General features: G+C 39.3%; 1 protein-coding gene across 1 annotated transcript; it reads right to left on the bottom strand.

Moving 5' to 3' along the window:
- Window positions 1-13,968: 13,968 nt before the first annotated feature.
- Window positions 13,969-49,703, bottom strand: ctif (CBP80/20-dependent translation initiation factor; the record flags this gene model as incomplete). The annotated part of the gene is made up of 13 exons (XM_083893436.1): window positions 13,969-14,190; window positions 17,208-17,261; window positions 21,993-22,148; window positions 24,198-24,497; window positions 25,496-26,090; window positions 29,699-29,779; window positions 33,373-33,449; window positions 42,644-42,722; window positions 42,867-42,971; window positions 45,001-45,074; window positions 45,961-46,083; window positions 48,615-48,686; window positions 49,527-49,703. The coding sequence occupies 13 exons, from the start codon at window positions 49,701-49,703 to the stop codon at window positions 13,969-13,971; spliced, it is 2,115 nt and encodes a 704-aa protein (XP_083749562.1).
- Window positions 49,704-72,089: the final 22,386 nt, after the last annotated feature.

Raw genomic sequence — 72,089 nt, 5'->3', positions numbered from 1 at the left:
CCATTGGATGATTAGAAAACCCTTGTGCAATTATGTTAGCACAGCTGAAAACAGTTGTGCTGGCAGGAATTATTTGGAATAAAAATCATTATCTCTAATCTTGTCAATGTCTTGACTATATTTTCTATTTATTTTGCAACTCTTTTGATGAATAAAAGTGACTTTTAATGGAGAACACAAAAAAATTGTATAGTTGACCCCAAACATTTGCACGGTGGTACATAATTGGACGTATTCTTCAGGTTTGCTGGCTGATGCCAACCCGGAAGTAAGAATATATTGAATAGCCACCAGGGGGTGACTCAGAGGTCCAGTTCATGTGGCCCACTACTTAATATGGAATTATAATGGAGTTGTTTTAGTAGTGGATTAATTTTGCATCATAAATACATTGTTATTGTGAGTGAGACATCGTTCGATGTCCACAGCTGGTATCGTTCAAAAGAGTCTGGTAACAGGTGATGTCAAATAGCAAAATGTAGGGCTTTAAAACAGGAAGTCAGATTCTTATAGGTGATGTCATGACTGGTTGTCACCTTTATAATAACCTGCAAGAAAGCCACCGGAGTATTTGACCTGATTTATTAAATCTGCAGGCGTTGGCAAATGTTACAGCTACAACTTTACAACTTTTTCTTTATCCTTTATTTAGCCAGGAAGGTCCCTTTGAGATAAAATACCTCCTCATCCACGGAGTCCTGGTCGATAGCAACACAAATGGTACAAATAGTTACAGAGACAAAACAATTTCTAAAACTATCAACAGAATATAAAAGCTAAAGGGAAGTAGTTAAAGGAGAGTAAAAAAAAGTACCAATACCGTACCAACAAGATCCTCCTTAATCTGAAGCCTAAAGAAGGCAGCGTCTCTCGTGAATATTATGTTTTTAACATCAGTTTTGCTGGGTTTCTGCTGTAAAACATAATTTTTAATAACAATACAAAAAGTTATACCCAACATCCAGTTATGTGGAAATCACTGGTCATTTGCTGTGTGTGGGGCTGTAGTAAAATATGAGTCATCCTCTTTGTTGTTACCAAGTTAACTTTTTTGATGCGCTGCTAATGCACAGCACCATTCCTCACCCTCCCATTAATGGGACCACAATGGCAAAATTTAAGTGTAGCGCAGTGAAATGTTTTCTGTGTCGAGCAGCGACGCACCTGTAATAAATTTTTTAGTGGAACTGGTTATTGTAAATACCATTTGTTGTTTTTGTTTTTCCCCCATTTGCTTCACACCAGTAGATACAGTCTCAGCTGCTCTATTGTTGTAACAAACTGCTTTGGTTTGGTTCCTTGGAAACCAGAAAAAACACCTTCTGTATATAATATCTGCATATACTTTTTTGCATATGTGTCTAGATCCAAAAACAAGAACCAAAGAAACAGGATGAAGAAGCAGAAAATGTTGAGTTATTAACCTGCTGGAGTAACAACAGACAGAAATAATGAAGATGCTCTGAATAATTCACGCACTTCATTCACGTTTTATTATCAGACTTCAAAGCTCAGCTTGTACAAATCTTTCAAAAACATTCTAGTGAAGAGAAACACTCGGAACAATAGTCTCTGTTGGGTGAATTCACCGAGATCTGGGCTCAGTGTAATTATGCTGTCTGTTCTCGTTCTGCTGGCCTTAAACATTCACTCGGCACATTCATTCACTGCGTCTTTGCCGCTCAATATTACGATCGTGTTGTACAAAGTCTCAGTTTGATGGTGTAAATCAGAGGTTATTCAGATCCAGAACTATTTACATAAGGAATCATTGGTATTTGCCAAGTTTTGCTTTGAGTTGGGAATCACAGGGAACCTCACATAAGATATATGCTATAATCAGTATATTACAAGACAATCATACATCGATATATCACGATATCTGTGTAACTGAAGAAAACTAAACATCTGTGTAAAGTTAAAAGTGCAGGATTTCTCTATTTATTCACAACATAGACTTTATGCACTTTGTTCTCTATGTATTGAACGTGGCTGGAGCATCTCTTAACGTAGCTTTCTCCACCATTATCTCTCTTTAAAAGTCTTCTTCTTCAGCCAGGTAACTTCCACCTCGTTCATTTGAGCAGCGCCACCGTGAAGGGACATGAAATAGCAGGGACTGTTTACTTTAGAGCGCCTTATTTGGTTCATTCTTGTATTGAACGAGGAAGGACGACGATATATCACCAAAGTCAATATTTTAACCCAGCCCTACCAATTACACACATTGTAATTTACCATGTGACGTAGTGAGCAGCCGCACTGCCTGGTAACACCTGTGTCTCAGGTGTAGCGCTGCATTTATCAAGTTTAAATGGACATTTTAACCCGTGTATGACACACTAGTGGATTAAAACCAGCTCGTGTGTGATCCCGTCTTATAGACTGGGACTTCCAGTGATACGGTTTATATGTCTGATGATAATCAGTCACATTTAAGTGAAAACTAGGCATAAAAACTAGAAAATAACACAGAATATTGGTTTACAGCTTTCGAACAATGGCAAGATAGGAGCACAGTTTGTCTTCTGAGTTGTGTGGGATGTGTGTGTTTGTTTGTGTGTGTGTGTGTGTGTGTGTGTGTGTGTAACAAAATAAAGACAGACAGTACAGGGGAAGATTTAAAGAAGGTTCACTGAATATATTTATATATAAAAAAACCCAGCATCATTTAGATGGAGCGTCTACAGTGATGATGGCTGAAAGTTGTGGGTGTAGCTTTGACAATCGGCAGCCAAAATCACTCTGACTCACACATCACAGTATTCATACAATGCCCAACACTGTTGGAGTTTGGACACAAATGGTTTTATTTCAGGAATGCAGCGTTAACCTTCTGACTCATTCTCATGCAGCATTAGGCAAGTCCTGTCGACATGTGTTAACCACTTCTTATTGCACTTGTGTGTGTGTATATGTGTATATAAATATATATATATATATACTGTAAAAAAGAACAATGGAAATAAGTAAAGGGTCTTATGGTTCAATTAAGCTGAAAACCTGGATTAAGAATCAGTGTATGAATGGATTAGTCAGGTGGAGGATCCCAGCTGTGTTTCACACTAAAATTAGCAGATATATCTTACACATTTTCAAATTTTGCTTCAAAAGGTGATTAACACCATTGCCAGGGGTTGTTTTGCCGTGTCCCACGCCCCCATTTCTCAAAATCAATGTCTGAAAAGGGAACATTTTTGGCCTAAACTATACAATTAATTGAGTAACACCAGAATGTCAGCAACCATGCCACAAAACCAAAGTTAAAATGTTTAAAAAGCGACAAACAAATCCAACAAAACAAAACAGTACACAGTAAAAACTTGATTTACATGCTCTTAATTTAATAACCCTTAATTATTTTTTTTGAAACGTTTTTGAGAGCTGCACAATTTTAATTAATCTCTGAACTCGGAACACATAAATGCTGAAACGTATCACACATTACAATTTTCAAATATAAACAACCCTCTTCAATTATAATTTCTTGTCTTTTTAAAAAATAAATAAATAATAATAAAATAAAAAATACATTTAAAAAAAATATCTTTATTAGAAGGCAGTTAGAGACTTTACATATCTAATGTATACTTGAGGTGTACAGAATAACAGAAATAATGGTAAAGAAATGGTCAACTGTAAAACAAATGGAAATATTAAATTACGTAACACACTTGAGAATTAAATATTAAAACATAAATAAAAGTTTTTAAGAATTTAAAAAAGGTTAGGGGGTCTATAACAACTAAATAAGTAAATAAAACATAATAATTGTAAAAATTGACGTAATTAATGAAATAAAAACGTGTATGTGTGTGCATGGGCACCGTAATACTCACACAAACTCCCATCCATACATTCATATACCACATTTACAAAGCCAATTTAAAAGTATTTTGAATAAAGACTTTATAACATTTTTAGATATACAATATGTGGACATTTTAAAAGTGCCTAGAACTCATTTGTAGGTTCAAAGTATTATTATTGTTATTGATGGTTCTTTTCTGAAGTTTAATCCTACTTTAATCACTCGTGGTGACACGTGTCATAGTGCTGCAGCAGAATTGATGCACACGAAAAGATTTGCATGCTCACCCACGTCTTGTGTTCCCACTAATGTCCACCAGAGCTGATAACCCCCACGTGTGTTGTCATGTGACATAAGAGAGTGAATACCAATCAAACCCATTCACACTGGTCAAAAACCCATTAAAACCTGGGTTTAAATATATCTTTTTGTTGTTGACGAGTATGACGAGAGAACCCATGCAAACAAAGGTACTGACACATCTGCCTCGGTCTTTGATAGACGATGTTGCCTGGGGAGCAGCTGATCGTGATGCATCTGCAAGTCTCAGCCGTAATAATTCACACGTTTAATTGGTCGAGTGATTACTCATCTGCTATCATTCATTAAAAACATTTGCCAATTTCTCACCCGTGAATCACGACGTCGTTTGTCAAAACACAAACTGAAGACATCAGTTTGGACTTTGCTAACGTGATGTATGCGATGTCATATTTATCCAGATGTAGCAGTTACAAGAATTTGACAGAGGAGTCATTTATTTTTAACCCTTTAAAACCGAGCATATCACAGAGGACACGTTTTTGCCCATGTATAAGTTGCATTCCCGTAATCGCAGTATCTGACAGTTTGTGCCATCAGAAATATTCCTACTGTTTCCAAAAGCTGAGAAGTTGCACGTCAAAGCCAACATGTGCTTATTATGGTAATTTTGCTCGGAGAGAGTTGTAAAAACACCTGTATATAGTTTCCAGACGAAGACTCAAACACATTTTTATTTTAAACATGTTTTTACACTGTTCAAATTGAACACAAATCCTGTGTTCATGTACTGTTTTTCTTCATTTTAAATTGTTGATACACTATTTTAACGTGCAGTAAATTGTAAATAACTGCCAGATACTGAAGAAAAATGGGGCAAAAACACTTATTCACAGGACATTCTCTGGCCATTTTATGGTTAAAATAAGCAAAAGGCTTAAGGGTTAAGACATTTATTGCTGTGCATAAGAAATGTTTGTGTATTGGCTGCTCTGCTTCAGGGAAATTATGATGCAGTGAAATAATACACACACACATAGGGATGGGTATGTTTCTGTGTTTTTGTGTTGGATGTTTATTGTGTGTAATCAGTAGCAGCAGTGGTTAAAGGCAGGTTCTGCGTGTCCATGAACAAAGCACTACCTTGTACTTGAGTCTGTGTGATTCACGTGCTGTGTGTGTGTGTGTATGCTGAGCTCTCTTTTTTTGATGTGTGTTTTCACACACACACACACACACACACACACACACTGAGAGCACACCTTGCACAGCATGCTGCCTCACAAATCAAAGGACTGCTGGTATGCAGGGGAGACGACGTCGGGAGAAAACAGTTTTGATGAAGACACTCTTGGGTTGAAAATGTCACTTCTCGCTGTTCACCGCGCTTCACTGCTTTCTTTGAGCCGCGCACAGACCTTAATATGCTTAGTATTAATATCATTTTTTATTTTTTTGCCTCCTTGTACTTTTCTGCATCTTCAATTTGGCTCTCGCCGCACAACTTTCTCGACGGTCTGTCACTGAAGTTCAGGTTGCCTAGCAACAGGGTCGTGCTTGGCGCAGCAGGTTGCCCTGATGACAGTCGCTGGGCGGGAGCCTGGCAACAAAGACATCAGGTGTTACTTCCCACTGTCTGTGCATGGACACGTCTATAGACCCCCAGCGGCTTCTCCCTGTGTGTGTGTGTGTGTGTGTTCACTTTTGCTCCAGTGAGCAGCCAAAGCGCCCGCTGATGCTACACGTGTCCCCTTTTCAATCTCTAATTATGGTGTGTGTGCGTGTGCACATGCTCGTGTTTGTGTGTCGATGTCTGCTTGAGTTGATCGGTCACTGAGTGCAGCTCACAGCGGCAGCTTTGCTCACGCCAGCCTGTCAGCCACAAAGAGAGACATTTCTGGGTGGCTGGTCATGCCACACACACACACACACACACACACACACACACACACACACACACACACACACACACACACACACACACACACACACACACACACACACACACACACACACACACTGACAGTAAGAGAGATAATTGCAGCATACGACGTGTGAATTCACAAATAATTCCTCTTGTTTTGTTTTGTTCTTGTTTCTTTTCTGTGTCAGAACTTTTCCCCTCCTCTACCCTCACCTTCAGTCTCTCTCTCTCCTCACCGCACAAATGTCCGTCTGTTGACATTGGCGTCGTGGATGTTGCTGCTGGCAGCGGCCAAGTGAGACTAGCCGACTGCAGCACACACACACACACACCTCTCTCAGTCGGGCCACAGCAAGGGCACGTAGAGTCCTGAACAACAAAGAAATCACACTTCCCCACCTTGAAGTGAGCTGTTTTCTGTCACGTCACTGTGAGACTGTGCCATTCTCAATTCAGCTGCAAAAACAATCAGTCAGTTGTAGGATTTTTCATTCATTTGCTGAGCTTAGAATGTCAACATTGAACAAAACGCTGCAAAAATTGTTTGGTTGATGTTTTGAAGCAGTTTTCAGTGTCTTGAAGCATTGATCTGCATCTTATCATAATTGTTTTATTGAATCTGAAATGGCACTGATGTTAGTTTTGTAGTCGTTTTTACACCTAATAATCTGCTAGACTCTGTACTAGAGCTGCAACTAATGATGATTTTTGTAATCGGTTAATCCGTCCATTATTTTCTCGATTAATCGTTTGGTCCATAAAACGTCCGAAAACGTTGATCAGTGTTTGTCAAACCTGGAAATGATGATGTTCTCGAATATCTTGTTTTGTCCACAAACTAAAACGATTCAGTTTTGTAATGTGAAGCAAAGAAACTAAGAAAATATTCACATTTAAGAAGCTAAAACAATCAGAAATCTTGTTTTAATCATGAAAAAAGCTTCAAACCCATTAATCGATTATCATAATAGTTGACGATTAATTCAGTAATCGATGAATTGTTTCAGCTCTACTCGGTACGATTGGGGACTCGGGTCAGTTGGGGGTGGCGACATTCAGCCGGTGTGAAAATGAACCAAACCTTTTAAATAGCGTATTCCCCTCCTCGCCTGAGGTGGCGCTGCATCAAGAAATACTGAAGAAGACAAACAATGAACAAGAAAACTTGCTCATCTAGTGGTTAATGCAGGACAACTTCTGTTTCTCCTTCTTCTTTTCTTGTGGACACTTACTAACATTTCCGTCTGAACATATTTCTACAAGCGCATGGTTGCGTTTACCCACAATGCCCTGCCTTGTAGTCCGCTTCCTGCAGTTGGTTCACTTGAAGCAAACCGAGAGTTTATACAGAACTTTTCAAATAGCTTTATGTGTCTAAAACAGTATCACAATATTAAAAGTTTAGTACAATATGCAAAATATCCCATATATGACATAAAGACCAAAAAAATATAGTAAATATACAAATATAGCAGTTTAAAAATGTTTAGATGTAAACTGCTGGCCTCAAATCAAGAAAACTGGGAAAGATAATGTAATGAGCAGGTTATTGGCTCACTGACTAATCACAGCTGAAGCCTCTTTCACAGTAAAATCAGTGCGTATACTCGGGAATTTAAAACCCAGGGGAAGCAGATTAAAAAAAACAAAAAGGCAATTATCATCATTATCGTCTCCCCTGTGATATTTTTCCCCTCACCTTGCATCACCTGTGCACTAATTGTAATGTCATGGACGTGCTGCTTTGCTAAACACGTCTGTGGATCCTTGATTCTTTTGTTGATTAATAGCGTGTTATTCATAAGAGTTTATTATGCACACGATGAATGAAAGCTGATACTTTTTTAGGTTTAATAGATTCCACTCGCTATGTGATGTTTTCTTTACACGCACAGAAACTAATAATTGGTTAATTTACTGAGTCAGCAGCTTCTCAGTGAAAAGGGCCATTCAGACAGTTCATTCAGGAAATCAGCAGGTCATGACATCATTTCCTCCACTGCCAGTCCAGGAAGCAAGAATACAGCTTTTCAGTTTCCGCTCTGGATGAGATCACATTTTACTCCAAAAACCCAATTTTTTTAATGTGTTTTTGTGTGTGTGTTCTTGTATTTGTGGCTTTGTGAGGACCACAAATGGAATACTGAGTGAGGACATTTTGGTTGATCCTCACTTCTTTAAAGGGCGTTTTGGGGGAGTTAAGACCTGGTTTTAGGGTTAGAATTGGGTTCAGGTTAGGGTAAAGGCTAGGGTTAGTTGTGATAGTTAAGGTTAGGGTAAGAGGCTTGGGAATGCATTATTTGTATGAGGGTCCTCACTATGAATGAACTGCAAGATTGACAGCTCTATTCATGCAGTTTGTGCCATTTATCTATATTTTAGTGCATTATAAAACAAACAATTTTGTCATATTGGTATTTACATTAAATTCCTCTTATTCTCTTGTTAGAAAAAAGGTTATTTTTACTTCACCTTTTGAGTATTGGCTGCTGACGGCATACGGTGCACAACACACACATGATACAAAAGGGTTAATTGTCATTTGTCTTTTTAACATAGTCAGTCTTAGTTAGAAGAGAAGATCATGTCTGGTACAAGTATATTTGTGTACATAGACATACAGGAGACTGCATGCTGCAGCACATGGATTTAAAATGCTAGTCTGTAATGTTTTTAAATGTAAACTGAAAGCAATTAAATGTCCATTACATTAAAACTATTATGAAATGAGTTCACACAAAGCAGCTCAACACAACTCCCACTGCGTTTCTCAGTGTAGCAGAGTTTACATATTGTGATATTGCGCGACGACATTCTCGAGCTGCACACAGGAAGAAGTGATTTGTCATATGTCGAGGCGTACGGACGCAGCAGCGCGATGCACGAGTAAAGTGAGACAAATGCAAACGGAATAAACTCTCCTTGACCCCCCGTCTGCCCTCTGCACTGCTAATGTATACAGTCTGATGGTATTGGTTGACAGGGTCCATTATTTTCGATGAAGGACACAGCGTTCAAATACCGTTGCATGGTTTCTGTAACTCTGTAGTTCAGAGATCTACATGAGAAATCAGAACCAGTATCCAACTGGACTCAAATGCTCATAAAGTTGAGTGAATTTGCTTTGAGATTTTTTGTTTGTTTTTAGGGGGTGAGCAGAAGAAACCACAGTGCAGCAGCTACTGTAGAGATGTAAAGGTCAAGAGAGCAAGCTAAAACCACTTCATAGCCCACATTTTATTGATTTCTCCCACAGCAAAGCGTACTGTAGAACAACATCTGGGGATGCATCTCTGTGTTCTAAAAATCTCCTTTGTTTTACACAATATCTGGCCTTCGTACCTCTCAAACCAAAGCGAGGAGATTCTGCAGAGCTCTCCTCTGGTTAAAGCTGATCAAACACAGAGAGCTGCACCGTGTGTGCAGACGAGAAAACGCACACATGCTTGCTTGCTTGCGGTTGTCCATCGAGTCTGATGATGTCTGCAAGTCTTCTGATGGTTGAATTGGTGTCAGAATTACTGGCAGCCATGGATTTAATCCTCCTGTGGCGTCTTTGCTGTCTCCTGGCTGTCGTCTCCTTCCCCAGTTCATGGGTCCCCTCTGGACATACTGTGCCGCCAGGAGTTTCTGTCTTTCTGCAGCCATGTTTTCAAGGACATCGGGCTTAAAATCACTCCTCTGTAGCGCAGTTTTTAAGTGGACTTAATTATTTGCGGTGTCTGAATCCACCTCTGTAGGTGGCGCTGTGTCTCTCTATAAGCTGTTATGTATTGATTTGGTTTTTTGTCGACTTTTACGTCACAGAAAAACAAACGGTGAGATTGACGGTGAGACGCATTGTGCAGTGGATCTGTTATGTTTCGTATGCTGTACGTGTTAATCATGATACAAATTTGACGGAGCGTGGTTCTGTGGTTGCTGTGTTGAAGAGAGACACAACAGATCTGCAGTTTTTATGTCGTTTCCTCCTACGCCAAGTTCGACTCCAGTCCGACTAAGCGTCTACATGCATGTCTGACAAGGACTAGCTCGATTTTAGTCGGACTTTCACATTTACGTGACATTAAGAAAACAAAATAATTGTCATAGTCTGACTAAAATCAGACTTTTAACACACTGACTGATATAATGCATTCCAACATTAATCTAAACCAAATTTTAAGTCTTGACCCTCACAGCAATATTTTTTAAACCAAACTTTAGATATTTAAACAGAGGCTGTGGTGCTGCTGGTGTCATTTGTCTGAGTGTATGAGTGTTTATCTTGATGTGAGTTTCCTCTCCCTCTCTCTCTCTCTCGGTCTTTCGTTCATCATCAAGGCCAGCTGAGCTGCAGCCGCCTTTTGTCTGGCTCCCAACAATTGACGGCGCTGGTGTGAGCACACACGCACACGTCCGTTTATCCATCAGTGTGAGCAGAGAAAGCAGACAAACATCACGTTTAGATATGGCACCCTGAAGAACGCCTGATTGTATTTACTCCTCACAATTAGCCATTATCATCACAGCTGATTACTCTGCTGTTTACTCTCGCAGCAAAGCTATTCGTCGTTCGTTCAGCGCGAAGAATCGTCTCAAAGAAACGTGAGGAAATATCAGATTCTCTCATAACATCAAGTGTCAAATGGATAATCTGACTCCCAAGCAGGATTTAAGATCATTTTCATTATTAATAGTTAAATCCCGTACATCAAAAAACATCCTTCCTTTGTGTTTTCTTTTAGACCAAAAGGCCCCAAAATGGTTATATATGGCAAAAGACATTAAAGTAATATATAAAAGCCAATAACCATGTGAAGAATGACTAAATTGCAAACTACTTACTATAATCTGCAGTTCAAATCGATTATTCTTTGTATGAATTCCACAGTTATTTCAAGGATAAGGCAGAGAATAAGACAAAGATAAAGTGTTTCACGTCGTTATATGCATTTGAATAATCAGATGCAGGATTATGTTGATTGATGTGGACGAGTGCTGAAGGACGCTCTATAGGTTGTCGGGACAGGGTCCTCAGTGGGGAGGCACCCGGGCAACTGAGAGGTCCCACTGGGATGCCCACAGTCAGGAACCCCCAGGCATGTGTCAGGGCTACCCAAAGACAAATCAGCAGCCAAGGACACACAACACTGCTGTGGTTTAAGTTACGACATGTGGTCTGACAATGTAAAGGCGAGGACATGTAAATGAGGAGTAGTATAATGACCTACTGTGGTGCCGTGATTGGTTACACAGTCAATCTGGTAATCGCAGAGGAAACTGTGTGTCACTGTTTCTATTCTGATGTCAGAATATCTTCATTATCTCACACGCAGATGCAGAAAGAAAAACACACACACACCTCAAGTTTTTTTCCGTCACGTCTTTTATTTTTTTTCTTTCCTGTTAGTTTATTTTTCAGTTGTTGAGAAAAACAAAACAAAACAAGATGGACCCACTATTGCCAATCTACTTGTTTGTGCACTGACCAGAGCCTTGTTGTTGTTTTTGTTTTTCAATATTCATGAGAATATGCAAATGAAGGTGCATCTCATTCAATAGTCGAGTGAGTCATGTGACCCAAACAGAGGGGTCTAAGGGCACGAGGGGTGGGAGGGGCTCTAGCGCCACAAATAAGCGGGGGTGTGGGGGGGAGCAACCCCACCTACACCCATCTGCTGTGAGACCGAGCCACTATTTGCATAAAGGAAACTGGCTGATGGGTTTTCTTTTTTTCCTTCACACTAAAACACAGTAATACCACACTTACACACTTGCCAGCAAGCTAGGTATCACAACAGTTCCAGATGTCTTTAAAAACCCACCAGAAATCATATATATGTACACAAATGAGCTAAATATAATTTAAATAGAAAACTAGAAACAAAATAAAACAATAAGACAGTAAAAACAAATTACTTCTTCAGCGGACAAGCACAAAAAATTAGGTTGCACCTCTGAAGACGTCTTCCGAGGTGCGTTTCTACCACACACAGGATCTTTATTCTTGATGCAAGATAGTGAAAAATAATGTCAAAAATAATAACAACTGCCCACAGAGATTCAATGGGAAATAGAGTATGTGTATGCATGTGCACACTTCTCCCAAACAATTAGTTACTTCCTGGTGTAAATGCACAGAAAGGCCCACTTCTATCAAAACTGTAACATATCTGTTGCACTTTTATTCCCCTCTATTTCAGTGTTTTAAATACTTGTAAATATACTGTATGCAGATTATATAGAGAGCCCATTTACAAATGGTAAATGTTAGCTGGAATAAGGGTCACGAATGAGATGAGGTCATACAACAAGATTTTCTGCTCTTCATCTTTGTCATTTTCAAATACACAGGTTTACAATTGTCGTTTTTCTCAAAAAACAAAATATAGATGATTTCAAACACTTGCAAAATGTCCACTGCAAACAATGGCTTGGTTAAGAGAAACATTTAAAGTGTTTTTACTTCAGTTTCTCCGTCTGTGTGCCATGCTCTTTTTTTTTGCCATCACATCAATGTTTTCTTCTTCTGTCTTGAGCGACAGAACAAAGTCCAACCGTTAAGTCGTCAGCATGCTCCCTGCTGCCACAAAACAAGAGAGCTCCTATAAAAATGGATAATTGACAAGGCCACTAGTCCATTAAAACATCCTACAATCCCTCGCTATGCTAAGCCATCTCCTCTCACTGAGATAATACCATAAGCACGGATTCAAAAAGAAACTTTTGCTTATGTTGATTTTTCTTAAAGCAAATTGCCTCCAAACAGTGCAAAACAAATCAAACCTGTGCAATAAGGCCTACTGCTATAACTCATATATATATATATATATATATATATTTTTATCATAAAAACAAGACTTCAAAATGAAACCACAATAAAAACAATGCAAGATTAAAAAATAGAGCAATAATATATCAATGATGTGGTTAACAAAGCATGGACATGCACATCTTAGTGGAGGAGGAGAGACATTCCCCTGTTGGACAAAAACAAAAGAAAATATCAGAGTGGTGTCTGATCACCACCCCCCCCCCCTCCCCTTAAACTTCTACTGCCACTGCTGGTATCAGTGAGCCAGACTCATGTGGCAGGAGCTGGGGGAGTGTGGCAGGAGTGTGTCGTCTCACAACAGCTCAAGCAGCCATCTGCTACTCCACTCTGGGCCAGCCTGATCCTTATCCTCACCCCAGCCCAGCGGGCCCCACTGTTTCATCCCCACAAAAAGGCTTCCTGCTGGGGGGGGGTTGTAGTGGAAGGGGACCTGAGGAGACAAAGGTGGGGGGAGAGCTGTGGGATCTGGGGGAGCTCCACACCGACACCCTTTGACCTGCTTTCCTGGCCTGACGGGAGCAGACAGTCCAGACAGACAGCCCCGTGTCTATTCCCTCTGCCTCCTCCTCTTTTATCAGCCACACAGACCCCAGGGGCTGATGGAGAGACAGAGGTGGGGGGAGAAAGAGACGGAGGAACTGAAAGGGTGGTAGTGCAAATGAACACAATGAACACAATCTACGCAGACCACCACCCTCCCTCACTCCATTCATCTTTGGGTACAGATTCGTCCATTCCCTGTGGACAGACTGCTGCCCTCCTCCTCCCCCTCTCTTGCCTGTTCCCTCCTTTGACCCTGAACAGTCACACAGGCAACCCCCCCGCCCCACACACACACACACACACACACACACACACACACACACACACACACACACACACACACACACACACACACTTACACACAAGCACACCCCTAGTGAAAATCTATTTCCTAGTGTTTTCGCAAATCTGTGTCAGACAGCGTTGTCATTGAATGACCACTACCTGTGTCTGTTTGTGGCAGTGTTTGCCTATGTTGGAGAAATGATTATCAAATTGTTCAGTTACTTCTAATAACCACAGCCAGACAGAGGCTGTGTTGTGGTAAAACAAAGACGAATAGATTGTTGCACAACTAGAAAATGTCTCTTCTCCTCCCGGGATAGCTGGCACCTAGGCAGTGGTGGTGAGCTTTTGGATGGTACGGTTGTAGTACTGGGTGGTGAGAGCCTCCAGGGGGCTCCAGTGGTGGGCATGTAGCTCAATGACCTCCATGAGGAGCGAGCGGGTCAGCTGAGATTCAGCCGGACTGAGCATCTTGTCCCTGACGGCTGCTAGCAGCTCCGTCATCATCTCTGGGAGCTGCTCTTCCAGGAGACGCCCAGTGCTCTGCAACTGGTGGAGAGAGAAGGGAGGAAGGAGGTGGAAGTGAGGAGGCAGCAGAAAATCGTGTGGGTTCCACACCAACAACAAAACAAAACCTTGATTTGTGGATGCACATCAGACAGCAGAGGATCTCACACCCTCTGGTCATAGAGCTGTATGTGTGAGGGCCTGCTGGTGCAGAGTCAAAGATGCAAAGGTTGTGGAAACTGTTTCTGTTCTCATGTAATGACCCACGTTTCAATTGATCTAGAATTCTTTGGCTTAAATGTATTAACTCAACCAAGGAGGATATTGTTTTAGGGTGCAATTGTCCGACTGTTCTTGAGAAATTAAGTTTAATAAATAATGGACAAGAGAGAAATTATTAGATTTCTTGGTGGAGGTCACTACAATAAATTATTACAGAGATTACAATGGAGCATTAAGACCATTAGACCATTAACTCGTAAGGAAAATGTTTACTAATGCTGTAATTCAAGTGAGATGGTGACTCATTTTCACATAGACTTCCATTCAAATGGACATGTGTTTGCAGCCAGTGGAGTCGCCCCCTAAAGGCTAACGTCCTACTACTTCTGTCCTACTTCCTAGGCTTCAGTTTTCAAAACAGAAGGCTCTGTCCATTTTTATACAGTTTATGATCTTTTGTATATTTTTGAAAGATCGATTTTAGTTTCGGCCGTTATGAATGGAGTGATGATATTTCAAGTGCTGTTTGACTGTTAAAACACTGGACTGTATAAAGCTGGATGACAGGACCACTACCCTTAACATGTACATAAGAATGTGAATATTATGGTTTGTATATAATGTAAGTGAAGTCTAGGATTGGCTTGTTTTTTGTGGCTTATATGAAGGTTTTTCACATCTCACTTAATTGATATACAGTCAGTCCTATATCAATCTCCCCGGTCCACTGCATGTTGGGTCATAAATGCCACCTCCTCCATGTTAGTGGACGAGACATGGACCAAAATTAAGTAAATATGAAAAGGTGGCACTCCTGTGCAGCACTAACATCAGAATTATTCACCTTTGATTTTGTCCACTGGTAGAAAGTGATAAAGTAGAAACATGCGGACCATCTTTACAATGTATGCTTTAACCCTGTAAGACCCATGGTTGTAAAATTACAACGTTAACTTTAGCCATCCCAAAAAACAATCTGTTATATTTTATCTGTTTTTTACCACATGTACATAGTCAATGAGTCTTACTGTTCAGTCTAAATTATTATTGTTATGTAATATGTTATATAATATGTTATTGGATGTTACATTTGTTTATAAGTCCCGCTTTATGGCCATGAACGCACAACTTTTCAAGATTTCCTCCGAACAAAATCTCTTTGTTTCATTGGACTGGATTCATCAGATTCAAGTAATTAAAATGTATTTTATATTTTTTTGGGTTATTACAATGTGTAGAGCATGTACATATTTAGTTATTGTGGAATAGATGCATCAAATTTCATTTTGAGCTTGTTACATAATTGTTGTAATTTTACAACACTGGGTCTTGGTGGTAGCAAAAATAGCAGGCTTGTTACAGTGGACACAGACAGGTTGTTTTCCCTCCACTACATCACGGCCTGAAACAGAGGATTTTCTCTATACATGAACAGTATACATTACATACATTATACCCTTGTGTTGTGTTCTGGTCAAATTTGACTGATTTAAAATTTTTAACTCTAAAAAAAATATAGTTAATTTGATCAGACTGAGCTAAAATCCCATGTCTTTGTCCACAAAGAGGATATCAACAGACAATTCAGTTCTGGGAAAGGTGTAAATGTTCCTGAATGTGTGGTGTGCATGTAAGTGGGGGTTTGCATGTTTTTCTTTTAGTATGATAAGTAGAGACCATAGGCTAAGACTATTACATTTACATTTAGGGCATTTAGCAGATGCTTTAGTCCAAAGTGACTTACAGTCAGCAGACAGTATTGTCTGCCTTGAAAACATTTCTACCCAGAGGACTTGGTCCACCACCCTATCTATTCCTTCAGATTATGTACTACTATATAAAAAGCATATTTATACATGTTAATTCATTGCTTTTTTCCCAGAATGCCACCAGCAAGGAGAGAGCTGAGATACAGTGTGCAGGATGTGATTGATATCCAAACTGGAGAGAGTGAAGTTGAGATGGAACTCAATGACACTGATGAGAGTGATGAAGACTCAGATGAAGATGTCTGTCAACAAGTGGACAAAGAAAACCAACCACCCATGGACTGTCCAGCTAATCATTACGTGGACATTGAGCCAAAAACACACAAACACACCATGCACCGTGACAGGTGTCACTGGCCGAAAAAATATTTCATCAGTCGCAACATTAATTTTTCTGGTCTGGATATCATCTTCAGGCAAAGAGAGCCCAGCAACACAGACAGTGACATCATGAAGCTCTCTGAATGCTCAGAAGAGACCATCCAAGAGATGTGCACACCTGTTATTGAATGTACGTAAGGACAAGACAGGGAGAGGATGCTGCAATAAAGGATTCACCAACACACAATGCAGCAAGTGTGATGTTCGCCTTTGCTTTTCAGAGGACAAGAACTGTTTTTAGGACTTTCACTAACAATGAAAGTTTGTCATGAAAAGAAAAATTAATGAAGAAGTTGCTAGAAAAACATTCAGTTTCATCCTGTTTATTTATTTAATTATTTATTTTTAATAAATGCTTTCATAAAAATATGACTAATGTGTGAATATTTTAAATGTTATATACATTTATGGAGCTAAGTAAGCAATCAACCCTGCAAATGAACCCTTAGTTGTTGTGAATTGTTGTTCAGACAAGAGTACAGTAATTCTGCTACCACCAAAGCCCAACGTTGTGAAATTAAGTTTCTCTAAAAACTTACATAAACATTTCTTTTTCCAAAAACTCTTTGATTTCTGCATCAAAGGCCTCCTACAACAACATCTGAATGGTCAAATACATTTTTTTTTTTAGTTTTTTCTTAATTTGGGTCTTACAGGGTTAAAGTGTGTGTGTGGTGGGGGTCATACCTCCATGGAGCAACAGAGGACTGCATCTTCTTTTATGTCTGTGGACTCCAACAGCTGCCAGAGAAGAGAACAAATAGAAAATGAGAGAACTCCAAACAGAGCAAAACCTAACAAGGCTAGCTGATGTACAATTGGATATAGGACACCATGGGAGCTTAAGTTTGTATTAATCAGTTCACATCAGTTTAATCCTCTGATTGGCTATACAAAGCAACATCCCTAACCTTAACTAAAACACATCATAGCTCCGAAGATTAACACTTTCCTCCAAAATGAGGTTCTTATTAGGACCAGGTTTTGTTCTCCATGAGGACGACTGGTCCTGACAAGGACAGTGTTCCTGCCAGTAAAGCTCCTAAAGAGGAAATACAAGTACACACACATACACGAACACACCAAAGATCTGATCTCGACAGTCAACATTTCCTGCGTCAACATTTTGACCCTTGGAAGACGACATACGCTGCTGTAATCCTGCCAAGGCTGCTGATCATCACACATCACGGCTCGCTTTATGCACTCGATGTATTCTCTCTCTCACACGCACACACAAACAAAAACAAGCGGTAGAGGTGGTAAACACGCTCCTCCATGCACAGATGGGCAAACAACTGCCACTTTCAAACAACGTGGAGACTGTGTGCTATGTTAAACTATAGGCATTAACTGTCTGATTATACATTAAACACTTCTTGTGCAGCTCAGAGTGCACTTTACTTTACTTAAAGTGGTACTTTGATTAACCTGAAGGAGGAGAGGAAATGCTATGGGAGAATGGGGGAGGTTGTTTTGATGGCTCTAATTAGGCCTTAGAAGTGCAGACCCACTACACAATGAATAAAATAAGGTGTAAATGCAGGTTACATGCAAGTGTTGCGTAAGATTGTGCTGTACATGGAAAATAAACCAGGTTAGGACGAGGATCTGAGATTGTAGTGACTTCACTAATCCATAATTCATATTTTCATGTACGGTACTATACAAACGACTTCTGCCACCATTAGATTTGTTGTTGTTGGGACTTCATTAGAATACAACCAAGGAACTGTGTATACTATATGCAGTTACGTACAAAAACATAAAATCAAATGTGTTACTAAAAAAAAACCGACTGGATCTTGATTTAATTTAGTCTGATATTTTAAATAAGGAATGAAATGCCAGCATGAAAAAGGTCACTTCAATATCACCTCAACCTGGAGCAGCCCTCAGCCACTAAAATCTGTGTTTAGTTCTAACATTCATGGTGGAAAAAAAAAGAAAAAAGAAACCCTGCCATGGAAACGACCATCATGTGATGATCCTCCTCACTTAATGGTGGTGCACCTATCATTCAGGCCCAGCAGTAACGCAGACGTCAGCTGCTCAGTATGCTTGGACGGGTGTGGTGACAGCGTGGCTGTTTGATGTAGGAACACGAGTCTCGTCGTTCTCAGAGTAAGAGAGCTGAGCGACAAGCGTGATTAGCTCATAATGAGTTCTCTGGGGAGCCGAGGGTGAAGTTTTGCTCGATGTGTGCATGAAGAAAATGGTCTAATCTATGCTCATGGTTGGCATCAGCTTTCTCTATCCATTGCAACATGTTTTTTTTTGTACTCAATGCGATGGCTCTTCCTTCATCGCGTCCATCTTGTGGCTTTCATTTTGTAAGTAGAAAAGAAAGATGTGTGGGAGAAGCTGTTTTTTCGGGGAGACAGTTTAACACACATTCTTTCTGCTGAAGCTGAACACAGTCACAGCCACATCTCTGGTTTGTTACATCATGGAGAAACAAACGCATTGTACTGGCAAAACCTTGGGTTTCTATGTCATTTCCACTGATAGTACTTTCATCTTCTTGATCACGGAACATAAAAAGCGAGGAAAAACTAGGGCAGCTGTGATGATGGGAAGAAACATGCCCAACATGACAAAGTCAACTCACGTTTGTGAAGTCAAATTAAAAAAAAAAAAAGAAAAGAAAAAAGACAACCTCATTTATTTACATTTTCTGCTGAGGCTTAGTCTGTGTTTCACTTTAATGTAGAAACCTGTCATCAGACTGTTAACTAAAAAAGAAAGGACATAAAAGCACTCATTCATCAAAATTATGACTGCTTCAACTTTGCGTGGATTTGATATTGTTGCATAGCAACAGCAGGTCTAGCACGTCTTTAGTTACATTACATAGGGATTACTTTATTTCTGCTGCATAAGTGCTATCCTTAATACCAGCTAAACTACAACACACAATTTTTTCTTTTTTTTCCCTTAGCAAATATACATGTGATGCACAGCTAATAATCTTTGTCTTAATAAGTATTCTGAGTTCATATAGTTCATGAGTTTCATACAGGGATACCAAGACACAGTATAAATAGCTACTGATGTCACCACCAGACACGGTGTAAGGGCAGCCTGTCTGCAGCGTGCAACTGCAAACCAATATCCTGATCAGGTCCTCAGTTTACCACATAGTCTACAGGTCATTTGCTTCAACATAATACAGTTTCATGTTATCGAAAGTTAATTTAGTGCTGTGTTTACTAGCCCCCGATGTCCCAGGACTAGAAGCTGTGTTGATCTACACTTTTTTTTTTTTTTTATAATACTCACATATTACTTCTATACCATGATCTGGGTAAAATAACTTCAGACTACTCCGAAAGAATTTCATCTGTTTGGCATTGTTTGGCTCACTGCTAAATTTAGACGCTCACCACCAAGTTTCTAACCTATGTAACCAAGGCAACGAGCTGTAACAGTTGCAAGCCCAACAATCATGCACAAAAATGAAACGTTGATTCACAGCCTTTGCATAAAAGAGGCCCTCAACAGCGAGACTGGCAATTTGATCTGCGACAAAATATATACTGTATGTATTATTAAACTTTCCTAAATGAGTGGTCAAATGATAGCATCATACTGAGGCACCTTTTGAGTTTTATCTTAAAAACTTTCACAACACCTTCAATCACACAGACAGTGGTGCTGTAAAAATAAACTGGAGTTCATTTTACACTCAGCAGCTGCTTTTTTTTAAAGATGACAGTACTGAAACACCCTCGGAAACTCCACTACCTTATTAGCAACGAATCCAGCCTTCGATGCAGATGCAACAATGTTATTATCCGACAAACTGCATTTATATGTAGATTGTGGTATAAAAAAACCACCACAGGGTTGTGGGAGATGGTTCCACTATCAATAGACTGTGAATATAACAGGCTGACAGTCACAAATGGATGAAATGGCAGCCCGTTAACTCTGTCTGCACACACAGCTGTCACGTCAACACAGGCATGATTCCCAACACACTTCAGTTGCTACCTTAATGTACAGCTATACCAACACATGCATGCAAATATGCTTGCATATGCAAACACGCAGTGCAGCATTGACAATGGCACATAGCTTGTAGCTGTCAATTACATCTTACAGCAGGATAATCAACACAGCAGGACAAAAATTAGGAACAATGGCTTTAGGGAAAAAAAAAAAAAAGAAAAGAGACTGTTGAACAAGCATGTGGAAGCGAAAACAAACACTCTCACTCTCTCATCTTTCCTTCTTTTGTGTAATGATATAAATATTTTTTAAATGGTTAACAGGTGTGTTATGACCTGGAGCATCATAAGGCTTCACATGAAACTGCCGATGCGAGAATATGTAGGTGTGTTTTTGTGTGCGTACTTGTGACTGGTTATTCCACGCCCTTGGTCATGTCGCTGAGATAGTGCCCTGGGCATACACTCAGACAGGGTGTGGATGGAATTAGTTGTGTGCGATTGTATTTGTTTGTTATCGAGACACAGGGTTTGTGCGCCGAGTGCCAGACTGACAAAGGTGTGGACATGGACAGTAAATGCAATTCGCACGTGCCTCAAACCTAGCATTATATTTTGTTCTCTCTTTTGCTCAAAGTACACATTAAAAATGATTTTCACCTACCCATATCAGTGACACTTTATAATAAGTGCACACTATTAGCATTCGTTAAACATTAATAAATCGTGAAGTCATCATTTATCACGCATGAATACTCATTAGTATGTAGTTTATAAACACAGCTATAAATGTTTTTTTTAAGTGTTGGCATGTACTGAGCAATTGCTGGACACACAGAGAGTTGTATTGTAAGTCGATCAAAGAGCTCGTTTGTTGGAGGTGGATGCTGATTGGCTACTTGAGTACAGCAGCTATTTGGACACTGTTCCTCAGCTGATGGGATGAGTAAAACATTTATAACTGTGTTCATAAACTACATACTAATGAGTATTCATGCGTTACAAATGATTACAATATTTATTAATACTTAACTAATACTAATCATGTGTACTTATTATAAAGTGTTGACCCCATTACTCTTCTACCTGTCTTGCTGCTGAGTAAACTCCCTGCGTACTTACTGTCAACCTGACCACTGTCTCCTCCACTTCCTCTGGCTGTCACTTCCCCTTTCAATAATCCACGTTGTTATTTACCACTTCTGTATTGCGGTGTGTCCACTGTGGCTATCTTGCATGGTTTCCATGGCGTGTGTAAAGACAGCATGACCAGCTGATGGGAAATGATGGGGGGGGGGGGGGGGTGTATTTTCCTGGAACTAAGAAGGTCCTGCCTAACCAAACCCCACTGTGGTGTCTAGACTCTAGACTAGGTCTGGCCAAAAAACAGGAAACTGGCTTTCAGCATGCATCGATCAGAAAAGACGAGAAAGACACAGCTTTCCTCTTAGCAGTGGACGCATAGATGAGGTTGATTGACATACATATTGATCAAAAAGGTATAAATCTGGATACGGACCTCTCGTAGGCAAGTGTAGATGGGACACACAAGCACCCGGAACGGCTCTCCAGAGCTGCTCCTCATGATGCCAAACACCTCACACAAAAAGGTGATGAAACCTAACCACCTCTCCACGTCTGACTGCTGGAGCGCCTCACGATGGGAGAAATCTCTCTGCGGGTGGAGGAAAGATAGACAGAAAGAGGTTTAGTTTGCACTGAAACACTGGCTTTTCAAATGAGCTTTAAGTAGGTGGTGGGTAGGTGGATATTTAAGGGTTTGATAAATTCATCAACAGCCCCTGATGGGGGAGATTTTGTAGGTGGCACATGTATTAACCTACCAGATTAAAGCACTTAAAGCTAAAAAGCAGCTGAACAACACATTTTACATATTTATACATTTCTTTTATCTGCCAAAAGTAGAGGAGTATATGCTAATCTGGTTTGAAAGTGAAGGGTATTGAACTGTTTCAGAGCTGTAGAAGTACTGAGGTTAATATGGGTTAATGCTTAATGTGCACTTGTGTTACACAGCAGGTTAAACTGAAGCTTTATTAGCAGTCAGAGCAACTTGATGGGGGTGTTTTTTAGGAGTGCACTAGCTTTTATCATGGATGTGAAACATGAACAGCTTGCACAGTCATACAGCACTACTGTGAGGCCTTCATGTGCACAGATAAGCACACAAATATGCAGCCTAGGACGAATCCAACAGAAACTTCACCGACACCATCGAAAGCAAACATTCCACACACACTCAGAAACAACAAGACACACTTGTCATGCACCTCCAAGGACATCACCATGGTATTTGACACTTGAACGACAAGCCAGCAAAAGATTGGGAATAGACACACAGCAAAGAAACGAACAGGGGTGACTGAAGTATTAGCAAGAGCAGAGATGAGGCGAGGAAAATACATGGTGAAGAAAGGGCGCTCTTTATCTTTCACAGGTAACATTCTGGCTATGTTTAATCAAATCAACAACCATTCCTGGCATCTGTCTTTTAACAAGCAAAGCGGTCACACACTAATTACCCCCATATTGAGTTCCAGAAGTCTGGAAGCAACATCATTAATGACAGCCTCCATGAGCCCACTTTTGACATTTAAAATGTTTTAGGAGAAGAAAAAAACAAAATGTCAAAGACGAGGAGGGGGTCCATGTCGGCTGGGAACTGGGGATGAAAGTGGGGAGGAAATAAAAACAGGACACATGCAGCTGTGATGATGGGGGAATAAATATTAGGTAAGGGTGGGGAGTAGAGATAAAGGGTTAAGGTGGGAATCACTACTGCTGCGTGTGGGATAACAATCTAAAGAAAGAAGAAAACAGAAGGCAGAACAACAAAGGGAAAGTGTAGTAAAGAAAATCATCTGAGAAAGAAAGAAAGAGGAGTGAGAAATGAATGAAGGAGAAGATCTAACAAAGCAGCAGGTGGGTTTGAATGCCTGTCTGTTATTCTGCTGTAGTTGTTTGCTTCTCAGGATGAAGTGAGGGGTTAAAGGGGTGGTGTTAGGAGAATAAAAGGTGTAGAGGGAGATGAAGGATGAAGCAAAGCATTGGACCATGTCGTCCTGGAGCAGCATGGGGAAATGGAAAGCTCATGAGAGATGCATATATGGAGAGCAGCAGTGAAATATTTCACAGTTGAGAGGACGTTTTTATCATGGATGCAGAACTGGAACAGTGCTATACAGTACAGTCTGTCAAGGTTTTTAAAACGGGAACAGTCGACTTATTTATTACTTAAGTAATAAACTTATGAATTTGTATTCTCTGCTGGTAAATACTGTTCTTCAAGCAATTTAATAAACAGGCCATTTTGTTCTCCCAGGTTTTCCATCATACTTAAATGCTTTGGCAGGCGAGATTGTGAAACATATTCAATTTTATTCAGTGTGAAATTAAATGAGACTTAAAATGTGAGAAATGTGTGAGCCCTACAGTCACCCCTGTTTCAATAATGCATAGGTATGTAGGTGGAAGCTTCACAGGGCGAACATCTGTATTTCATCTCTTAAAAAAGATAAATACAATTGCTTAGCACCCACGTAGTCCATTAAATGTAGTCGATCAATAACTAGCAGGTAATAAAAAGTACATGAAATTAATGAGATTGTTTAAATGAAATGTAAAAGAAAACACTGAAGAGGAAGCTCCTAAAGCAGCAGATATCTTGTCACTGTTGCACTAACAACTACCAAGCCGTTCTCACCTGCAGCATGTTGAGTAGCAGTGATCTGAACTTGGTCCCCTCTACCATGAACAGCGCCATCTTGTCACAGAGCTTTGCTGCCGTGGCAGCGAAGCTTCTGTCTGACACAGCCTTGGAATAGATTGTGCCCACCACCTGAGTCAGAGACTCCTCACACCGCGCTGAGCACTGCGCTTCCTCCATGAAAGAAGTGAGCTGCTGCTCCACGCCGCTGCTGTTGCTCCTCATGCTGTTGAGAAGGTCAACCAGTCGGTCCATGTTCTGTGAGCCAGGGCCCGACGCCTCGACACGTGCCTCCTCCTGAGGCAAGAAGAGGAGATGGGACATGAGTGACAGGTGAACTGTGGTGATACACCACAGGCTTTTACCAAGTTTGGAAAGACAAAATGAACATGTAATCACATTTGTCAATATCTTTTTTATAGGTGGTAAACTATTTCCATGAGCAGCTACCAAATGCAAATACCTTATTATCTGGTTATTTGTGGTAAAATAATCACCAGTTTTGTATCCTGTTAGCTAAGGTGACCTTGACTCACAGAAAATGACACTATGATGTTGTTCAAGTGTAGGTTTGTCACATTAAATACTTGACACTTTCTAAAAAAAGTTATTTTAAAACTGCATACACTTTTCCCATATTGTCTGAATGTGTTACAGTAAGTGATTGAGAAATAATTAGCTGTGTAAAAACCTAATAGCGGCCTAAGACTATTGCATAGTAAATGTATTTTGTGTATTTCTGTTAAACTGCTATAGTTGTTTGGTTGTAAAGAGGCAAAATACGTGTCCAATTATCACTTCCTACATACCAAGTTTTTTTGAAACTCTTTTCTATTTAATTAAGCTACTCTACAGTCAGTCAGAAGCATGAAAGGAATCCCAGTCAGTAGCTTCTGATGTGCTCTTTTGGGCTGAGCAATCTGCTTGTCTGTAACCATAATTTAAAGACACAAAGGATGGTATTGAAAAACCAATTTAGCTGAAGAGTTTAGAAATTTCACACACTGTTGATGCTGCTTTAGTTGGTTCACCTCTTCAGTGTGAAAGTGTGCTGCCCTCCCTGTCAGTCTGAAAAAGAATCAATCTAAAAGCTAAATGACCAAGTAGATAAATAACTAAAGCAACACAGTGAAAGAAGAGTGAGTTTCTACGTATTAATGACTGACCGTGTGTGTGTGTGCACGCGCACAAACATAATTAAAGTGATTAAAAAATGAAATGGTGATACATGTGGACACACAGCAGTCTTGATTGCCTTAATGCTGACTGACAGGCACTAAGCAGCTTTTCAGTACCTTGTCCTTTAGTCTCCGCCTCAGCCTCTCCTTTGACGATTGCAGCAAGCTGACCTGAGGCTGCTTCATTTGGCCCTCGCTTGCCTTTCCACCGACTGCTGGGTGGGGAGATTCCTTATTTACTGGCCGATCTGTGAAAGTATTTGTGACGGGTGTTGACTCAGATTTGGGTGATTCATTTGGACTCTTAGAGCTGCAGTTTTGAGGAGGTCTGATCTGCTCATCACCCGTTTTTACATTCTCAGTCTCTTTGTCTTTGGTTGTTCTCGGGGGTGCTCCTTTATCACCTGTAGTGTTTGTCTGTCCGATACCCTGACCTTTCTGATTGTGGTGCCAACGCCGGTTCTGGCTGTATCCATAGTGTGGGGCTCCTCCTTGGCGCTGCCCATGTCCTCCTTGGTACTGGCGAGGCGGTCGGTCAGCACTATTGTTTCTGTTATCTCCCACTTCTGTTATGTTCCGTTGCTGTTGCGGCTGCTGGGTTTGATCCCTTTGATGCTGTAGTGACTGTTGCTGAATCTGCTGAGGTTGGTTCTTCCCTCCTCCGCCACCTCCTCCTCCTCCTCCTCCTCCTCCCTGAGGCCGCTGCTGTCTCCTGGAATGAGAGCAGTTTTCACAGTAAGCTTCAGTGCTCTGCTTCACTCTGAGCACCACTCTGTATCACACCGACACCATGATGGCCTCAAACCTATTACCAGCCCCTCTGTCCTAAATGTCCCTTGGACTTGTACAAAAATGATCTTCAATTGCATATTTTGTCATAGTGACTAACCAGTAGTGCTCTGTTAAGAAACAAATGGTAACCTATTATCTATTAATACAATATTCAAAAGCTCAATGCCTGCTTACATGTAGATAGCCCGTGTGCCTTTGTTTTCCTGTCCTGCATAGCTCTGTCTTTTGCTGCACTGGCTCTGGGCTTGACAAGCCGCTGACATATGGTCCAGTGGATTAGTCACCCTGACACCGAGAACGCGACCTATTATCTGCCACTGCACAAATGCAACAAGCAGCAACTTGCTCGCCATTGTTCAAATAAAGTGGACCCTTTGACTACTTTTTAAATCGAGATACTTTGCAGACTGTGTATATAATACCGTGCAAAGGTCTCAGGGCACCACTGCCAGCAGTTTTGTTGTTTTTATGCCGTGATCATTGGCATTTGGATTGGAATGATGTGACTGAAAGTTGGTCTTATATTTAAGTCTGTCTACTTGGAAAAATAGGAAAACGTGTTTATTACCAGTAACATTAATTAGGGGACAGCCAGAGTATTAGTATTGTTCAAGTGCAAGGGAAGGTCACTTTAAATACTTGACCCTTTAAACCTGTAAAGGTTTATTTTTTCCTGAAAAATGTGTTATTTTAAAACTCCAATTAAGTAGTCAAGAAGTATGGTAATTTAAATTAAATTAATTATACGCTATTAAAACTTTGTGGTACAGTTAACCTTTCTGTCAGTTTGGAAGTCAAAGAAAATCTGTTCTTCTTTATAGACCTGTGTCAATAAATTTTTTGCTCTGCCACAGTTATCTGGCCAGATTTATTTAACCCCCCCGTCAGGTCTGTGCACCTCCAGCATCCTTTCTATTATCACATACAAATATTTGTCAGTAATGGTTAATGAAATTTCAAACCATCAATATCTGAACAGACCTGATGCATGTACACACAAACACATACAAAAGTCACATAGAGGTTTGTGGTTAAGTTGACTAAAAAGTTCCCATAAGACAAACAAAAGCAAAGCAAAATCTGACATGCAGGTTCCTGGAAATGTGGGAGGCTGGACTGACAAGCTAAGAAGACAATTCCAGATAAAACCTTTTTCTTGTACTTCAGCAAACGCATTCAAATAGTCCATCATCAAAAACAAACAAACACCGGAAATTGGATTTGAGCATCAATCGAACAAATTAAGCTGAAATTTAGTCAGAGAAAATCCATTCAATAGCACAAACAAACAAACCACTGTAGAAAAATATATAATAGAAATGAAATGATGACAAACACAGTGTGAGAGGTGGTTAAAATAACTAAGAGATAAACCAGTAAATAAATCCAGTAGCTGACAATCCACTATGTATATTATAATTCTGTATCAGGCAGTGGGTAAAGACAGGAAATACATGGTGATTTGTGGCATTATTTAATTGATTAATATTGCAAAATGTATCTTCCTCAAAGTTATTTGATTTGTTTAAATTTACATATACGTATATATAAATATATATATGTGTGTATATATATATATATATGTGTATATATATATGTGTGTATATATATATATATATGTGTATATATATATATATGTATATATATATATATATGTATATATATATATATATGTATATATATATATATATGTGTATATATATATATATATATATATATATATATGTGTATATATATATATATATATATATATATATATGTGTATATATATATATATATATATATATATATATATATACACACATATATGTACGTGTATATATATACATATACGTGTATATGTATATATATATATACATGCATACATATGCTGCATTTATGACATTATTTATGATTTTTGTTTCATGATCATCTCAGCTAAATTGTGTAATTTATGAAAAACCGTGTGCGTGTGTTGGCAAGAGCAGAGTATATTTTTAGTCACTCTTTTTTTGTCGGTGTTCCTTTTGGTTTTTTGTCTCATTTGGCCTCTCTGTTTCACTCTCTTGGGGAGGTTGGGAGACAGTTCATCTTAAGACTCTCTCATGTGCTCAACAGTCGGCCTCCAGCACTTTGAAAATGTTCTCTTTCATAGTCGGATCTGCCTCCGCCTGGCAACTTATTAATCACATGGCTGAACTCGGCAGCTCTGCTCTGAAACACAATACGTGGTTTTTCAACAAGTGCATCCCACGTATTTAGAGAATTGATGGTGTTTTGATATTTCTGACATTTCAACTATTTTTAATGTGAGAATGTGCTTTAAAACACATCAAATAATTAAAGTACACCCTCTTGACCACCAAAATCTCTTTTCCCACTTTTTATAATAACATTAAATTGTACGGCTGCCTATTAAGGTTTTACCTAATCATGAATTCAGTTTAATAGCTTAACAGTGACTGACATAAATAGTCTCAGAGACTTAAATGAATAAGACTGCAGAGAGTGGGATTTCATAATCTTTTGCAAAGCCCCAGACTGCTCAGAGATACTGTGTAGGAATACAATATCTTTCCCTCCCTCTGCCTCCCCCCCCTTCCTGAAACAGACACATTCACTCATCAGATGATTAATTTGCTCTCTACAGTAGCTGTTAGTTTAGGATCAGCGCTCATAAGACCTCCTCTACTGGTGATGCAGAGAGGTGAAAGTAAGACAGTAATAAAATGTTAATCATATTTAATGACTGCTCTGCAGTCGCCTGAGTGTTGCTCAGATCGACCATATATCAGTCACATTAGTGCCAGAGAGATGTTTGCATTAAGGATAACTGATGGGGCCAGTAATGAAATTTCATCTCATAATATCTTGTTACCGAAACAGATCATCTCTGGCCTGATTAACTGTCCGATCCAATGAGAAACCAATTTTTTTGGGTTGCGAAGATAAGTCTGAACCAGAATGTGTTTGATCTCTCTCTTTATTTTTACCCACTTGTTTTAACTTTCAGTGGAAATAAAACACATATGCTCTTTATTTGTGTCTCACAGGTAATCCCTTCACTTAGAAAAAGGTCAATACTATTTCTGCACAGTCCACACAATGTGAATTGCTGTCATTTTTGAGTTCACACCACACACGATCATCCACCAGGTAGTATGACTAATCTCTAAACCAAGTGTAGGCACGGAAAACATATGCGAGAAACAACACAAAAATGGCATAAATATGAATCTGATAATCATTAATTAAAGGATAATAATTCAGTTATTTCTGTCTGACACCTTCACTCTGTCCTGGAGTTTTCACCATCACTGTTTGGCTGGAAACATGGAGTCTGTGATGCATCCGGGACTTGCTTCTCTAATCCCTTCTTTGAGGAGTTCACACGTAGCAGTCGGTGACTATTGGGAGAGGCCTTTGTTGGCGTGTATTGTCGTCGAGTCTTTATTGAAGAGACTCAATAAAATAAGACACAGGATATTGAATGTCTGAAAAATGTATTCACTTCCCATTTTGTGCTCTGGGTCTCATTTTGTCACTAACCTGGCTGAGACTTGCCGCTTCCCCCCGGGGCCACTGGGCAGAAGTATGGTTAACTGGTCTCGGGTGAACTGATCAACCGCTCTATAAGCAGGAGAAGAGGGTATGCCAAAGTGGAGATCGTTGGAAGGATGAAGGAATGGAGGAGGATAAGGGATAGATGCAGAGTGGAGGAAGTAGCAAAACAATTTACAGAAAGGGGGAGATTTTGATTTGTAGATTGCAGGACAGACAGGATATTATAGAAGATATTGGTAGAAGGTCAGAGAAGCAGAGGGAAACAAGCAAACAAAAAACTACAGGTTGATAACTATGTCATTCAAAGAACATGCACAGAATTACAGGAATTACTTGAGGCACTAAAAAGGTGAAATGAATTGGGAGAAATGATCATGGTAGGCGTGAGATACTGGTGATCAATTATGGCTGATGCTGTGGGTGTGCATATATGGGGATGGAGAACTCGTGGATCCACTGGACCATAGGTTGACCCAGACTGGATGATCGATTTGCCCGGGGGGGAAGAGAAGCCTGCAGGCTTGACGGTCAATAATGCAGCCCAACCTTCACATAGGCCACACAACATTGGTTCAATGGACTGTAGAGACAGGATGATACTATTTTTTTTCCCTTGCAAGTTTCAAGATTTAAAACCAAATATCCCTGCAACACGGTGAATGTTTGTGCATACATGCATGCATATATAAAACTGGAGATTACAGTCAATAACTTTGAGTCATCGTGCCTAGAGGGTTCAGGCAGAATACTGTTCATATTAGGTGCAGAAAAACATGCACATCTTGGGGCAAGATTTATAAACAATGCATATACACCATAAACAAATGCACACATTCCTTACACGTATGAATAAAACAGAAGTAATTCCGCTCGCATACATATTGAGAGCGAACTGCATGATACGAAGGAAAGTTTAACCAACTGATATTGGTTTTGAAGCCTGTGTACAGCAGTGTATCCATACATATAACTTTTGAATAACTATGGGTAGGAAAAAGTCAAAGACAGTTATAGACGCAACAAAAAACAGTATGCAAATGAGGTTGGAGAGCATACTGGAAAAAAAGGAGGAAACACATGGTCAGCTTATTCTTTTTCTGTGGTTTGTTTGTCGTGGTGTGCCATATACTTCATGATTGATATACTTCATTGATTCATTTAATGATGAACAAATGTAACATAAGCGTTATAAGTTGTTCACAAGTACGTGAAAATGTGATGTGTTAGTTGTATGGGCATAACTATAGCAACCATTTGTTCTTGTGTTTTGAGAGCTTTCCTGATGTGACGGTCTGTTATGCAACTGCACTTAGTTACCGTTCTACTACTGAGCAGTGGAAAGGCCGACATTTTAATATGCAAAGAGTTTATTTGGTGCCCACTTAATCGAGTGTATAAACACATGAACAGCAGACGTCATCTTGACAATGGTTAAAATGATCCTTCACTTGCAAATAAAATAATGTGCTTGTGTTCTTAAAACAGATAAAATAAAGTCTACACATGTAAACACTCTTAAATAAATGATTACTTTTTTAAAAGGGGATGGATAAAAAGCATATTAGCTCTTTCGTCCCCCCCCCCCAGTTTTTTTTGTTTTGGAGCAGAAAGCAGTGAGCAGCACATTCCAGTAAATCACAACTAATTTCAGCCCTGTTTGACGTGCCTACTAAAGTAGAAACACATGCACTACCTCCCCTTTCTTTTCCTTCCTGCCACAGCCAGCCTACACTTTTCCTTGACTCAGTCTCACTCTCAATGCTTTATTTCTTTGTGCTTGCAAGAACTTTTCCCCCTCCTGACGATAAATACACCACAAAACAAAAAATCTAAACATTGTGTACGTGGGTTCTTGCTGCAATAAGTATTTGTTGCCGCTGACTACTAGTTGTTTTGTTTTTTACCTTGGGCCTGAACGCTGGAAGATGTCGACATTTTCCTGACAAACATGATGTTAATGTGTTGAGCTTCAGTTAGGACATTATAGAGCTGTTTTTTTTTTTTTTACAGTTCATATACATGGTTTAATTCTTCAAAGCATCTGAATCCAGTAAAGCACAGGGTATGTGATGAAATAGCATCAACAGCCTCAAGGACAGTATTTAAAATCTTGTGGAATCTATGCCATGAACAATGGAGGCCGTTTTCAAAGCAGAGCGAAGCCCGAACCACTAGTAGTATGGTGCTCTTAATAAAGTGCTCAGTGGGTGTGTGAATATTTTAACAAACTGGCAGATGGACTAAAGGCAATCCTTTTTTGAACATAAAAGTTTAATTCTATTTTACTCTTGTCACCGCCGTCTGTTGCAGTCTTTGTAATTGTGTTGTGTGCTGTAAAAAGGAAATCGAAGATTCACACAGAGATTCCTTGAAGCAGACTGATGAATGATTTAGCCGCTTATTGAAATGAGCTTTGTGAGAACAATCATAGCTTCGTTTCTCCTTCCAGACTAGTTTATGCAAGCCTGCTCATACACTTATAGTAATCATCCCCTCTCCATGTTGGCTCATGTCTTCTTATCCTTTGCCTCATCCATCATCCGTCAATATTTTCATCATTGCTATAGTATAAATGTGTGTGATAACTTGTGTGAGGCCTGTCTTGACCACAGTAATACAAAGTTAATGTTGCATTTACATTATAGCCTTGTGGAATGTTGACTTCAATATAAAATGATGAATGCTCATATCATTCACTTCTATTAATGATGTACTGTAGATCAGCTTCAATTTAATATGCCGATACGTTCATTATGAGGCTCAATATGTTATGTAGCCGTAGACGCGTGTGGTTCTTTTGATTGTCCCAAATTTGCCGACCGAATAAAGACCAAATATTGTTATTGTGTTATTGGCTAATACACATGTCCATGATTGATATAAAATTTTACTTGGATGTAGATTAGATAGAATAGAATAACGAGCTGTAAAGTAACGGGACGCACAGACAGGATGGACTCTTGATAATGTTTCCAGTTCATAAAAAATAGACTCATATCTAAGAAAATGACTGTTGGCCAAAGGTTATATTTTTGTTCTTTTCGCTGCAGCCATCACACATAGACACAATAGCTCTGGACTAGACCAATTATTCTCTGTACTTAAAACAAGGATGAAAGTGCTTTTATCCATTTTGTGTAGCTAACATTTCCTCTTTAACCACAAATACAACCCAAATATTTTCTCTTTGCTCGTTTCTTAGCAACTGAAGAACATTTTTCCAGTGACATCAGAGGGGGGAGAAAGAGTTTTTTTTTCTTCTTTCTTTTAAGGACATGGTTTCAATGAAGTCAGACGAGGGTGAAATTACATTTCAAAGTCTAAACATTTATTTTTAATTTACTAGGAGTGCCAGAGCATAGTCTTTTAGGGGTTCAAGAACAGGTTAAATTTGCAAGTATGACATAAACATACATATTCACAAAAGCTAAGAAATGTTGACCTAGTCAATGTAAAGAGCATTGACACTGCCATGGGTGGGGAGTGTGTGTGTGTGTGTGTGTGTGTGTGTGTGTGTGTGTGTGTGTGTGTGTGTGTGTGTGTGTGTGTGTGTGTGTGTGTGTGTGTGTGTGTGTGTGTGTGTGTGTGTGTGTGTGTGTGTGTGTGTGTGTGTGTGTGTGTGTGTGTGTGTGTGTGTGAAAGCTTGCATGCGTCATTACCGTCGGTCAGTCCTCCTGCGTCGGAAGAGTTTTTTGGTGTGTGCGATCTCCGCCTCATTAGGAAGTGGTGGGAAAACCTGTAAGATACAAATCACAGCGTAAGAGACAGCTGCTGACAGCAGCAGCAATTTATATCACTATGGAAAGTATCTACAGACATCCTCAATACAGGTGCACTGACACATGGAGAGTTTTCTTATAAATAGCACAGATAAATTGTAGTATTTTTTTCTTTTCATAGGTGCTTGGGAAAACCCTGGCTTGCGGAGCCTCATTTTCCCATCAGAAATCTTGCATCGCCATCAGAAGTGCATAGGTTTGCATGACAGGATTGTGAAGCATTATCACACAGGTGCAAAAACTTAGTCTTATTTCATCAGCCGTAGAAGCAGTAGTATTGTATGAATAACATCTGCTCTGTACTTAGTACGTTAGTGCATGCTCTTCTGGACAGACATGACATGCATTTGTGTTTATGCATTTAAGAAGACAACCAGACACGTCTGCAGGAGAACTTGTTGTGTTATGTTCTCTAGTTGTTGAGTTCACTTCCAATGAAAAGGGAATAAGCTCATCCATTGTCCGTTAAATATCAGTCCCGTCAAGCACACAGGCTCATCATTTGACACAGCATCAATATGTGCCGTTACCTTGGTTACAGCTGGCCTAGAACTTGCATTGTTGTTTTTCTATGTATAAAGTGTCCAATGTAGTGATAGAATGATGCTGCCATACATTAATGTCAATGTTTGAGCTTGAGTGATGCATCTATATCTCTTACATTACGCATCAGTGAGTGTCAGTCAGTCACCGATCAGGGACGCATGTGTGCGCACAGACACATCCAGGCTGATGCAAAAAACAAAACAAATGTCACCAAACTGTCAAACCAACGCTTTGTGCAAGAAGGTGACCGCAGTCTGTAAAAAGAGAACACTTTGCTGTTGGAACAGCTTTGGTCACTTGTTGTTCCTTTTTTGATTTCTTAGCAAAAGAAAAACAGAAAAATGGAAACCACAGTGTTATGACATTGTTCAATACAACAAAAACTGTCCCTCTTTCAGGTATGGGCTCCTCAATTTGTCTGGGCACATCCTAGTCATTCTGTGTCACATTCATTCTCCTCCATGTTTATTTGTATAATTTAGCAACTAAAAAGAAAAACACCCAGAAAAACACATTTGTATTTGACAAAATTAAGAACTGTGGAGTATGATATGAAAGTTATATTATAAGTCTAGACTACTTACTAATTGTAGCACTTTGAATTTAAGGTGTTATTCATCCACGAGGAAAACATTAATGTGTAAAAACTAACAAACTGTATTTTCAAACATCCAGAAACATAAATAGTAGATAATGAATTTGAGAGAGTCTGATGTTTGACACTGTTGCTCTACTTCTTTCAGAGAGGCTGCCAGGGGATCGTTGAATTCTAAATAAATCCAGATGTGAGGGGCAGAAAGTGTGTGTGTGCTGTGACCGTCTGGGGTTGGGGGGGGTTATGCACAAAAGTGTTAGTTCAAAACTTTAATCTGACCAGAATAATTTACAAAGGTTGTAAATATAAAAAGGTAATTGTATAAATATCTGTGTTTTTTTTTTGTTTTTCCTCCCAAGATTTCAACTTGTTAACAGTTGCAGAGTCTGACAGGGAGGAAAAAGTAGGTGGAGAAAGAAAGAGAGGGACTGATGCATGTTTAGCTACTGTAGTTTTCCTCTAGGATATCATTAGCTGTAATTCTGCCTTAAAATGGCAACCAGATGACAGTGAGTGGTATACACACACACAGCACATATTTTCAGCTTTGTGGTAGTATTTTTCCATTGCTAGTTCACATTAAAATAAAACTAAAGAAATCCCAAGATTTTAGTTGTGAATTAAAAATGCCCTTCTTAATCAGTCAATGTTCATTCAAAGTTATGGACAGGAACAGCTCTGCACAGAAAAATGTGAAAATGGCCTTTACACTGTGTGTGTATGTGCATGTCTATAATGCATCCAACAGCAACACAGAGGCAGGAAGCATGAGATGATGTGTGTGTTTGTGTGTGTGTGAGAGAATATGCTATCTGCAGGTAGCAGCCAGTGTGCTGTAGATCAAAGGGAGGCGTGCGCTGTGCTGGTCCACAGACAGAAGACCTCTCACCTTGAGGCAGGCGGTGCGAGCCCTGTGGACGTGACAAGGATGGTGAGGGGAGGAGGGGGTGGTGCGCCGACTTTGTGAGTGGAAGAGGGCGAGACTGAACGGAATTCTGTGTGCGCTTGTTTATGTTTGTAAGACAAATGCAGATATGGATGTCTAATGTTAGGTGTATGAAGATACATGAACACTCCAACTACCTTACTAACATTTATAAAAGGGGGCTATATCTATTTGCAGTGTTGTAGATACACTTTCAGTAGATTGTGGTACTGGAGAATGAAGGTGATGCTACAGGTATATTAAGCATTATCCACCTTGAATGAGGCTGGATCTCACAGTGCAGAACTGGAACTACATTGTGATTATGTTGCTTCAATTTACTCGCCCTGTGTGTGGCAGGATTTGAGAAATGTACAACTTTCAACAGCTGAGCACCATCTAATCTATTTATGTTATGTAAATATATTACAGCACAGACATTTACGTAGACTCAAAAAGTACACCTTCCAAATGGTGCTATCTTGCATGGCAATTGAGGTTGACTTCAGAAAGGAGTAACTCTTGCTATGAAATCCGCCATGTTACATGCTGTTCTGCTACAAAGTCAGCCACGCCCAGCGTCAAGCTTTGAAGTAACATGTACTGTACGTGTGCCGAGTCAATTAGTGCTGCCTAACTGTACAGCATGAAAGGAAAGGAATGGAATATATACAAAACATGTTTCAATTACATAAAAATGTGTGGGCAATGTGACATTTGAAGGGAAGAACAGACAAAAAAAAGAAGAAAATCACAGGTGACATCAACACAGAAGTGTGGAGAGCAGTGATAACTTCACTGTCATGATGATTGATTTGACATAACCTGATTATTATTTGTAGTTTTTATATACAGATTAGATTTATTTTCATCAAACCATATGCCAACAGTCTCTTTTAAACTCACCCAACAACAAAAACTTGAATTAGTTTGCTGTTGAGTCCAAATTCTATAAACCTGAGGTGTGCTTTGTGAGTGCACTGTGGAGAGTGTACTTCCATGAGCAGCACGTCAGCCTTGAGAGGAAGTTGACTTACCCTTCAGCATTCCAGGGAAAAATCACTGGTCAAAGGGAGAGGCTACCTGGTTCTCGCCCAGAGAGGATGTGTCCATTATACAAATACACTGTGTAAAAATTCCTTCTCTGAAAGGAAAGCTTTAAACGAGTTCCTATAACTCCATTGAAGCACATTTCACAAATTAACCCTTACAGGTATCTAAAAAGGGCTGCTTGTCCTGATAATTTTTGCAAAAGGGTCAGAGATCTGGGTGAGATGCCATTGTTGAGCCATTCATAACAATGACGCTGCTTTAGTGTGAAATGGGTATGAGTAACTAGGAAGGAAATAAGAAAATGAGAAACTAAACCAGGGATGGAAATGTGAAGAATAGAAACGGAGAATAACAATTACAGAACTTTCTCTGCAATCGCATAGAAAGTGAAGTGTGCGTCTTCCTGTCCCTTCTAGTGCGCAACAATTTGGCTATGATGCTCATTCAGTCAGTCCATTGTTTCAGTCAACTTATTTATGTTGCAAGGGCCTTAAGCCAAAAGCAATAAATTTAAAACTGCCCCATGGGTGGCATTACAGGACAGGTTGTTGAGAGCCGAGGTGAACGAGAGCAAGTGTGACAACAAGGGAGACTGTAAATACAAGATAGTGTGCACGTAAAAGACAGAGGGAAACAGAAACGCATACACCAACAATAACATAGGACACTTTAACTACATACCGTATAAAGCCTGAATGAACACTGCGTCTTCATGGATATAATAATTCTATAATATAAACTATTCAGCTTCATCTGCTGGGGAATGTATTTGATACTTAATATATAACAAACAGCTAGATAATGTAAAATTAATAGAGAAATTGTTGACAGAAATATTTGATGTTGTATTTTCATAAACTGCCATCATGATTGTAAAAATGCAGAGCCATATGTTAAATCCCTGGAGTAGATTATTTACTCCATGTTTCATAATCCCTCCCTCCTGCACTTTTGTCATGCAACTCATTCTGCAGGCGATGCCCTCCAACAGCAAAGAGAAGGGAATTTAGAGCTGCCAAAGGCAGGTATAGCATGTGATGTGTGATAAGAGGCAAAAGAGATGAGGTCTTGACATCCATGTCTCATTTAATAAGTGATCTGAGGCTGGGGCCACAGTAGAGTGATGGGTGCATCAAAGAACTGAGGGCTCTCTCAACAGGAGGAGATGGAGCCATTGTTATATCAGGTGGTCGCCTATATACAACCACTGCCACAGCAGCAGGTTCACATGCTCACAGCTCTGTTCACTCTCAATCATGAAAAACCAAAAGACTTCAATCATGATGCATGCTTTCTGTGCATTGATAGTCACCTCATCATCTCTTGAGGATCAGGCCTGGTGCTTTGTGTTTGCATGTGTGGTCTGGTTTGCCTTTCGTTTGTGAAGACTCCCTATCTTTGTGAGTTGTCTGACATATTGCCTGATTTATGCGTCTATCATCTTTAGAACAGCGCCATTCCCTGCCAGGGGGCATTAACTTGGTTGTGTGACGTCAGCTACCAGATCTCTATAGTCATAAATTGGTACCATTAGTATAAGTCATAGGTAACTTGACTATGAGTAATAGTGACATTTCAAGTTCAGACAACTGTTCACTCGCATTCAATAAGTAACCATTCATTTTTAGCGCAAATAAAACTATCATCATAATGATGGTTAATGGTTAGTCTAGTCTTTCTGTACATATTAACATAATGTGGCTGTAATTCACAGGCCACCAATTTCCATATTTATGGATGCACTTGAGTATCTGACGTTCTCCCATGCTGGAGGCCAGAATATAACCAAGTACTGTGGTGATTGAGCCAGTATATATGTAGAGTTGATTGAGTGCAGGAGCCAAACAGCAGTAGGACCAGGGACAATGGCAGGAAGGGACCACTGGGAGGGGGCTGCCGGTCACCATGACCCCCTCGATATTGTTCTGTTGCCTACCAGCATTTGAAGGATGGAAGGGAGAAGTGTAGGACGAGTGGGGAGAGGAGGGAGTAGGATGGAGCGCAATTATGGTGGTCAGAAGAGAACAGGAAACAGCAAATAGGAAGGAGCAAAGGGAGACGAGGTAAAACCATGTAAAAAAAAAAAAGATATAAGGGAGATCGACAAGTGCATTTGAGGAGAGGTGAAATCCACAAGATCAGTAAATATGTGTGCGTAAATATTGCGAGTGGAATGCAGGGCTCGGGAAAACTGACAGTTGATGTACAGACCAGCAAAAAGAAAAAAATCCCCCCCTCCTTCTCAGCTGGCGTCCTGCTTTGCGGCACGTACACTTCCAGACAGAGGGGCCAACCAGTGTGTAATATCCGAGCTCCAGACTTCTGCTTTGTTCCTGCTGGACGGCTTTGTCCACAGCATAGACCAGACCGGACGTCTCCTCAGTGACTCGCCACTTTCTCCCCCTCTCAGTCTCCTGGGTCTCACACACACCCTGCTGTTCTGGTGCCCTCCATTTTCAAATCAGCTGCTTGTGTTAATGTCTGGAGTTTGTTGATTTTGTCTCATGGCCTTAAATCTTTTCTCTGGAGAAATATGTTACTTGAATCTGTAAAAGTAATATCTTACAGTTTGAGATTGAGATTAGGGCTGCTACTAAATGACGTTCATGACTGATTATTATTTTCTCACGTAATCATCATCAAAACTTTGACCAACAACTGGAAATGCAATAATTACAGATTAATTTTTTGTCTAATCAATTGAATTAAACAAATAATCACATGCAATAATTTGTAATCATTGTATTATTTATAATGTTGCTGATTAGGTGTTGATTAGATGTTTGTGTTTTACATTTGATTAACTGGTGTCCTATCTAAATTATTTCTTCCCGCCAATGGATTTTGCAGAATTCTACACAGATTTGTTTTTCACTATTGGCGGTCATGCATTATGCAAGGTTTGTGTAATACCTGGCATGAATCCACTGAACAAATATTTGCCCTCTGACCCCTGAATGCATCTGTCATTATGACCCGACACTCAACATGTGACTGGGGTCATTGTCTGGATTGACATTTAAGGGAGGTCAGTAGACGTGCAGCACAGTCTGAAGGGTGAGAGGAGGAAGCCCCGCTCTAACTGAGCTGCTCACACACCCACATAGGAACGAGATGTTTTCCACATCCCATGGCTATTTGTAAATCTATTCTGTCTCCTGGAAAAGGGGAAGTGAGGCTTGGTATGAAGTGTGGAATGTCGTCAGGAACACTGGATGATGTAGCTCTGTTGTACAGTAACTGGTGACGACCAGGGGAAATATGTTATTGTTGTAAGTTAAAAGGATTATGATTGAAGAGAGGCTGATAAACAAATATTATTGTGTTAAAGGCCAGTTTAACAATACAAAGGGTAGAGGAAATACAGAGCTGGAACAAATGTTTCAGTACTAGTGCAACTCAACTCAATACATTCTGTAAATATGTGCAGAAGTATATTAACTGCAAAGAGTACTAAAAAGGATCGTCTGGTTGTGCAGTAAAATGTCTAAATGTCCTTGAGACTGATGTAATTAGATTGTTATATTGAATATTGCTGTTTGAGCTGCATGAGGTAGAGGCAATTAAACAGACCATCAGGTCAGCTGAAGTTAACTGTGGTTGTCAGCAACAATTAATCAACAAATTAAATAGAACTAAATGATTCACCAACCACTTTGATACTGGTTGTATTTTTTCTACAGTTTTCCAATTACTGCTTTGTAGTTAATATAAAAAAAAGTTTTCTTTGTTCTGTGACAAGAAACTATCTTTTTTAACATTGAAGGATGTTACAATTTTGAGGTTTGGAAAACATTGTCCACAATTATTCAACATCTAATCAATTGAGAAAATGATCCATAGATTAATGACAATTGAAATTACAGCTTACGTGCTTCCAGCCTATTTTACAATGTTTCACTCTCAACTTAAACTATGGGCCCTCTCTGTTGTATCGGGTAACATTTAAAACCAAAGAGGGTCCTGTCATTAAAAGGAGAATAAACTGGGCATCAGCTATGTGACATCATTGCTGAACGATTCTGGCTGTGATACTTGGTACAGGCACAATGTGAGAAAAAAAACCTGTGTGGTGATCTCAGTAGTGCGAGGCAGAGAAACGGACAATATGTGGCTGTCACTCCTCAGCTCTGCATATGTGACCTTACACATCCGATCCCAAGCACAGCAGACAGAAACAGCTAAACCAATCCTTCTTTTGGCCCTAACTGAATGAACGGAAGAAGCAATGTTGGCCTGGCCAAGGAACTATACAACACAGAAGCCATCTTGGTACCGCAACTAGGCACGTCTTGGCTGAAACTCTGTGAGAGATGAAATGCAGCACAGCTCAGAAGCCAAGAGGGGAAGGAAAGAGGAAGAGACTGTAGCTCAAACACTATGAAAGATGGAAGATATTTTGGCTCAGAAAGCAAAGTAGGAAGAGAGAAGGGTGACATCGGTGACCTTCAATAAACTCCGCCACCTTGGAAAACACAATGCTCATTACTTTGTACCCGCTGTTTGGTACAAACAGCTGCAAAATAAATGTTCGCATCGTCGAAAAAATATAGTAAACTGAAATTAAAAAGGTCTCATATACATATACAGCATAGCTCATGCACAGGAAGGACATAATATTCACGTTTGAGAAAAACTTTGAACTTTTAGTCCTTCAGTCAGTCTCTTAAAACTAGATGGATGGACTTTCAAAGTGACAAGTATTTTTTCACATTTTTCTTTAACATGCCTTTGTGGGAGCTCAGCAAGGACACACTTTAACACATTCATGTTTAAGGAAGCAAAATAGGGGATACCGTACAGAAGAAGGTCATGAAAAACACCCACTTGATTTGACGAATTCAGACCGTGGTAGTTTCCTTTTAAAACTGGATAGTTCTCATATTATGAAGTGGTGTCTTTACAAGTTATGTAGAGTACATTTTAGTGATCGATAATTCTTACAGTTTTTAAAGGGACATTTAAATACGTCTTTAAAATGTGTACCTTCTAAATATAAATTAATATGAGCTCACACAACACTGATTAGGCCTATAAGCTCCATGTGACATTTGCAAACTTCGCACAAGAAGTGATCACATTTTGTCATGAATAATGAAGGAAAGGCAGAGGCAGAACAGCAACATTGAAAAAAAAAAAAAAAAAAAAAAAGGTTATGTACTGGAGTGTTAAGCCGGACTTGGAAAAGTCTATGTTAAAACTGAAAAACAACTTTTGCTGCACATATTCAATCAGTCTAATACAACAGTGGTACAATAAATCCTCCTTTTACAACCCGCGTCCACTTTGTGTCCAAATTTTTCAGGGAGTTCATTAATTCATATGTGGAGCCATTTTGGAGGTTGATATATGTGGACATGTTACTATTGTTTTGTCTTTGTTATTGAGATCAATGAGAGTAACGTTGAAATAAGAAAAACAGCTCTGTATGATATAGTACAGCTAATCGGCAGCACATGTGATATGTTTCAAAAATATCATACAGTTGATTTTTGGACATAAAACTGAGACTTATTGCAAAGTGGTCGTGCAAGATTAAATTATTATTTGCAAGGTTAGTAAAGTAACGGTGTAAATGTGGAACAGGCCATACTTGTTATTCATACATACAACCACCAGAGGTCAGAATAATGTTTTTTTCCACTTTCACATTAGTGAACCATTAGTGATGAAAGCTCACTTCAGCGTATCCCCAGCAGGTGTCACCAAAGATCTATTTATACTCAACCTAACTAGTGAGCTGTGCCATTTAACAGAGAATTTGTCCTTAAACCATATAAAGTATTAGAAATTTTAAAGACAGGGAGGTCAATCCCTGTTTTATTTTCCTGGAGTGATCTTTCCTGTTCCGGTGAGTGGGTTATTAACCTGACAACAATACCACTCACTGCACTGTTTTAATCATGCCACAAGAGGTCACTCTCCAACAACTAATGGGAAGTGGCTTTTTTGTAAGGTTCAAAGTTAAACTGAGTGAAACAATCTACATAGGAGCATTTAGGCATGCAAAAAGAGAAAAACTAGTGACTTACAGAGCGCAGATGTGGTAAGAACCTTTCAATGTCATTCATGTCTATTCCATCATCTTCTTCGACTGTGTTTTTGTTCATCCTGACAGAGAAGGAAGTGAGAGAGACATAAGGTGTCAATGAATTATAATGACAGATGGTGAAAGGGGATAATTGTGTCACATAGACAATATGAAGTGATTAGATCAAATTACAACGACTGAAATACTAAAACCATAGATCTTACCCCTCTCTGTCAATATGTGGCAGGTGTTTTGGTGTTCCTCTTAGGTGTTTCCTGTGGAAATGGCTAAAGTCCAGTTTCTCTGGCTGCACGTCCCAACCTGCACCTCTGTTCATTCAGAGACAAAGAAAAAGACATAAAATGTTAAATGTGGTCTAAAAAATGTTCCTCTTTCCTCTCTTTTCCTTGTCTTCCTTGTTTGTGCAAGAAAGACACCCGTCTAGATTACATTTTCTGTCTAGATATAATAAATACAAATACATCTAATAATAAAAGTTGCTAAATAAAAACATACTGTGATAGTTGTCTCACACTGATCAGACATTCTGTTACATGATCTGTATTTGTTTCTCCTTAGCTTTTAATTACATGTGTCAGGTCCTGTGGGCCTTCAGTTTAAACTGTTGTGATGATTGATATTCAATTCCATTGATCCATTTAATGGTGAAACAGACAGGCAGGATGAAGTTTTGTTCATGATGTTTTTCAGGACATTTATATGAAAAACAATAGTAATACAACAGTGAGTGAAGAGGTCAGATATGAACAACTGACCACCATAATGAATAGATAGAATAGCCTTCGATCACCACTAGGTGATGCTGCCTGATGAGACTCACAGCAACAGCCTTAACAAGCCTCGTGAAATCAATTAAAAATACAGCCCGACTAACACTGGAGTTTTTACGTTGATTTGACGTAAAATCCCCTTCAAAACTAATTTCTCTCAAAATTAGTTTTGAAGGGGATTTGATGCTTTTTATGGCACATCATCAATGCAATTTGTTTTCAACCTCTTAACATCTACGTCTGTGTGAGAGCAGAGTTTCTTACATCACCATGCTTCTGACTCCTTCCCCGTATGCTAAGTGCCAACGTGGCTGAAAGCTAGGTATCTGAAGCTGCCTTGCAGTTGTTACCATGGCAACCAGTCATTCTGCCAGTGAAGCTGATTTATGTGCCATCTAATGCATTTCCCCTCTTTCTCTTTTGATCGCCTTTAAGTTTCAGGTCCAGTTCTTATGTGAAAAAAATAGATATATTTATTATCCAAAAGAAACAGAAAGTTCTTTATGATTAAGTCTCAGAGTATACCTGTTAAATCGTTAACAGTTAGATAGCTGGGATCGGTTGCATCACCTCTCACTCACAAGTTGGTTACTTACCTTAGTTATAGTGTAAGTGTTTACTAAATCAGGTTATAGTCATAGTCACCTTTAAATTTAAATGGTTTGCAACACTTCACTTTAACTCGTAATTGCATCGAGCTGGGTAATGAAACACAAAGAGAATGGCTCATTTAGAGAGATGATAAAGGAACCTGTTATCAGCAAAAGGGTTCAGACAGACACAATCCATATTTTATTTCCTGTACCGTTTCCAACTTGACTAAATAATCAAAATCAAGGGGATCTGCCTCGATCGCTAATTATTATTTTGATATAGAGTCCATGCAGAGTGATGGGGGACACCGTACAAGTTCACAAAACCACTATAACAGTATATGCCAAGCAGAGAGTCCAGTGGTGCTTACTTTATGCCAGCATCTAGTACACAACGTTACACTAATTCTCTGCCGTCATTCACCACGGGAGTTTTTCATGACACTGTTATGCATTCTAAAATGGCAATGTCATACCTAGTATGAAGTTTGACGTTTTCAGTACTTTGTCTACTAAAGAGATGTCTCTGCTCTGGCTGGTAGTTGTTGTGGCGATGTTGAGGAGGACCTCAATGGGCATCTGTGGCCTTTGTTTCCTATTCTGCTTTTCTTGTTGATTGGTAATCAGCTTGTTATCTTCACTTCATAATGACATAATGACTAAACACAACAATGAATTTACTAGCTATGGGATTGCTCAAATTTGGTGCAACCCAAAATTAGTAAACTACTAGCTGCAAACTAGCTAGTAATTCCTACAGATTTAGTATTTTAGTAATTACTAAATCCTGAATTTAGTAGAGACTTACGACAATTGATGCAACCCCCAAACATAGCCTTAACAGAGGAGCAATGAAAAGATGTGAGAGACAGTAGCATGGTATGATGGCAAGAGGCAAAATATATAGACACATTCATTGTGTTTCTGTTATCCATTCTAGGCATATGATGTTTGTGTAACAGCGAGGCACCTACCCAAGCGAGTCCCTTGTGTTGGCTGCCCATATGTCTGTGCCCAGGATGTCAAAGGAGCCATCTTTATTCCCATTCTTGACAGCACAAAAAAGAAAGATGGATGTTTACAGTGCAACCACAAAACACCATCACATATCTTTCACATGTTTATCTTGTATTTCACATTTGTAAGCAGGTACAATACTGGAACTCCTCCTTTAAAAAAAAAAAACAATTATTGAATTTTAAAAAAATGTTTTAAATGAGTATATGAATTGTGCTGATTAAAGGGGTATTCCACAAATATCTCATTGTTTTCCAGGAAGTAACATAAAGGAAATATCCCAAGCTATGACTGTGCCAGTCTCCAAAATCATTAGATCCCGGATTTTTATCAAGGAATGGTCCTTTAACAAGTAATGCTTACATACAGTTGATTTGTGGTAGCCTAACACATTAAAGTGCTCATGTAGCCCTTCAAACAAAATACAATAAGCCATTACTCATTTCCCAAAAACTATTGCCAATAATTGAAAATCTAAAAGAAATCCACTCACTGGCTTAAATTGCTTACTGTATATGTGTCACTAGAATGAAACAATATATATATATATTCAGAGTATATCTGTAACCCATGTTAACCTCAAACAATTCTCATCAACTCATAGAAGCCGAATATGTGACCGCAACTACTCACCATAATAACCACCACAATACACTCGCAGGCATTTTCTTTCTTCAAATCACCTATTATTTGTTTTTATAATTTCCCTCAAGTACTTAATTCACATTGATACAAAACATCAATAATTACTAAGTAACATCTCCTGATCTGTTTAAATCAATCACATCTCCCTAATTGTAATAATATGTCTTTATTTATTGTCATGATTCACTGGGGTGATGTTTTTGCAGCAAGATAGACATGAAGTAGTAAACAAATCGCATACAAATACTCATAAATACTCCTTGTATATTTACCTTGGTGGGGGCTTTGAACTGATTGTTCCTCCCTCTGCTGCCAGATCGAGAGCCAGAACCAGGTCTGGACCCTGAACTGGGCCTGGAGCCTGTGCTGCCATTACTGCTGTGTTCCCACTCGTCCTTGAGAAAGGACAACAAAGAACAAAATATTGGGTTTATTTATATTCTGTTGAGAATGGTGAATGTTCTTCAATGGTGACTCACACATTTCTATTTCTATTGTGTGTGAAAAGACTACCTATTGGAGCTGGTTAGTCTACCTTTAGTTAGTGACAGCTGTTTTACCATTCCTCTTATTTTTGCACTTGTGTGTGTATTAGGATTGTTACAAAAGCCTGCATTGATTAACACAAATTAAGCTCAGTAAGAAGAATTTGTTCAGAATCTGGTCCTGTGCCAGGTTGTTTCTGAGTCTTACTGTAAAACCCACAACAGGGGTGGGTAGAGTAGCCAAAAAAGTATTCAAGTAAAAGTACTGTTACTTTAATATAATAATTACTAAAGTAGAAGTAAAAGTACTCATGAAAATATTTTTTCGTGCTCCAGTTTCTGTGACGTGAAGTAGCATTGTCCAATCCTCAACTTTCCAATATACCCAAAGTATACGCACTCGCACCTGCCACTAACTGTTTTAATTAATTATTAATAAATTCAACAAAATAACTGTTAAATATTATGATATAATGCTGACTACACTTTATACATGTTCAAAGTATCCATATAAACTCGAATTTCTCTCTAGTTTTTAATAATTCATTTAACCTATTATACCTTGTTAAATATTATGAATATTAAAATGCTAACCACACCTGCCATATCTTCAAAGTGTCCAAATTTCATGAAAAAGCATACACTGTTTATTAAATTTCATGAAAATGCATACAATATGTTCAAACTTCCCATTCAATGCATTAAAAAAGAAATGGAGGCTTAAATAATTTTTATATGATAATTAATAAATGTATATAATAATGTAATACATATGATGAATAAGTGCTAAATAAACCCATGATATCCTCAATGTGTCCAAATGAGCTCAATAATAAAGAAAAAATGCCTTAACTATTTTTTCTGTGTTCACTAATAAGTAAACCAGTTAACTTATTATGTAACTATTACCAATCATAGCCAAAGTAATAATGATTGTACTTGTAGATAGTTGTTACATGAATCATTGTACACAATTTGAAGGCAATATCTCCATCAGTCTGGAAGATAAAGCCGAAAATGTGTTTTTAGCATAATAAATTAATTAATTTGCTAATTAATAATAAAGCTACAAAGATAGGGATAATTCTCAGGTGGTATGTGATGCCCATGCAGAATTTGAAGCCAATACCTGCAATACTTTGGAAGATACAGGCGAAAATATGGTTTTTATATCATTAATTAATTAATTAATTAATTAACTAATTAATAATAATAATGGTAGACAGCTCAAAATCAATAGGGATCATCTACAGGGGGTATGTGACCCATAAAAAAAATAAGAACATTTAATCTCAAACGCCTTTCCAGTTATCGCGTTAACGGCTAAAATCTGCGGACGCGGATGCGCAAGACCGATTCCATAATATCCGCATTTCTGGAGGATATAACAAGCATGTTTCTTCCATAGCTATAGCAGCGTGCCAAAGAAATGTATATTATAAGAAATTCTCAGCGTGATCTATACAATGTTGGCAGGAGAACACTTGTCATGTGACCCAACTGGCTGCATTTGATTGGCAAGATTTTGTCAGCCATAGCCAACATTATGTTTTTATTGGTTAAAATAGTCACGTTATAGAAATGTTGGCTGAAGATCTCCCTCAGGTAGAGAAATAGAATACAAGTAATAAAAAAAAGATATGAAAAAATAAAGTAACGACCCTTATGTCAAATGGAACGGCGTAAAAGTACCCTTCGTTCTTTAAATATACACTCAAGTAAAAGTATGTTTTTTAGTCTCTCCTTCAACCTCACTGATTTTTTTGATGCAATCTGATCTCAACATTTTTCTCACCAATGCCGTTTCTCCCTCACTACTAACGTCATATTGGATTATTTAGTTATCTGCTATATCATCATTGTCATTTAAGGAATACTTTGCCACACAATGAAGAATGGTGTAAGGAAAGGAGACATACAGTTAGGCCCATAAATATTTGGACATCGACACAGTTCTCTTTATTTTGGCTCTATACACCACTACAATGGATTTGAAATGAAACAAACAAGATGTCCTTTAACTGCACACTTTCAGCTTTAATTTGAGGGTATTTACACCCAAATCAAGTGAACGGTGTAGGAATTACAACACTTTCTATATGTGCCTCCCACTTTTTAGGGGACCAAAAGTAATTGGACAAACTAAACAATCATAAATCAAACTTTCATTGTTAAATACATGGTTGAGGAAATAGCCCACAATTGTCCATGAAATAGCTTTTCAGTCAATTGTCCAATTGACAATTGTAAGTGAAGGGAAATACAACAAGGAGACTGCAAAGTAAGACACGAGACATTGAGTCATGTAAACTATAAAGGAAAAATTGGTTAAATCAAGTCATAACACTGCAATGAATTTAACTCAATATTTATGATCCTATTAAAGGGTACATTTTTCTTAAAAATGAAATAGACTTGTGGATTGAGCCAAAGACACTTACTGGCTTGGACGAACCTCTTCCCCACGAAGATGTCCAGCTGCCATCTTTCTTGTCATTGCAGTCGTCTGTCCACTGGAGAAGAGAAATAAGGTAGAAGATGCTATGAATTCTATATCTAAAATACCACAAACAAAAGCACAAACATTAACATCGAACAAGCTCAGAGACCCTCAGTGGTGTATTTGTAATTGTATCTTATGCTGTTTTGTGTCAGTGGTGGTTGGTTGTCTATGAAACAAGCAAAGCTCATTTCAGGCCCAGGAAATGCTATATTGTGTTTTAATTTACAGTGTATAACGTGCACAAACGTAAATGGGCTATATCGCCAAGCAAATAACACACAACCAGCTGCTATTTGTTTCTCCGGTGTCATGTATTTTCTACAAAGCAGTCAAAGCTGAGCTTCCCTGGAAGTGACGATTTAGCCGCATTTATATGATCACTGTGGAGCTCACCACATTAAAAACAAAGCTATTCTGTGCTGTCTTATAAAGATCAATTGAAGCTGAGCTTCTTCTGGTTATAATGCACTGCGCTGCGGCGGCAATGTATGAGAAGAAAATCGTGTCGGGCGATCTTTGATAAACAGCTGATTCTAAATAAACTGGTCATATTGTTGATTGAGGTTTCGTGAGCATTTAGTTAAGAAATGTCAATACAAGAGTACATATTTGACCATTTATTTCATGACATTTTAGAGGAAGCAGCGCTCCCTTTGCTGTCATAGAGTAATCGCCTCTAATGTATGTATAGATGGCACAGTATTGGCAACTGTATAACTGCAGGATGTATTCCTCTTACACTGTATATACTGTAAATGAAATCACTGCTGCCATATATAGGTATATATATATATATATATATAAAAAACTAATGCAAGACTGTCATCTATTTAATTGAAGGGATGCTGACCTCTGGCACCTTGCCACCATTGTCCAAGTCCACGTCTCCATCTGCCTTGTCCCCCAGCAGCCCCTGCACTTGGTACTCCAGCACATAGCTGTCAATGAAGCGCTCCAGCTCTTCTATTTCCTGGGAGCGTGTGCTCCCTGCCTCAGACGATGCAGACGCCACTGACGAGTTTTCCATGGCAACCGGCACTGCGATTGATGAAAGAGCAGGAGGGGAAGGAGCAGAGGAAAGGGACCTGTACAGAGAGGAAAAGAACAAAGCAGAAAAAGAGGTGAGCACAAAATGTAACGTTATTACAATATTACAATAATGTATCAGACAGGTTTAATAATAGTTAAAGTCCAAGAGAAATGGACAGTTTTTCTTAATATTTTATTTCAATAATAATTTCTTTCTTTATCTACTGGATAATTTTTTATCCAGCAGATTGGTCCACAATGAAACTAATTATTAGTTGCAACTACAAGTACCACCTAGTTGTGAAGTTCTCACAACCTTTCAAAATTTAAAGCATATTATCTCACTACTGTCATATCTGCACAACGTGCTTCTTGAGTGTCCAACAGCAGAAGTATCCTCTATCTACATCTTTTATAAAACCTCAGTCTTCCGTCAGCTGATTTATCAGACTAAATTCCCACAGTACACTTCTCCATGCCCAAGTCTCACTTTGTTTTCCCCACCTCTTTCCTGCCATCACTCCCTCTGTGCTGTCAGTGTTGATCACCTGACCCCCAGGCCAACAGGGAAGCAGCTTCCTGGCTGCCTGTCTATGCCTGGTGACTAAGCTCCTTTACATCATGGCTTGATCACCAGCCATGTAAAGAGGATTTATGGCCCTGGATCACGCAGAATGGTATCTGCTGAGCAGTGGGGACTCGCTGGGGAACCCTGTGCATTTTTAGCCAACAAGTCAAGCTACACAAGATCATAGCAATCCAGAGACTCTCCTAAGTCTGTTGTTTATATCAAGTCTGGTCTTACCAAGTTCTACCTGCACTTTGTATTATCTTGTAAAAATAGTACCAACAACATCAATGTGAAGGAAGGACCACTGTTGTTGTTTGATGATGCATGTTCTGGGTAATTTGGGGAAAGTGGACAAATTTGATTTAAAGTAATGTCTCCAAAATCAAAGTCTGTAAGCTCTGCTCAAAAATGACAGCTGTCTCACAGTTGTCGGAGTCCTGTTCCTCAGCTAACACAAACTCTGTCGCCCAGTACAAACACAAGCCTCCTGACACTGCTGTCAACAAAGAGCAGGCAGACAAACAAGTTAACTTTATAAAGTCAATCATCTACTGTAAGTTGACCATGTGCCGTAAAATGTGTTGTTATTGTGGTATTTATTCATCAGAAAGGCAATACTTTGAGCTATTTGTTCAACTTTGAATATGCTGCAGTACATGAACCTGATTTGGGTAAATGAATGATGATGGTGATGATGCATAATAGCTGTATGAATGTTAGTGACATTTGGTAAATGCATATGCATACTGGTAATGAATGCCCTGTCCTACTCTTGTCCTTGACATGTAGTATAGAATTACTGCCTAAGGAGAAAACTGCGAACATTTATTGATCCATTCAGTGAAACAGCTTTCAGCTAGTTCTGGGTTTTCAGTCATCAGGTTTTTTTCACGTGCACCAGGCATGCGTATGCATAAGACAGCATCAATCAAAGTAAACACCGGTTATGCATCATCATAGCACCAGCATGCTGCTGTTTGTGAAATGGGACACAAAGTCCTCTCTGTCCTGCTGTGTTTCACAATACATTACCCCAGTACTGCAGAAGTCCAGACCGTTGAATTCTATGTGTTGTGCAGTCAGGGGGAAACGAGTTGGCCTGTCTAACATAAGACTAGACGTTTCAGGGAAGCCCAAATTTGCTCATGTGATTAAAGTCATTCCAAGGCACTGGGCTATAGGAATTTATCTGAGAAGCCAAACAAAGAAAGGCCTGAGGTATTAAGTATACAAGAGAAGAAACACACACAGGCCTCTCTGATCTTTACCTCAGCAGAGAAACTGAGGTTCTCAAATTTTACCAAGTACATGTCTCATCTTGGCAGTGAATTCACCTCAACATGATGCAATTACATGCTCACTCACTTTACAAGATGATGTGGAAACAATATTTACAAAAAGAGCTTGCAGCTTTTAACTGCTCATGAAGGCTGTCTGCTTCTGAATCTGACAATGTTACAGAATTGTAGTCTTTAATCACTGAAGTGCATCTTGACCTCTTTTGTGTTTATTTGATATGGTTTAGTGAAGAGGCAGACAAGAAAAGGGGCATAACAAGCAATATGCAATATCTCTAGCTAGAATTTAACTGCAGGTGCATTAACGTCAGCTAATGAAAAAAAATAGTATCACAACATCATAAACCCTAAGATGGCACATGCAACTAAATTGTGCAAAGCTTCACTAATGAACATCTACAGATTAGACTTTTAGTAGGGTGTGGTATTGATTACATTTTTTAAATATGGTATTGCGTGCACACACACATATCCTGGTCTCCCTCGTCTCCTGAATGAGCTCCGTCTCTGGTCATGACTTCCTGCATTTGACAGCCAATCACAAGCACTGTTAGAGCTCAGTCAAACAACATGCTGTATGCTCATTGGCTCACTAACACTGATGAGATTAACTCCTTAGGTACTGAAATGAAGCAAATCATAATTAGTTAACTAACTAAAAGCTGCATTTTTACACCAAGTAAGAACCAGAGTTGCTGAGTGAAGAAGAAGAACACACAGTTACTCCATTTAATTTTTAGAGAAAAATGTTTTTGTTGTAGTTTTCAAACAATGTGATGACAACCACACACCATGCAGCCTACCATTACAATGTGGGACCTCCCTCTGTCCATCTGTGTGTCCCATCCTCCTTGCCCTTCTCAAACAACATCTTTCAATCCCCCATCCCACACTGGCTGACTCCCCACCCCCTTCCTGTCACCACCCCTCTACACCCCCTTCCTCAGCTGTTCTAACTGAGAGCTGCATGCCTCATTGTCCTAGCCATATGAAAGCTTTACTGTTATTAAAGGACAGGTATATTAGTATGTAGCATTTGTATACATCTTACAGTACACCGTCAATTCCCTTACCCGATTCCGTTGCATAGTTAGATGAACATAATCTAGACTTCTCCATATATATACATTTTTATTGGTCAGTAAGTTGGTCAGTATTTTGACAACAAAAGAGCTTGAAACAAAGAAACAGTGATATTTGGACCCATTTGTGATACATGGACTCTGAAAAAATATAAAAGACAAATGCAGTTCTCTACCAGATCTTGAATTAAGTCTTATTTTAAGTGGAGTGTTGAAAATGCAAATTCATACTTTTGACTAGAATCAGATTAGAATTTTGACATTGTTTTCAACTAATCTTGATGCATTAAGGACTAAAATGCTGAGTGATTTAGTTGACCAAAGCTGACTAATGATAAAAAGGAATATAATGGATTAAGATAAAGACTTAATCAATAAACTAACACTACCTGAGTCGACTCAGCTGTGCATGATTAATGAACAGTAAGGTGAAAGAATACCCAACACTACCAGTCAGCAGAGATGAATGAAGCTTGAAAAACTTGGAGCAGCATTTCCACTGAATATTGAAAACTGTGCCTGAAGCCTAACACCAAACAGACACTTCACTGTCAGACACACACACCATGGCACTGGATAACACATTGCATCTTTGTCTGCGAGGCAGAGACAAATGTTAGTCTACTCTGATTGGATAAATTACTAACCAGGGGGAAATGTATATTCCTTGCAAACATGGCATTTGGAGAAATTGAGTTTAGAACATACTATGCAGTATGGTTAAATATTAAGGACTGATACTCTGGTGAATTCACATGCTTCACCCTTCCTTTAAAACGTTGTAATAAACTTTGATGATAGCTCAACTCAAAAGTAGCAGTGTGATCCTGAAATAGAACTACTTTATGTTCCAAGAACTATTCACATATTAAAATGTCAATATTTTAGTAATTTGGGTAAATGTGTAGTGTATTATTATTGGAACAAATGCATAATCGGAAATAGTGAATGCAGGTATAATGTCTGAAAGAAAAAAAAATTCCTACTCAACATTTCAATGCTATTTCAGTTAAGAACTGTAGAATTAACCTTCTCGACCAAGAAAACCATAATACCTTGGGGACATAATACTAATACAGCAGATCTAGTCATTAGCCTATTTGGCTGTATCATGATATGGTATAATAACACAACATACTGTATAAAATAATTATAAACAATTTTCAACTCAAAAGCTCTGAACCACCACTAATTTGTGGCATTTGATATGTTATGCAAAAACCGAATACCCATAATCCTTACAACCCAAACAGAGATGAACATGAGACCCAGTCTCCTCTGTGGGTGTCCAAGTTTATGTTCTCACCACATGCAGCGATAGCTGCTAATACGCCTAATCTGGTCTACTACTTCCTGTCTGAACAAACTTTAGCAGCATGGTACCCGTGAGTCTGATAAGTCATTGAAAGTACTTGCAACTGAATGAAGCACCCACAAATCTAGATTATTCTACTAGTGTGATATGTGTGCCCTTGTTTATAAAGTGATTTTGTTGCACATATTGCACATCATTTGCATACAAAGATGTGCGGCAATCAGCGAGGAAAAAACTTTAAGCTACTGCAAGAAATAAAAATCAATAATAGTTGTTATTATTTCAAGATAGTGCGTGATTAGTACCTATCCTCTACTTTTGTGTGTATGTGTATACTACATATGCCTGTAGGTATATACATATGCCTTATTATTAAAACAATATGCCTTGTTTTGTGTAAACACGTATAAGGTTGATGACTGCTACGGAATATTCTTTTGAAGAGCTAAAATCAAACATAACATCAAATGAACTGTTGAAATTCCTGCCTTTCATTCATTGGAATAAGATGTGGGTAAATGTGTTTACTCGTACACTGGGAGAGCTGAATGACCTGAATCAAGAGGAATGGACTAGTGTAAGATCGCCTAAACATGCCATACAGGGAAGTCAAAGAGTGTGAGTCTGTGTACACTTAAAACAATAGTCCAGTTGTCCCCCTGTATGCCCCTGTAGTGACCTAATGGGGGAGGACTGGGCATTTTCAATGCCGTCAAACAGCAACACAACAATGCCATTCTGCGTGGATATGCACTCATTCAAAGTCCCAGCAAACAACTGAGGATGAGTAGCTTGTGGCTTTCACATTATGTATGGAGTGTCGGTAGTTTTAAGGGCTCAAAGCTGAATGGTTTGAACACATGGAGTGATGACATAATAATTGAACAACAATACAAAGAACACAACTGCTTGTTCCCACTTTCCATTCCTCCACTAAGCAAACAACATTCACAGCTTTAAAACACCTGATGTCTCTCTTGTCACAAAGCTTCTGTATGTCATCCTCAGTCATAAACCATGTAGTGGCCCTCCCTTCCTCTTTTCTCACTCAATCATCCATACACTGCATGCAAGGTAATGAGTGGTTTCCACTGTAATGAGGCTGAACAGCCAGACTCATGGTGTTCCAGTTTTCTGTCCATGACATGCAGCTGTCTTTGCTCCTCCTCCACATTCTCCAAAGCACTGCATGCATATAAAGGGTGAACGCCACAACCATAACACTACCCCCATTTCTTAGCTCCAACTTGAACATGAGGAACTGACTGAGCTTAAACATTGCTTGATACTCACAAAACCCCCAATACCTGGAACCCTTGGATAATTTTTTGAATGTATTTGTCAACATTTGACAACATTTGACAGTGCTTCAACCATTCATCAAATTAATGCAGCTCTCATATGATCTGGTAGTGGAGATCACAAGGATGATGACTCTGCACTGAAACTGTGTCTAAGGCTGAGTAAAAATCAGCGATAACTCTCTTTTTGACTGTGATAGCAAAACCATCACCAACTTCCTGCATGGTAATTAGATGATATGGCTGCAACAAATGATCAAAACGTTTCTGTGCCACTTCTGTAATGAGGCGATTAACTAATCACTTCAGTCAAAGCGCACACATATGTGCAACTTCAAGGTTTGGATAAAAACTATGATTCGTTTAAATATACTAATATGCAGAACACAAACAAAACTTCAGGCACTTCATCTGCATATGCCAGAAACTTGATCAACGATCATACACATTCTTTACTGAAGAAACGCATGTCCCTCTCAGCAGCATTAGGTAATTGCGATGAATCATTCATTAACCTGTTCTCTGCTGAAGATGCTGCCTGTACAATACAAATCTGGTCTTTTATTCAGTATCAAATTGCACCATATCCTATTTCAATCACAAGGGTCTCTGTTATGCGACTTGTGGTAGCATGCAAACATTCCTCTACCTCTGTAAAGTCACTCCGATCCTATCGCTCTCTGAAAGGCAGGCATCTAAAGAATGTTATGGGCAAACTGGGCTTAGGTAGAACTATAAAACAACAAGAAGAATTCCTATACAATATACAGCCATGTCTATTTAAGTTGCAAGGACACAATCATTCCAGCACTCATCCTGAATGGGCTAGGTGTGTCGCACTCTATGCTAATTCAGTAAACACTATGCAAACCAACTACAACTGCTTATCTCGGTTTCAGATGAAATGACAGCTATGAGGTGAAGGTGTATCATGATTTAATTTGGGTTTTGCTCGGTCATGATAAGCAGCAGCTGGGATCAACTCTGTGTTGCAACAGCTGAAACAGGATGCTGATCTCTGCCAGTCTCAGCTCCTTTCCAGAAGCAGACAGACTTTTGATGGCCATTCCTGTCATTCCTGTCTAGCAACTGAACCACACGTTGACTGAAAGCAAGCTGTTTGCAAAGCTGATGATTAGTGGAAACAATGATTCTATCATGACCTTAGCTACAATCTAATCAACAAAATGCAAAAGATCAGTTTATGTATATGTAATAATATAACAACAACTAAGGATGCACGGTATTGGAATTTTTGCTGATATCCGATATGCTGATATATTTGGGAGTGCTTGATACCGATATATGTTTTTGCCTGCACCGAACTGCAGAGGTCATTTAGTATCTTCTGCAGTGAAATTAACATAATATTTTGATAAATTGATTTGAAAATGTCCATCCTATACCCTTTTGTTGTCATTATTATTTAGCCTTTTCACCTAACCCTTATCTACCATTTCCTTTTGTTTTCAAGTGACAAGGGACAATCACTGAGATCAGCAGATATCAAAGACCTACTGTCCAGAGTGCATTGATCACACTAAGCACATCAGACTCTATGACATGTTTTGATTGGAACATCCCAGGTGTTACTAATCACACTAATGGCTATGCTCAGTTCGTGCAAGTCAGGACAATGTGACAGTGAACCACCATGCTCCCTGAAACCGAGGAGGTAATTAAGCTTATTAATTAGATGCACCTGTGATTTTCTACAAAAATGGCTCCCTATCAAAGGGCCCATATATGATGTTGAGCCTGGATAATGAACATAACATGGGTGGAAATTTCACTCCCATAACCACGCCCATGCTGTCTGGGATGCTAGTACTTCAAGTATCATTTAGCCATAGCGTTGTCAATTCCTGCTAACGTTATCCGTATGGCAGCACCGCAAGTGTGCCCGCTGTGAAGGAGTGACAAAGCCACATCTGGAGGAGCCTCCACGCCCTCAGTGTGTGTCTGCCCCGCGTATCACCGGTAACAATGGTGACGCAAGTTCTGCGGCTAACCAGCCGGGCTAAGCTCTGTCTTAGCTAGCTCTTAACTGTAAACAACAGGCCACTTATAGCGAAGTGGACACTCGCTCTGTGAACGTATCTCCATCAACAGCTTGAAGTAAAGGACAAACACAGATAAGTCACAAAGATAAGCTCGCTGCAAATATTCTGCCTTTGTAACAAAACTGTTATCTGGTTACCACCACGGTGCATAGCACTCCGGCCAACACCTTCAGTCGGCTCTAATAAGACATAAATCCTTACCCGACTCAAGATTCCGACCTCTGGTGAACCCGGGATCACCTCCTGGTGTCAAAGCCGCCGTGTCATGGGTGTGTTTCTCAAAAACAGAGGTGGGGAAAGAGGATTCGGTCTGTGCGGCTGGAAACTCCGACGTCCCACACTGAGGAAAGAGGGAATGCAGGAATGTGACGTACGGTCGGTTGTGCTGGCAGCGTTGACACGTGCACCCAAGAGTAGAGCATTCTGGGAAACATAGTCCACAACATTCAGTCCAAACATATGGTTCTCACTGTTTTGTATTGACTTTTGAACAGTGGCGTTCACGGGGTCTGCTCGGTACAGTAGGTGCCCTTCAAAAAAGTAGGTGCCCTTCAAAAAAGGTCCAAAAAAGAAAAAGAAAAATCAGAAGATCCATTTGATTCTATAGAACCCCACTCACAGTGAGTATTATAACCAGAGCAAATGTGTGCAAATGATAACACTTTCAGCTACTTTCTGCCAACTGTAATAGTTTAACTAAACATTATTTAGTGTAGGTGTGCTAACTATTTCCAGCAGCTTGCATATAACTGTTTATGAAGCATATACACAAACATCTGGAGAACAAAGCTGGACAAATGTCTGCAAATGTATTTTGGTCACACCCCAAAAGTCTATGGGATGGGTGAGTTTCTTAGATGGGACTTTTATCTTGATCTTGATCTTATGGGACTAGACACAGTAAAAAAAAACTGCAAAAAAATGTATCGGCATTTTATTGTCATTTTGGTATTCTAAAATGTAAAATATGAAATTGGTCTATAATGGTGCAAACTGCATAATGTAGCAACTAATCTACAGCGATATCTGGAGCACTCAATGTATTTATTTATTGTTTAAAGTCCTGACCCATGTCTTTGGGAATAACTGACTAAGAATGTGTTTTCCCCACAGCTCTCACAGTTTTAAAGTCTGTGACGCACAAATTCCATACAGTTGCAACAGTTGATTCAGATTAGTCGGTTTATGATTATTTGTAGCAACTTTTAACAGATTAACAAACAATTTCAGACCCTGCAGCAAATTTTTTTTTAGCCTTAGACTTGTGATTAGGGTCATTGTGTTTCATGCCTTTGTGTCACTGATGGCTGATTGGGCCTAGTTCAACTGGTAAAGTATTGAAATTGTTTTCCATCCTCTGGGAAGACTGCTTTCAGGCTTTTAATGCAATTATGACCCCTTGTGGAATATTTGAGAAGTGCAGGACAGGAATTGTGGCGTGCCTGGTCCTAATGAGGCAGAACCTCATCTCTGGGGAACTGATTTAGTTATGACTAAGATTTGAATTGTGGTTTGGTTAAAGTTATGGTTAGACATTAACTGGTTATGGTTAAGGTTAGGAATGGCACTGTTTAGGCTGTCCAGATGAATGGAAGTCACAGTCACAGTGTTACAAACGTGCATGTTTGTGAATACAAACTAATTTTGACTGACTGACATATGAACCTGAATAAAAAGATGAGACGATAAGTCTAAAAATACACTGCAGTGACAGGTAAACAGACAGATGAGAGGAAAGTCTCCTCCCCTGTTCCAGATGGATACATATAGAATGTTTGCCATCGCAGTCAGAAGCTAATTAACTTATCCTCTAATGGAGACTCTTTACTTCATGCCCCCAATACATCCTCTTCCTTTACGTCTCCTTTTTCCTCTCACCCCTTCGCCCAGTTCTGCGTCTATCCTTAGTTGTTCTATAATTACTTTGTTGTCCTCTTCACTTCACCCACAGCACCGCAAGCCATACAGCCCTACACTTCCCTCCCCTCCCATTCTGCTGTACGTCGTATCTGTGCGGATGTCTCCTCGCACATTTATCCACCTATAGCATGTGTCCTCTCATCTGCATGTCAGGGAAAATGTAAAAACACTTATATATGATTCTGAGATCTGCTCTGCCTGATTGTGAACTGATTTGAACCTGTAGAGGAGGACAGAAAAAGTCACAACATGCCCCCCCCCCCCCCCCTTTTTTTTTCCTTTTTTAAATGTATGAACTCATAATTACCTTTCTGTCTTACAAATCTTGTGTCTGTTTTAAGCAAACAAGTGTACACAAACTGCAGATTTAAGGCTTGTGTGGAGCTAAGTGGCAAAGTTGGTAAGATTCAAAGCCATTTGCACTGTTTCCAGGGAAACCATAATGTTGAACTGCTGTATAATTTCAATGTTCTAAAAATGTCAACTCTTGTTGTGCGGCACGCAATACTTAAATAGTTGTTCACTAATCTAAGGACGTGTCTTTTTCACATCTCTTTTCCTTATCTATTTTATGTAGTTAATAATATAAAAGATGTCCATAGAGGAGATACAATTTTCTATAGAAATGCAGTTGTTTTGAGCAAGTAAGGACATCTTAAATCTGATCTCAGTCACATCACATCTTTATATATATAGATATATATATATATATCTATATATATAAATATATATATATAGATATATATATATACATATATGAATATATGTTCAAGCAAACTTTATATCATTATCCGCTTTGATGCGTACAGTAAACTCTCTGATGCGAGAGTAAGCAAAGCAAAGGCTGAATTTGGCGTCGCTCCTCAGGTTGCCCTGCACAGAGCCGTATCCACACCAGAGGGATGGTACCAAGGCACCAATTAGCAGTGGAGAGGGAGCATGATGATATTTCCGTGTGCTTGTGGCCATGGGCTGCTCCATCTGTGTGTGTTATAAAAGGCAAAACCATAAACATGGAATTAGACAGTGCAGGCCCCACAGCTCTTAAGGTCACAGACTCTCCCCTCCTGTGGCTTCAGAGCGCAATGGTGTGATATAAACTACACTGGCCAGCAAACTGTGATTACTGTACGACGTGCAGGTTTTCTAACAGCGGCGATTGCTTGTTTGCGCTTTGTCCGCATGTGAAGTTCAGCGGCTCTGTGCTGCAGTTCTGCTCTTTCATTGTTGTTGGGTTGAACAGGTGCAGAAGATAGGTGTGGGAGAAAGATCACTGTGAACCAGTTCGAGGGAAACTCAGTGGGTGGAAAGTGACACGCACACACACACACAGAGGCAAATAGACAGACTGATATTGGCCAGGGTTCAATTTGTTGAGTAACAATAACATGATAGCTTTCTAACCAGCAGGTGGGGGCAGCAGACACCAGTGCAAAGTACTGTTCTAATGTGCTTTAAATCATAGCTATACCATAATCTGCACGTGCAAATGCTTACAAAGTCAGGTGCTGTCAATATTGACGTCCAAGAGACTGTAAAGCAGAAGTTTAACTAAAGGCTTCTCTGACAAGTGTGTCCTGTAGCTGTTAAATCAAACTGAGCAATGACCAGAGCTGGAATGCTTCATTTTTTTTTAATGAAGCATTAAACCGTATAATTATATTTGTATGAAAACATAATGATCACTGTATCCTTATGTTTGGTCTAACCTTGTGTTTGCTTATTTTTTATCATTTCATTTAGTCTATAACAGTAAAAATGTGTCACAGACGCACTGAAAAGAGTGAAGTCACTCTCTAGCTTGAATAAACACAAATGGTACAGCTGCAGGATGTTTATTTTTTTTTAAAAACATGAACAAGATAAACAGAAAAGGACAGTTTTCTCTCAACAATGTCCTTCAGCTTCTCTCTCCATGATGAGAGGCTGTGGGGCCTCTCTCTCTCTCTCTCTGCTCTTGTCCCTGGCAGCCTGACACTCCCCCTGCTGTTGGACTGCAGTAGAGCGCCGTCCGTCCGTCTGAGGAGTGCGTTGACAGCTCTGGGTTGTGTGTCCGTCTGCATGTGGTGAACACCCGTTGAGTAGGTGGGTCTGCTGGAAGGGAGTAGGAGGGGTGGGAAAGGGGCAGATGGAACACAGAAGGAAGTTCACCAGAGACACATAGAGTGTCAGAAAGTAGAGAGGGACGGGAAGGGAAGGGGAGGGGAGGGTGTTCAGCGGGAGCCTTGGACACAGGGAAAGGTAGAGCTGAGAAAATGAGGGGACAGATATGCAGAGAGAGAAAGTGGGGGGAACTGGTAGAGGTGAGACATGTCAGGTACCAGAGGGAGAGGTGATGAGCAGCAGGAGCAGGAGGCTGACAGTGGGGATGGAGGAGCTGGAGCTGGAGTTGGGGGTGTTAATGATATCAGGTGCAGAAGGGGAGAGGGACGGGCGCCTGGTGCAAGGACAGGAGGGAGACACGTTTGACCTTCAACAATAGAATTAAAAGACTTCATGTCACGAAAAAAAAACAGGGCTTTGCACGTCTCGCCTCATCTCTGCAGTCGTGTGCAGGGGTTGTGGCTTGGTGGGGAACTGTGGGAGTGCCCCGAAACTCTTTAAATATAGATCAAACCTCTGGGTTTTTAATGTGACTTTGAACCCACCCACTTTTTATTCTTGGCGTCCCCTCTGGGAACCTAATAATAATATAAGTTACCTATAAAGCGTTTTATTTTGATTGCCAAAACGGCAGCCGCCAAAACATGATATGATTGAAAGAAAAATATTTAGATTTCCATGCATTTATGATTTAAAACCACCTTTTCCTACCATCAACTGTATATTGATTTACTTTTTGTAAATAACTTTTGATTGCAATTTGCAGCAAATACAAATCAGTATTTTGATTTTATTATCTGTTCCCTTGTTTCCAACAAAATAATCTGGTCTTTGTTTGTGAGATGTGTCTGTTGTTGATGCAATAGCAAAACACCTTCTAAAAATCTATTAAAACATACTTTAACAAAAAAAACCTTACAAATAATAAGAATAAGAATAACAAGCATCATTTTACACATTACAACCTAAGTAATATACATTTTAAATGGGAATATAATGGAAATTAAATTGCTTATTGACCCAACGAGAAGTGTAACTCAAAGACTAGAGACGTATGAACCACTAAACCCTCAGTCCTCTACCCTCAACTAACCACTTTTCAAAAACACAGACACTACCCACTCCGATGTAATGTGTTTTGCTGAAAACTATAAAACCAACTTCAGAGTCTGAACGTTCGTGACAGACGTTGACGGCATGTTTCCCGTTCCTTTTACGTCAGTCGTCAGGGCTTTTTCATTATTCCATCTCCCCCGTGTCAATGTGCTGGCACTTGAGTCTTGTCTAGCCTTTTGTCATTTACTGGCGGTGGAGTGTGCATTATGCTGTCTGGACATGAGTAAGTGTGAGAATAATTTTAGCCGAAAAAAATGTGAGGGAATCACATTTCACAGCCTCATCTTAGTCCAATTTACTTGTGTATTTGACCCCCTCTGTGCATTAGACTTGGGCTATGATTTTCCAAAATGTCCAGATTGTATAAACAAATCAGCTCATAAACACTGGGTGTCTTTGGGATACAGTATGAATGCGATCTGGTGTGGTGCTTCCTCTTCTGATAAAATGTTGCTTTTTAACAACCCTTCAGTCGCATTCCTTTCCCGTGCATAATTCTTGAAATATTGTAGCATAGCACACATTGTATTGTGTGTGTGTAAACTGCTGACCTTGACAGGACCAGAGGTCCTCATGGAGACCATGAAAACCTGGTCCTAATGAGGCAGAACCTCATTTCTGAGGAACTGATTTGGAAGTGAACTAAGATTTGATTTGTGGTTAGGTAAAGGTTAGGGTTAAGACTAGGGATTAACTGGTTATGGTTAAGAGTTAGTGATAACTAACTCTTAGTTATCACTTAGTTATCACTAACTGGTAAGGATGGAATGGAATGTGAGTCCTTAAAAGTATAGCTGCACAAACCTGTATGTGTGTGTGTATGTGTGTGTGTGTGTCTCTATGTATGTGTGTGTGTCTGCTTATGTGTCCATGCCCAGCCAAACTACATCCCACACATGGCTGAGAGACTGTGAACTCCACTGGACCTTTTTTTAATTAAAACTCCTCACTTCTGTGTGTGTCTCTCTCCCTCTCTGGCTGTCTTTATGTGTGTGTGTGTGTGTGTGTGTGTGTCTGTGTGTGTGTGTGCGCAGAGCATTTCATTTATAAAAATTTACAAAATAACTAGTAGACAAGGCAACACGTTGTATAAAGAAGATGAACAAAAAACAGAAAATGCCTTATATATACATACGCATATACATATGTAGACATACAATAAATACATCTACACACACACATATCTATAAACATCATGATGGGTTACATAATAAGAGGAGATGATAGAAAAACCTAGAGGACATTAGTGACTAATAAAAGGTTCCCTATGTAGCTTCAAATCTTAATCTTAATGTAAAATATCCATTAGTTCTTACATCCAGGTTTAAAACTGTATTATCATCAAAAGTTGTTTTTTTTACTGCAGTGAATAATAACCAAATATACAATAACATATATCTATATTACACATAGATTTTTTTTGATGCCGCTATTCATGTCAAAATGTAAAGAAAAATATTCAGAGAGTAGAGTATCCACCACAGTATATTTGCATTTTACATTTGCATTTACAATATATATGTTATTGAAACAAATACAAGGGGGAATCAACTGACTGTTACAGTATTGTTTCAGAAGCTTAAACATCACATAATCCTTCAGTGAACTGTATGTTATTATTTTACAATAGAATAGAATAGAAGAGAATAGACATTTGCTTTAGACTCACTAACATAAAATCATAAAAGGAGACGTACACTTAAGTCATAAACACAGCATTAAAATAAGGTAAGAGATGGTCGTAAAAATAAGGGACACGAGAAAGAGAAAGGAAAACAAAGTGATCACAAACCAATAAAGCTGACTTGGTGGAGTTAAGGATATATAATATAATATATAATATATGTATATATATATGTATATTTCGTCGTGGGCTGAACTATAGAAAATGAAGATCACACAGCGTTGTCACGCGGTTCACTCACACACACTCTCGAGGACACACTGAGCTAAGTTTTTGAAGCAGGGAGTTGCTATGGCAGTCACTTGCAAATATGTTTAAGTCTGAGTTATTTTTAACTGTCTCCGCCTCTGTATATAATATCTCGTATGTATGTATGTCTCCTAAAAGGCAGCTGAGTTTCAGCGATTGTTAAGAGTGTTTAATTAGATAAGTGTTATGTGCAACGATTTCACTCTTTCTTTTTTTGATGTTCAACATTATATATATGTACAGTATATACAGCGAAAGAAAACATTGAAAAAGTAACTCATTATTATGAAAAAAAATATATATATAATTGGTAAAAGAGAGGCTGCTGTTAATAACCACAGACACAGTAAATAAACCTCTTCTACTTTAACCATGTACAATGTGACGACAGGCATCTCATTAAATTAAAATGATATATTGCAAAAATAAAAATATCCAGGATGATATTGCACACCATTTCAAAGTAAAAAAATATTTGGTTTTGAGTTACAGTTCACAAAAAACGTATTTCTGATGCAAAATAAATCGGTAAATTACAAAAACTGACAGAAATGCAGACGTTTTTATTGATAATAACATGCTGACAATTGTAATTAAAACACTAGACAAGCTTATACATAATTACATGTTGAATTTAATTCATTTAACAATGTGATAAATATAACCTAATGCATTATTTTTAGTGCGAGAACTCTGTTTTAAGTCGTTATAATTCACATATTCCGGATGATGATCGCTATTTGCAAAATGTAAATGAAAATGTGACGACGTACCACATGAACCAAGCAGGTTTATGGCTGTGCAGCGTCATGTGTGGCACATGTATTTTACTCTTAATTACTGTGACGCTGCACCGAGCATAATTGTTGCACTCAATGACGAGACAACACCACAGTCAATAAAAGTAACAGAAGAAATTAGGTGGGAAAAATCTGACGGAATGAACGTCACAGGCCAAACTTCCAACATGAAACTTCCAACGTAGAACTTCCAGACATTTGGGGGAGGTCATGAAATAAACTCTTATGATGATTTTTTTATTTTTCATTTATTTCGTACGCTTTGGTGAGACACAGGAGTGAAACACTTGTGTGGTGTAGCCCCAAAATCCAGACTCCTAATAATGAAGTGTGTGCATCCATGTGTGTGTGGGTTTGGGGGCTGAAGCTATACAAGACGTGATTAGGAGTGTGTGTGTGTGTGTGTGTGTGTGTGTGTGTGTGTGTGTGTGTGTGTGTGTGTGTGTGTGTGTGTGTGTGTGTGTGTGTGTGTGTGTGTGAGTGTGTGTCTGCAGTGATCCTCCTCCATACAGTAGCTCACAAACACTCCTTTATGTGTTGTGTGTACTGCAGTGAAGGGGTGTGGGTTTCATTTAATCAAGAACAAATGGTACAGAACGCACGCACGCACACACACACAGCTTGCCAATATTCGCTGTGTCTAATGATTTGTAGTATCTGTGTGTGTGCGTGTGTGTGTGACTCATGCTGGAACATGCCTGTGTTCCAGTTTTTTTAGTCAGTCACGTTCTATGTGTTGGCAGTGGCATCATCATCCTCCTCCTCATCACAAACACACAAACATAAACAAGCATATGACCATGCATGCATACACTCACACATATACTGTATGTATATATATATATATATATACATAGTGTATTTGGTGACAGGGTTTAAATGAGGCTTTGGTTCTGAAATTGTTTCTGCAAACTTCCATGAATATTTCAGTGCACTGAGCAGCGTTTGTGTTATCTTTACTGTTGTGGCACGTAATGGCCGATAACTCTGGTGCACTGTGGTGACCTGGAACTGTACATATTTACCCAGGTGCTGCACTTCACAGTTTGTGGCAGCATTTTACAGAATAATTCCAGTTGATGGTGATTTATTTGAACCCGATACATAAACATATACATAAAATAAACACATCTAAATGCATCATGTTCAAAAGGGAGTGGAATGAAGTCGAACTATCCCAACTCTTCTCCCTGCACCCATAAGGTGAAGTAGTAAATAAATAAAACAAGAGCACAGACAGCTACATAAGAACAAAACAAAGAACAAGCACAGCAGTAAATAATAAAGTGGGAGAGAGTTCCAGAGACGGGGGGGTTGTACGGCCGAAGGCTCTGGACTCCATGGTTGATCGATTTGCAGGAGGTGCGGTAAGGTGAGGTTAAAAAAGGAGGAGGAGGATCGGACTGTCGGGGAATGTGTGTGTGTGTAGATGTGAAGGAGGTCAGAAAAGATACAGAGGTACAAGGTTGTGGAGAGCTTTGGAAGTGAGAAGGAGAAGCCAGTGGAGTCGTTGAAGGACATCTATGGACAGGGTTCTGGTGATGAACCAGGAGTTTTTGGAGAAGCTTGAGAAGTCGAGCAGAGAGGAGAGAGTTACAGTAATCTAAGCAGTTACTTTTCCTCATACATGAACTTGAAATGTCCTTATTTTTTGTTTTTGTTAATGTGGTAAACGACTATTCTAACTGTCTGTCTAACGTCTGGTTTTTAATGGAATATGTACATAGGTGTATAGAGGCCCATTTCCAGCAACCATCTCTCCAGTGTTCTAATGGTACATTGTGTTTGCTAATTGTGTAAGAAGGCTATTGGATGATTAGAAAACCCTTGAAAACCCTTGTGCAATTATGTTAGCACAGCTGAAAACAGTTTGAAGGTCAAAATTATTATTTTGAATAAAAATAATTATTTCTAATCTTGTCAATGTCTTGACTATATTTTCTATTCCTTTTGCAACTATTTTGATGCATAAATGTGTGACTTTTAATGGAAAACACAACAAAAACTTGTATAGGTGACCCCAAACATTTGAACGGTATACGGTGTATGTAGTATATTTTTTTTATTATTAAAGAAGCACCCAAACTGTGTGCAAGTGTTCAGATGATTAACTCCACCTGTATGACAGGCTTGTACGATAATTTAACTAAATTAAAGTATTTTTCTGTAAAATGTAGCAATTGCAGGAATTCTTTCATTCTGTGGCTTATGTTGCATTGTATAGTTAACGTCTCCATCTCAAAACTTGGACGTTAAAAACAAAACTCCGTGGAACTCTCCCTTTCTTTTAATGTGCTAACAGTGTTGTCGACGGGGGCAGCTCATAAAATCTTGAGAAATACTTTTTGGATTGTGAATGACACACTGAAATATTTCTCTTCTCTCTGTTTCTCTGGGCTTTTGTGGAGAGTGTTTTTAATAGCAGCTAACCGTGTGGCTGCAGGCCGAGTGGCCGCTGCGGTGCAGAGGCAGCAGTCAAGAATCCTTTTTTTTCATGACCTGTTTGGGTGAGGAACTCTGCTGACACACAACCAACATTTTGTGTGTGCGTACAAATACACTTGTGCACGGACACGCCCTCACGCCGCACGTGCACGTGAACGCACATGTACAGACACGCGCACAGCACAACAACCCCATACATACGACGTGTGCGCACATGTGGATGGAGGCATACATTAAAGTTGATGCGTACAATGGTGAATTCAGACACACATGATGAGTACTCACACACACACATATATAGACACACACATTTATACACACACACACAGTGCTTATTCTCAGAGTGTATCCCTCCCTGATGACTGGTTAGGGTGAGGAGTGCTGCCGGCAAAGAGGACCAATCCAACTCATTCTACAGTTGATTTACTGTCCCGCCACCAGGCCACTACTGTATAATTACCCTGACACACACACACACGCGCGCACACTCATGTACACATATGGATAAAACGTGTAACACAAGAGTAAAAAAAAAAATGACACAAAAAAGATGCACAGACAAAACACAGTGCCGCACTCAGAAATCTTCGGTTTGTACGTTTGTTACTACTCATTTTGACTGGAATAATTTGCTGTGTGTGTTTGCATGCTCTCAAATTAGACCTGAGCTTTTTCATTATTTCACTTTTTTTTTTTTTAGAGTAAGTTTCTTTAATTTAAGTTTCTTTTAGTTGGCAAAAATGTAATCTCAATATCATGTATGTGTGTGGTTTTATATTCTGTCTTAATTAATGTGGTTCTTTTTAGATATTTCAGATATTCACAAATCCAGACAGAATTCAAAAATATATTAAATTCACTTGTTTACAATTGGAAAAATCAAGTCAGGAAGTCAAGTGGCTTAATTTATATTATATATGATATTTCAATAAATAAATTAGAGGAGGCAAATAAAGGAGATTAGAGAGGACAAGGTCTCCTCTTTATATTATAGATAGTATATATGTTTTACTAATATAACAACATTTAACCATGCAGGTATGCAGGTATACATGGCAGCGCGACACTGATACAACTACACATTTGATACGGACAATAAAAATCCACACACAAAAATAATTCATGGTTGGTAAGGAAACAGGTGCAGTATTTAAAAATAATTTCAGAGATGACTTAAAACGTCTACAATGACCATCATCATCATTAAAAAAAAAAGAAAAATTATTGAAATTCGCTCATACTGATAATGTCTGACACGTTCAGCTCCTTGTGTGAATTATTTCAGAAAACCTGGAGTCTTTTACACCTGATGAGTGAAAGTGGTGTTGAAAAACCATTATAAAAATATGAAAATATATTTTTAGAGACTAGTATTTTAGCTTATAGAAGTTAAATCTGATTTTTTTCTTCAAAAACAAAAATAAATTTGCATTATCACATTTTCTTTGTAATATTTCACTTTATAGATTCATGAAAATGATTCCCGGTATGCACTGGGTTGACAGTAACTTCACTGGTTATTTTTTATGTTAATGAAAGTTCCTATTAGACCTTTTAATAGAACTATCCACACTATTCCGCTTAATATTCACACTCAATAAATGACTTTAGAATCCCTTTGCATGCGTTTCGCTGCAGAATTCCTCCCTTATCTTTAATATCGCTGCAAAACATCCACTCCACGTCAGTGGCTTCCCCCCCTTCGACTGGTGTAATTTTGCCCTTGTCCTCAGCTGAGTGTGCCCGCCAGCCTGCCCCAGTCTGATTTGTCACTCTCTAACCTGCAATTGTATTCAAGGCCAAATATAGGGGTGGGAATGCTAGGGTGGGCTGTCTATGTGTCACACAACAAAGCTTCGCACAAGGGTGTAGCCCTCTCCCTTACATCCTCCCACCTAACCGCCCGGCATGGCCAACTTGTTTGCATGGAAACACGTCTCTGTGTGCATAATGTGTGTGTGTGCGTGCATGTGTGTGTATGTGTGTGTATACATGTGCGTGCAGTGAGGTCCAAACTCTCCCCACCCTCCTCTCCTCTGGTGAGGCAGAGATCACTCCCTCCCTCGCTGCTTTATTTGGAGCGCTTCGTCTTCTGTCATTCCTTTCTGTGCACAACACTGAACTTCAACGTCTCTGTTTTTAGCCGTCCATCGTAGACCTCGCCCCCTTTATTCCCTTTCAATTTCATTTGCTTTTTTTTTATTCCCAAATTTGTTACCACGACAAAGCGAATACAGAGAAATTAGTTTCGAACCCTGTGTGTGTGTGTTTTTTTTTGTAGCTTCCACAGCAAGTGAAATAAACATCAGTGCCAGTTTTTTCATGGACATGTGATTTATACAAAGTTACAAGCTGTTGTAAGGCATGAATTGGAAGTTCCCTATTATTACATGGGAGAAAAAAATGAGCGTCCTTTAATGTTGAGAGATGGAAAGAGGGATGATTATGGTTTATGTGCTAGGGCATCCCGATTATACGACCACAGAAACCCATGCTGAGTCACATATAGGTCTAGATAGGATGTGAATGAAATTAACACACACAGACAGAGACAAACACCACACACACACACATAGCTATGCTAATTTCTTTTACAGAAAGTACAACATTATATGTGTCTCATAAGGATTTGCCCTGTACTTAAACCAAACATGTCGACACGTTTTGTGCATGTGCTGAGTAATAGTACAAATATATAAAAAAGAAAAGGCATCATAGATGAAATTTATAACATAGCCCATGACCCTCATGTGGAAGATAAAAGAATAATTACAAAAAGTATTTAGTATTTTAGCTGATTATATACAATGGAACTTATTCTTTTTTATATACCTAACATATTATAAAAGTGATGCAGCATAGAACAAAAGCACAACATGGATTTGCATTTTTTTTTAACATTGGTTAGGTAAAGATGCATAGTTTTCATTTCCATATTTGAACATTAAAATATAAATATCTCTAATTGGGGATTATTAATTTCCCCTTGCAGACAGACTGGCTTTATGCTGCAAATGACTTTATTTTAACCTGATTTCTGAACAAGGTAAAATGAAAAACAGAATATAATATGTTTGTTTCCAGTTATATTTTATATATTAAAACTTTACTTTAACAATTTACTGTATGCTACTGCAAAATATGCTGATTATTTTTTATTTTCAGCGACGGTAACACATGTTAAAATATGCTGTATGATTCCTTTTATTCTGCCTTTTATTCAGTTTGTTCAACCCTTTTGTTTATGACAAGATACAGGCTAAACAAAGAAAGTCCCTCAGCCTCACCTGCACTTTGTGCTTTTGTGCTAAGAATAAACATCTGAGAGGAAAGCAGCAGCATGGTAACAGAGGAGGAAAAGAAAAAAGAAAGCATGTGATGTCATCTTGCATCTTTCCTTTCCTTTCCAACACACTGGCACAGTTTTCACCTGTGGATACTGACACACACACGCACACACACACACACACACACACACACACACACACACACACACACACACACACACACACACACACACACACACACACACACACACACACACACACACACACACACACACACACACACACAGAGAGAGAGAGAGAGCGTTCGTCCTTTTCCATTTTCAAGCCGCGAGAACAAATCGATTCCTCCTGCACACGTTTGTCTCACAACACAACCAACAGGTCTTACTTCTTATGCTGCACATACAAGTCCACACTCCCTGCTCTACACAATGAGAGTGATTTTGACGAGCAGGGAGGCACATGGGCGCACCCCATGCCTAAGCGCCCCTCCGCCCTGTGATGATACTCCTCAAATATGCAACCTGTGTGTGTGTGTGTGTGACAGCGGCTACACCTGTGACTCACCTGTGCATGTCGACGCCTGAGATGATCCCTCACCTGTCACTCCCCCCCCCCCCAACCACAAAGAAATACCCACTCACCCACCCACAGGTCATCAGTGCCAACGAGAGCAAAGCCTCGTCTGAGGTGCAAGACGCTGCCCGCACGCTTTAATTTTCACCTTCCCCACCATGACCCTCGGCAAAAGTGGCCTCCTGCTGCACATCTCTTCTGTTTTCTCCTCCGCCGTCTGCCCCGTGTTCCTGTCCCTTATGATTACACTCATGTCCACCATTTTACCCCCGTAGATTTAAAAACAACTTCGACAAGATACAATGTCATTCGGGTGAGCGATGGACAACAGCGGAGAAGACACAAAGAAATCTTCAGCTCATGCATTTTCTCTGCTTCCTAACTTTGGCATGTGAATATTCAGATAGTTATACAATGCTGATTTATGCACGTAGGTGTATTATACTTCTCACGTGCCTTTATGAATGCCAAAAACACACGTACCCTATTCACTGTGTTTTGCACGTGTCTCAAAATACTCAAACTATGAGGATCTTTACCTGCATGTGTATGTGTGTGTGTATATATATATATG

The sequence above is a fragment of the Microchirus variegatus genome (assembly GCF_963457635.1).
Source record: "Microchirus variegatus genome assembly, chromosome: 1".
Lineage (NCBI taxonomy): Eukaryota > Metazoa > Chordata > Actinopteri > Pleuronectiformes > Soleidae > Microchirus > Microchirus variegatus.
Note: the sequence above shows the minus strand (reverse complement) of the source record. Positions and strands in the feature narration are given on the sequence as shown.